Source organism: Peromyscus leucopus, chromosome 3, assembly GCF_004664715.2.
Source record: "Peromyscus leucopus breed LL Stock chromosome 3, UCI_PerLeu_2.1, whole genome shotgun sequence".
Classification (NCBI taxonomy): domain Eukaryota; kingdom Metazoa; phylum Chordata; class Mammalia; order Rodentia; family Cricetidae; genus Peromyscus; species Peromyscus leucopus.
The window spans coordinates 101,858,499-101,930,587 of NC_051065.1; the positions used below are offsets into that span (position 1 = coordinate 101,858,499).

A 72,089-nucleotide genomic window follows, 5' to 3' on the forward strand; every position below is an offset into this window, starting at 1 on the left:
CGACTATCCCAAGATTGACCAACTTTAGAAATCTATTAATAAAGGGCTTACATTAGTATAATAATAATATAACTAATAACATGACCAAATTGGCAAATATTAAAAGGCAGATTCTGTAGTCATTTTCTTCAAAATGCTTTGTGAACTAGAAAACAGGAGGCTTCCTAATATTACTGTGTATTCATTAGGAACCAACGACACATAAAGCAACTGGGAAAAATAGCAACACAGCTAAAAATACCGGGTAACCAACCGTACAGGTCAGAAACAGGGGCTACCATCACCGTTACCCACTTTTCCCGCATCTTCACCTCCAATCTACCACCAGGGTCCTGACAGTGATGACCACAGCCTTCCACCAGAAAGCCCTCACCATCCTGGTCTGTCTAAGTGACCATTACACTTCAATTCATATAAAAACCTAATGGCTCCTTGCCTCTACCTCTCTAGAGCATTCTTTACTCAGCAAAAACAGATGGTTTCAACAAACCCAAAAAAGTTCAACAAGAAAAACCAAACAGACCCAAACACGGCTTTGCATGGCCTAACTGCTCCTGCCTGCCCCCGCAACCTCACTTCTACGGCACACTTACGGCACTGCCCGCCCCGCAGCCAAGTATATGCCATCCTACTCCAGGGCCCGGCTGAGCCTTATGTCCAGTTTCTTCAGTGTCCCTACTCAGCTAGTACTAGCTCAACATCAGAGTCTCTCAAACTGTCCATGGGGATGTACTGTCTTCTTGATGAGATAGGTCAGAGTCTCCCCGTCACGGTACCATGTTCCTGTCCCCCTCAGCATTTGACAGTGAGCGCTCTATATTCTTCTTTTTTTACTATTATTATTATAGTCTGATTTCTTCAGAGGCGAGTTAAATCTCTTTACCAGCACCCACACTGCTCACACAAACCAGACCTCAGGATGTTCTGAACGGACAAGCAGCACAGCACAGCACAGCAATTCCTTAAGGGCCATCAGACTGCATCCTAATTCAGCATCTGCATGTCAAGTGAGGTTATTGCGGAGTCAGTGGCATGTGGATCCAAAGATGCTCATACCACTCTAGTAATTTTATCAGACCCCAAACTTCTGACTTGCATGTTCATCAGTATGCAAAAAAAACAAAAACAAAACCCCAACAAAAACCAGTATAACCTTTAAAACATAAGGTTTCCAAATACTTCCATAGGAAGATACCTACCACCTATTAGATTGTAAATCTGCACGTCTACTGTACTTGAAGCCACACAGATGTACTTCTATCTGCATCTGTGAAGTCTACAATGGTATTGCTGGTGGCAGTCTCTAGGTGGAGACAACACTGCTCTATAATTCACCCATTTCTATGTAAGTGTACATTACCACTGTAACCAGACAAACACACCAAACACTGTTTGGCTTTTGGGTTGGCAACTCACCTGCAAATGAGGTAGCCAGTCCTGTTTAAGCCATGGGTGCAATGGACACCAATAAGTTTGTCTATAAAACAGGAAATGCAGAATTGAGTAAAGGAAACAAGATCCACCAAAAATAAGTTAAAGACAATTTTCTGCAGACTAACACAATTAGTGAAATATTACTGCTATGTTGAAAAGTGGCTTTAGAAACATGTTATCAAGAATCACCTACCAAAAGTTCACTGTTGTGGAAACTTTGCAAGTACTGCTTCGATACAGTGATACAAACTGTAGAGGCAGCCGGGTTAAAGCTGCAGCAGACAAAGCCATTTGTTTTCCCATGGAGAGGAAACTAGAATGTGTCTGTGTGTGTGTGTGCATGCAACTCTGAAGTTTGAAACTGGGCTTATGGAAGCCAGGCAAGTGCTCAGCAATTAAGCTGCAGACCTCAGCCCACCTTCCCTTTTGATAATAGTAACAACCACAAGTGTACTCAGAATGGAAAACCAGCAGAAACACCTCAAGTATGTGTGGCAAAGAGGAGAGTCTACTGGCCTATTTGTGCTGTTCTCCCAGGAGACTGCTGCACTCCTGACCTTTGACTCTGGTTGTCTCTTTAAGTAACTAGCAGACCCTGATAATCTTAATCTTCTCACCCCTTAACCACAGGAAAAGGGAAACACTTCCATCATATTACACATTTCTCACTCAAGTTGTTTTTGTGTGGCCAACAAGGGGGAAAACACTTTATTACTAACAGCTGCCATTTTCAGAGACAACAGACCGACTATCAGAATATTAACAATATCAAAAGTTTGAAACTGCTCTGGAGAGATGGCTCAGTCCTTGAGAGCACATCTGCCCTTGAAGAGGGCCCAAAGTCGGTTTTCCAGCACCCATGTCGGATGGCTCACAACTGCCCCTAACTCAGATGGAGGGGATCTGAAGCCTCTGGACTCTGAGTACCTGCATTTATATGCATGTAGCTACAAGCACACACACATAATTAAAATAAAAAAGATTTTAAGAGTCTCTAAACCTATTCAAAATGCACAACAGAGTTCAGACAGAAAAGAAAAAGAAACCACAAGGACTCACCATTGTCTTTATTTTTCTTTAAAAACTCTTTAACTGCACACTTGAACTTAAAAATAGTGTCATTACTGGGTACCTGATGGCCAACTGTAAGAATTTTTATGTAAGAAATAGTTTCTGGCAAATCCTACAAAGCAAAACAAAGAAAATGTACATTATTTCATTTGTAGGCATATAATAAAATGTTTGAGGAGCATGAAAATAAACTGATAATAATAAGCTTACTACGACAGCAATTCTGACTAAAGAGTCACTTCTTACAAAGCTGTTTCAACCAGGAAACAGCACTTGATTTTCATTAAAACTGTAGGACAGTCACTAGTTATACAAAACACACCAAAGTCCACATGAATGAGGGTATATATGGTGTGGACTGTTCTATCTAATTATTTCACCTTTCTGTGCCTTTACAAAGTGGTAATGAGCTGGGCAAAAGGAGCTGTGGACACGAGAAAGAAAAGGGCAGATGAGGGGCTGGAGAGATGGCTCAGTGCTCAAGAGTGCCTGCTGCTCTTCCAGGATGTGCTTCATTCAGTTCTCAGCACCCACGCCTGATGGCTCACAACAGCCTGTAACTCCTGCTCCAGAGGATCCGGCGCCCTCTTCTCGCCAGGCACCTGCACACAAGTAGCAGACACAGACAAGCAGACAGACAGACAGACAGACATAGACACACAGACACAGACATAGACACATAGACATAGACACACACACACACACACACACACACACACAGACATAGACACAAAGACACACACACAGACATACACACACACACACACACACACACACACACACATCTTAGGGAAAAAAGAGAGGTTAGGTGAAAAATACGTAACTCTGGGTTTAAGTGGAAAGCGCTATCATGATTTTTACACAGAGTTCCTAGCTCTGTCCACAAGAAAAGCTTCAAAACAATGTCATTCTATTAGCAATGAATATACCTGACACTCACATATCTGAAAGGAAACAAAGCTTTCTGCAAAGGCTGAGTCAGGTGGGGCAGGAAAGAGTTAAGATGAGCCCAGAATTCTTTCATGCAGACAAAATGATCAGAGATGATCAGGACATGTCAAAAGATTAGGACTAAGAAATGGTTTAATCTACCTGAGAAGCTTTGGCAGCTGAGAGCTACCTGGAAAGGGAGAATCAGTTTTCTTCTTCAGGAGTGCGGCCCTGGGTAATTGGCCATTTTCCAGAAGATGGCTTCACACCCACGTGCACTTGGGCAGCACTAATTTTGAATTCAGTGAGTTGCTTTTAAAAATGTGGTGTCAGGGTAGGGTAAAGAAATGGCTGAGGGACAGAGCTGAAGAGTGCTTGCTGCTCTTGCCAAGGACCTGGGTTCAGTTCCAGCATCCACATCAGGCAGCCCACAAGCTGTAATCCAGCTGCAGGGGCTCTAATCCCTTCTACCACCCACAGGCACCTTCAAGCATGAGTTGAACAAACAAAAAAATGGGCAATACACATAAAAAGGAGGACATTACATTGGGAGTGCAAACCAGGAGCAATTGGCTGTGGTATTGGGGTCGTTGTGATCAAAATACAAATTATACATGCATGAAATTCTCAAGAATATCTTTCAAAAAAGGTTTTAGGAGCCAAACTGAGAAGCTCCAACTATCTGAAGAGAGGCCCTCCAACTGTGCTCCAATTGGAAAAAACAACTGCAGGGGAGTTTGTAATAAGAGAAAAGCTTAAATGAATAAATTCTGACTCGTCACTATTGGCAGGTATTAGGGACCTAAGGTATTACTTTAAAGGTGTTACCTAGAGGAAAGAATCCTGTTGACATCACTGAGTAAATAAACAAGCAGAAACTTCATTAAATGAAACATGAATGATAAGATTCACCTTGAATAGCCTGGTATGGTGGCATACACCTGTAATCTTAGACCCTGGGAGGCTGAGGCAGGAAAATCTTGAGTTTGAAGTCAGCCTGGGCTACACAGCAAGAGCCTGTCTCAAAAAAGAAAAAAGAAAAAGGAAAATCAACTTTTGGAAGCTTCAAAGGAGTTAACAGATCAGTCATCAATAATTACTAATACCATAAGAGACAACCACTCATTATATGCCCCCAATGGAAGGACACATGACCATCTATGAAAATGTCTTATGTCAGGCATGGTAGCACACCCTTATAGTCCTTGTATCCCAGTAGGCTAGGCAGAAGGACCACTTGAACACAGGAGTTCAAGATCAGCCTGGGCAACATAGCAAGAACCCATCTCAAAATACACAGACACACTGGAGACTGTCAGGTTAAAAAGAAAATCATTCCTGCTCTTGAGAGAATGAGGGGGAGCTGGAGGGATGGCTCAGAGGTTAAGAGCACCAACTGCTCTTCCTCGAGGTCCTTAGTTCAATTCCCAGCAACCACATGGTGGCTCACAACTACCTGTAATGAGATCTGGTGCCCTCTTCAGGCCTGCAGGGATGCAGGCTGAATACTGTATACATAATAAATAAATAAATCTTTATAAAAAAAAAAAAGAGAGAGAGAGAATGAGGGTTCAGTTCCCAAAACTCATGTAGCCACTCCAGCCATCTATAACTCCAGTTCCAGTGGATCTGACACCCTTTTTTAACTTCTGTAGGTTCCAGCATGAATATGGTACAGCATACAAACACACACCAGTGTTTAGAAAGGAAATCAATCTGGCTGTGGTGGTTCATGCCTGTAATCACAGCACTTGGGAGATAGAGGCAGGAGGATCAGGAATTTAAGGGCATCCTCAGCAACTGAGGACAGCCCTGCTTATATGAGACCTATCTCAAATTTAAATTAAAAAAAAAAAAAAAAAAGAATCAAGGCAGGTACAGTACTGTACATCTGTAATTCCAGCATGAGAGAGCCTGAGGCAGGAAGACCATGAGGTCAGCCAGGGCTACATATTAAGACTCCGCTTTAAATACAAAACCCAAAAGAAAACAGTAAGGAAGAGAAGGAAGGAAAGTGGGAAAGGGAAAGGAAAGGAAACTCCCAGGGTTAGGGGAACAGGAGGAGAAAGGAAAACAATCCTGAATCTGGTTGTGCTAGCCCACTGGCAGAGAACAATGGACTCGACCAGCACTTGGAGGCACACCACTAACATTTACAGAGTATAGGCTGGCTGGGTCTCTCAAAGCACAGAATTCAAGAGAGACAAATAGAAAGTGAAAGACATGGAAAGCAATCTTTATGACAACCAAATTCAAAATGACAATTTTTATGACATCTAGGGGCTATCAGATTACAAATCTGATATCAAAGAACTGATATTAAGGAAAAAGTATTGTATTTTACATACCATGCATACCAGAAATGTAGAGATAAATTCTATAATGTTTAGGGCTCCTTTAAAATAAGACAGAACATGCTCGGCATGATAATGCACACACTTAATACCAGCACATGGGAGGCAAGAGTAGGCAGATCTTTGTGGGTTGGTACCAGCCTGGTATACATAATGAATTTTTGGCCATTAAGGGCCACAGAGTGAGATTTTTCCTCATGAAAAAAACAAAACAAAGAACACTCCCCCTGACCCAACACACACACAGACACACAAAGTGGAGAATAAGGAAGGCAGAATGGGGTGAAATAGGAGCCACAATGAAATATAGCATATACACATAACCTAAATATTGAGCCAGAAAAGATTCTGGTATGTGCTTCAATAAACACCGCAGACATAATTAGTGAAATAATTTAGGCACAAAAAGACAAGCATTACATGATACTGGGGCTGGAGAGATGGTTCAATAGTTAAGAGCACTTGGCTGCTCTTGCAGAAGACTCAGGTTCAATTCCCAGCATCCACATAGCAGTTCACAACCATCTGTAATGCCAGTTATAGGGGATGTAATGCCAACTTCGGGCCTCCACAAACACCAGGTATGTCTGCAGTGCATATATATATAAGCAGGCAAAAACATTCATACAAATAAATAAAAATAAATCTTAAAAAAAGGCGCACGCCCTTAATTCCAGCACTCGGGAGGCAGAGGCAGGTGGATCTCTGTGAGTTTGAGGCCAGCCTGGGCTACAGAGTGAGTTCCAGGACAGGCTCCAAAGCTACACAGAGAAACCCTGCCTCGAAAAACAAAAACAAAAAACAACAACAAAAAAAATTACTTGATGGGGTGGTGGCACACGCCTTTAATCCTAGCACTTGGGAGACAGAGGCAGGTGGATCTCTGTAAGTTCAAGGCCAGCCTGGTCTACAAATCGAGTTCCAGGACAGCCCAGAGCTTTCATACAGAGAAACCCTGTCTCAAAAAAACAAACAAAAAAATTTCTCCACAGATAAGTATAACTCTCACACAAAGGTACTTTTTTTCCTCCTGCAGCACAAAGATTATTAAAAAAAAAAAAAAAAAAAAAAAAAAAAAAAAAAAAAAAAGCCACAACTAGTCAAAAATACAGACAACAACAGACTGAGCTGCCCGGCCCCAATTAATACATCTAAAACACAACCCTTACATCTTAAGGCTCAAAGAAAGAACACTCAGAAGAGGGAGGTAGAAAGATTATAAGAGCCCCAAAGACCAGGACGTCAGCTACAAGATTACATTTTATACACGCCATAGGGAAGGCTCCACCCATGAAATTTTAACAATGTGGGTGCTTACACAAGATCTGAACAGTAATTCCAGTGGACATGCCAACAGGGATGGGAGACACTGCAGAGGGCCTGCCCTAGAGGAAGAGCTACAGGCAGTTAAGAACTGCTGGGGGGGGGGGGGAGGAGAGAAGAACTGCTTTTTTATAAGCATCCTGAAGTTGTCAGCCCTAAAAACATACATAGAAGCAAAACTAGATGGACTCAGCAGGCTACATTTGTATATTTATTTGTATATACATATAGCAATAAAAAAAAGAGAGGCTATGAATTTGAAAAGGGGGGTTGAGAGGGGTTAAGGAAGGAGGAGGGAAATGATGGAATTAATATTTAAATTAAATTTAAAAAGTTGAATATATATTACATTATGCTACTTGTATAAGATACTAATACTGGGAAATTCATATAACAAAGCAGGTAAGAGGTTACTAGGGGTCAGGAGTATAGGAAAAGGGGGAATTAATGTTCAGTGGTTATAGAGATTTTGCTAATGAAAGAGACATAGGTAATAACCACTACATATTATAGTTCAATTCATGTCTCCAATCTAGTGTGTGCATTGTTGTTGTTAAGACTTAATTATATAGTCCAAACTGGCCTTGAACTTGTGATCCTCCTGCCTTGGACTCCTAAGTCTGAGATTGTAGTCATTTACTACCACGCCCGGCCTCCAATCTCATTTCAACATGAAATTAGGGAAACTATTTGCTTTTCCTTAAAATTATTACTTCCTATAAATGAAGCTCAGCTTTCACATCAGCACAGGACAGAAACTATGAAATTACTACGAATTCTTTTTTTTTTATTTAGAGGTTCTACTTACCTCTGCTTTATAATAGCGCTGAGTATATGTTAAATCAATTATCAATCCAAGTTCTTCATTTTGTTCATGAATTTTATGAAAAAGATCCAAAGGAGAGAAGCATTCTTCTGGCATAAGCTTTGCTTCAAATTTCTGTCAGAGAGGGAGGTAGAGAGAGCAAGGCTGTTTAAAGTTCTTCACCACATTCTGTATTTATTCCAGCCCCAAGAGATGAGCACGGATGAGAAGCAAAGGGCAGTCCGCTCTTCTGGAAGCTCATAACAGCCTCACTTCCAGTGGTGGGGAAAAAGAGCCTCTTTGAACATACACATATTTCTGTGTCTGTTTGATGCCCCTGCCTGAATCACTTTAGAATGTCCTAGTCAACATTAACTAGGTAAGGAAAAAACAAAAGTAGAATAACCAGCTTATCAACACAGTCAATACTCAACTATCCAGTTTAGTCAGATGGACATAAAATACAACGAAGTTATAATTAGTCTTCATATTATAGCTAGGGAATTATACTGTCTTTTCCTTTAACTGAGGTATTCTACTGATCTGTGAATCTTATTTCAGGTTAGTAAAGTGACATAAAACAGGAAAATAGAGAGCAACCAGGCTGAGAGCCAGTGGAGCTCTCCATGTTCTCCATGGGGAATTTAGACTTCTGAAAAAATACTGAATTAACTTTTACCTTTTGCAAAGGAACTTTGAAAGCAATGAACCGAGTCCCAGGCATCCGCTGTCCAACTGGGAGATAGTCTTTCCACCTGTGACACACACAGTATTTGTTAGACTGAATGTCAGTCTTGCCTCCCAACAGAACAAGGCTCCAAGATAACCAGGCACCAAGCACACACACAAAATGTCCCTTTCCTCTGCTCTGCCTTTTGTCACTCAACCTATTCATTTTCCACAAGTAACAACCTGCACCTTCTTCTTCTGTTTCCCCATCTTGAAAATAAATAGAAGACAACACAAAACAGGAAATACCTAAAACCAAAATGGCCAGAGCTTTCATACCCCTAATAAACCAGCCTAGCATCAGATACCAAGGCAATATATCAGACATGAAGGCAGAGGGGGCTGTGTCCGAGGATGGAGGTTGAAGGGGGGCAACAAGAGGCAGAAAAGGGAAGAGCAAATAGTGTGTACTTTCCCTATGGGGAATCTAGTTTTAAATACATAATGTATGTGTATACATACATATGAGATGAAAAAAGTGGTGAATTACTTAAGGGAAGAAAGAAACTAGCAAAATGTGGGCGGAAGAAGGGAAGGTGTATTCATGGGTATGAGCAAAGTATGACATACATGTAGAAAAATGTCATAATGAGACTCATATTTTGCATGGTAACTAGAAATATTAAAAATTGCAAGGAGTAATGAATACCTACACTCTGGCTGAAAGGGCTCAAATTCAATGCTTTGACTGCACAGTGTTCTCAGTTTCCACACAAGTGACATCAGTTCTTATAGGAGGAGACAGTCTGAACTTCAGCCACGCCAGGGGTCAGCGTGGAGAGTGAGAGCTGAGGTAGTTTATGTCCATGAATTGCAGCTAAGCAGGGTTCATTCAGTATACATGAAGATCAGAAAGTGAGGACTGAGTGGCAAGAGACCGGTCTGGAGACACAGAGGACCCCAGAACAGTGGAGCCTACTGTGACAGGCCATGGCAAGGAGTTGGTGTTTTATTTTTAAAATCAAGCTTTACCTTACATCTATGAGCTGTCTCCCAATTACTACTAGATATTCAGTTTAAATAATTAACTATATTAAAGTATGCTAAGAATGGATTAAAAGGAAATGCAAGTAGATAAATGGACACCTGTCTTCTGAAACAGGTCAAGCAAGTTCTGCACCGGGGTGATGATGGAGGAAAGCTGACAGACTTTAAAAATATTCAGGAGAGCCAGGCGGTGGTGGCACACGCTTTTAATCCCAGCACTCGGGAGGCAGAGGCCAGCCTGGGCTACAGAGTGAGTTAGTTCCAGAACAGGCGCAAAGCTATACAGAGAAACCCTGTCTCGAAAAACCAAAAGAAAAAAAAAATCAGGAGAAAAAAGGAAGCGCTTACTCAAATCTAGGAAGGTAGAGAGGACATTATGTACATTCTAGATTTTAGGTATTGCTCTTTGTGGAGATGAAGAGCTTATTGAAGTCTGGGAATGGGGAGAGGACGGGCTGTCCATCCTAGGTTTTAGGTACTGTTTATTTGTGGAGATAAAACAAACATTTGTTGAATTCTAGGAAGAGGAGAGGTTAGTCTAGCCACGCCTGTCTCCAGCTATTCCTTATTTGTGGAAAGAAAACAACCGGCCGGGCGGTGGTGGCGCAAGCCTTTAATCCCAGCACTCGGGAGGCAGAGCCAAGTGGATATCTGTAAATTCGAGGCCAGCCTGGTCTACAGAGCGAGATCCAGGACAGGCGCAAAGCTATACAGAGAAACCCTGTCTCGAAAAACAAAAAAACAAACAAAAGAAAAAAGAAAGAAAGAAAACAACCGACTTTTGAAATCTGGGAAGGGGGCAGGCAGTCGCAAGAAGTAAAGCGTACACAGCATCTGTGAACAAAATCGTAAATCTAACATTAAAAACATTAAAACCGGCACAGGCAGGGAAAACTCCCTCCAATGACACCTCCGCCTCCAGAGTCCTGGAAGTGACAGAGCCTCTCCAGCTGGTACTGAGGGCGGGGTGGCTTCAGCTCAGACCGGCTCCCTCACCCAGCGCCTAAACAGTCTGAAGACTGCGGCTCCCAGGCTCAAGGGACGACCCAACCCCGGCAGCCGCGCCCCAAAGCGCACTTCCGCGCTGGCCCGGAGCCCCACCGGGCGAGCCCTGCCGGGGCAGACCTGAGACCCCCGAACGCCGGGGTTGGGGAGGTTCGACGCGGAGGACTCTGGGAGGCGGAAGGGAGCCAGGCCGCGGGGAACACCAAGGCTCTCGGCGGCCAAGGCAGCCGGAACGACCCAGCCCGAAACGAAAGCGCCTTACCTCTCCGGGATGTGGTTTTTGACCTTCTTCTTGGGTGGGGCACGGCCGGCGAAGTCCCGGCCCCGACCACGACCATTGCGGCCGTAATGCCGCTGGCTCATGTGGGCGCAGACCTGCCGCCCACCCAACGCCAGGCGGGCCAGAGCGGCCAGAGCGGCGACCTCAGGGGCGACAGGAGACGCCGCGGGACCCACAGCACCCGCGCAAGAGAGCGCTGTGCCCGATGCCTCGCTAGATGGCGTGCGACGTGGCCCGCCGTGATGACGTCAGACGACGCGCGGAGGGTGGGTTTTCGTCAGCCAGCCCTGGGTTCCAACAGCGCCGTCTGTAGCCGGAGGCCGGTATCGCACGTACGCGCATTGTTACCCGCACCAGCAGAATGGCCCTGGCCAGGGGTCGGAGAGTCCAGCACGCACGCCCTCACCCCTGCGTTCTTGGCGACTTCGTGACGCTGGCAGTCGTTTACATTTTGTATATTGTTTATGGTATTCTTGTCATTCTCGCACAGGTGTGTCCTTTTTCCGACGAAAAGAAACACACCATCGGTTTTATACAACGTATTTCTCCTTATTTAAATACATATTTATGTTCTTTCTAGTTTTAAACGGCACAGGGCATTTAATGGATTCTAATCGACATAATTAAAAGTACCAAAACTGAAATACCTCCACCCGTTTGGAGTTTTGTTTGTTTTAAGACGAGGTCTCACTGTGCATCGCTCGCTGATCTTGAACTTGCTTTGTAGAGTAACCTGGCCTTGAAATCACAGAGGTAGACCTGCTCCTACCTCTTTAGTTCCAGAATTAAGAGTATGGGCCACCTTAGCCTGGTTGGAGTTTTTGTTTGTTTGCGTTGTGTTTTTGATCTTCTGTACAGAAAATGCTGTGGTGTGAACATCCCTATAGGTGTATACTATATCTAAATTCCTAGACAAGGAATTACTGGAATGAAGGCAGCACATGGGGACACTTTAAAAAACAACAACAACAAAACACCAATACTTTCCAATTGCCAAAAATGGTCTCAGCCCATTTTCCATCCACAGCCAGTTTTACTGGTATCACATGCCAGGTGTCACAATAGCTGTGGACACCATGACTTTATATTTTAGCAAACACCAAAAATAATCCAGAGATAAAAGAGGAGCTCAACCAGGCGGATCTCTGTGAGTTCGAGGCCAGCCTGGGTTACCAAGTGAGTTCCAGGAAAGGCGCAAAGATATACAGAGAAACCCTGTCTCAAAAAACCAAAAAAAAAAAAAAAAAAAAAAGGAGGAGTTCAAGTCCAAAATTCCCACACAATGCCAGGCATAAAGACCTGTGTCTGCTAGGAAATATCTGAATTCTACAAGTGGAAGACCAGGTACAGGACATCTGCAGTCAGGGCAGAGAACTAAGTCCCAGGTTAGACTGTAGAAATTTATGATAGCAAATTTGAAAATAAGTTTTAGCTTTTGGTTTGAAATTTCTGAAAGTAGCTTGTATTCACTATTAATAATATTCATAATAATTGTAGATCTGAGTAAGCTGACAAAAAGTCAGAGTTATTGAAAGAATGAGTAAATAAATGGGCAAAAGAAACATTAGCTATGACATTTTTGGGAAAGTCATATTCTAAGCAATTTTAAACACATCTATATAATTCTGAAAACTCTCTCACAATTGATAAACAGGTCAACACTTTTCAGAAATTCCATTTTTTTTAAGACTTATTATGTATACAGTGTCCTGCCTGCATGTATGCCTTCACACCAGAAGAGGGCACCAGATCTCATTATAGATGGTAGTGGGCCACCATGTGGTTGCTGGGAATTGAACTCAGGACCTCTGGAAGAACAGTTACTGCTCTTAACCTCTGAGCCATCTCTCCAGTCCCAAGAAAATCCATTCGTAAAACAGGAATGGCCTAGAAAAATTCTAGTAGAGCCAGGACATAGAACCACCAAAAGAAAAGAGGGTGATACCTGAAAGCCTTATGTACCTTCTTCATATTTGACATGAGTAGTTGAAAATATCCAACTAGGAGTAAGAACGAGGCTCCTGGGGCTGGAGAGCTCAGAGGGGTACTGCCTGGCTTTTGTCAACTTGACACAAACCTAGCCATGTCTGGGAAGAAGGACTCTTAGTTGAGAAAATGCCTTCATAATATTGATCTATAGGCAAGCCGGTATGACATTTTCTTGATTGATCATTGATGTGGAAGGGCCCAGTTTATGGTGGGTAGTGCCATTCCTAGGCACGTGGTCCTGGATGATATAAAAAAAAACTTGACTGAGCAAGACATGAGGAGCAAGCCAGTAAGTACACCTCCTCCATGGCTTCTGCTTCATTCCCATCCCCAGGTTCCTGCCCTGACTCCCTTTGATGACAGATTGTGATGGTTAGGTATAAGTGAAATAAACCCTCCCCCCCCCCCCCCCCCCCCACAAACAACAACCAAAACAAAAAACAAAAAAGAACAACAACAAAAAAAAAAAAAAAAAACAAAACGGGTCAACGTTAGTAAATTGCTGAAAAAGAAAAGCTACAAGTTAGAAGAGTGAAGTTTGCAAACATATGTAGATACATTCCACGTTGACATTAAATTATGAAGTGCTTGTTTGGAACTTATGAAAAAATGTTTTGATACATGGCCCAAAGAACAAACAGGACAAATGCCTATAGGCAGACTAGTGCACTAATGTGACAATTTATCAGGAATACAAAAGCCAAACTGGTCTTTTACTTCAGATTTGCCTAAATGCACATACTTTGGTGAGAACAAACTCACCCTAAACTGACCCAAGAAAATTTAGACCTAATAATGAACACAGATGCAAAAATTCTTTTTTTTTTTATTGGCCATTCAGTTCTTTATTAAACCATCAGGTGTTTTAGACAGACACAGTATCACACCTTAAAATAATATTCTACAATAGAGAAAGAACAAAAGAAAAAGTCCTACATTGTTACAGAGTTTTACATAATGTTGAATGCTTTCTATATTCTTGGAGGAGGTCTGGCTGGCTGTCATGGATTCTCCCATGAAGTCTGGTTACTGCGTTGTAACTTGGTTTTTTTTTTTTTTTTTAATGCTGAATGCCATTTATTGAAGGAGGGAGGAAGTCCCCAAAATAGCTTGACCACACAGCAGCCATGACAGGCTTAGGGGCCTAGACACAGCTTCTGTGACAGGCTTACTGGTAGGCAACACCCAGAAGATGGACATACCCATGCCCCTGACCTGGTCTGACCACCACGCATTACCTTCATGTTAATTTATTTTGTAGGGTATCAATGGAATCTGGGGGCTGTTTGACCACCAAGAACCTCAGGTCAAATTTCAAGTGTGTTTAGGACATACTTCCAAACCAGGCTTCATGAACAATACAGGGGAGCCAGGACCAAAGGACATCCTTGCCTGTGTCCGAGCCACAAATGACCATCAGCCATTATGGGTAGACCTTGTGCTTAGGAGCATGTGGGCCGCACCCACATTTCAAGTCTGACCACAGGAGAAGTTGATGTGTAAGTTAGCTCACAAGAAACCCTCCAACAACAAGAATGGACCCACTGTACTAACAAAAGCATTGGTGGTTTAATCACTGAATTAATGTCCACATATTACCTTCAAGATGTATAGACTATGCACACCTTTAACCCAGCTCAGGCAACCATGCTCAAATCAGGAGTCAAGACTACCTCACAGCCTTCATAACCATCTGGGTCACATTTGAATATCAAATAACATAGGCACACATTGGGTTAGAGGGTGTGTGGGCCACACCCAGGAATCCCTGTGCCCACAGTCAGGACAAATCTTTGTCACCCACCAGTCCCACAGACCCAACCAAGTAAACACAGAGACTTATATTGCTTACAAACTGTATGGCTGTGGCAGGCTTCTTGCTAACTGTTCTTATAGCTTAAATTAATCCATTTCCATAAATCTATACCCTGCCACACAGCTCGTGGCTTACCTGCATCTTCATTCTGCTTGTCCTGGCGGTGGCTGGCGGTGACTCCTTCTGCCTTCCTGTTCTTTTATTTCTCCTCTCTGTTAGTCCCGCCTATACTTCCTGCCTAGCCACAGGCCAATCAGTGTTTTATTTATTGACCAATCTGTTGCTGGAGGGCTTCTCTCCAGGTTCCCCAAGCCCCGCAGTCCCACAATCCACTTATAAAATAATCATTCAGACGATTATATCACTTATAAACTGTATGGCCGTGGCAGGCTTCTTGCTAACTGTTCTTTTATCTTAAATTAACCCATTTTTATAAATCTATACCTTGCCACGTGGCTGGTGGCTTACCAGAGTCTTTACATGCTGCTTATCCTGGCGGTGGCTGCAGTGTCTCTCCCCTCAGCCTTCCGCTTCCCAGAATTCTCCTCTCTCCTTGTCCCACCTACTTCCTGCCTGGCAACCTACTTCCTGCCTGGTCACTGGCCATCAGTGTTTTATTTATGTAGAGCGATATCCACAGCACCAATCAGAGCAACTTGACATACAGACCATCCCCCAGCACAGCCAAGTGCAGACCATCTCAGACACCTGCACTCAGGCCCGTGGTCCTAATCATCCTCTATGCGGACCTGCTGGGTAAAGCCACGAGGAACCCGAGAACAGGCTCCCACAGGACATACAGAACATCCCACAGCACCCAGGTTTTATCAAGACTACAACAGATCAAGGATAGCACTTTGATCTCAAGTGTGACCTAGAGCACACACGACTCCAGGAAGGTTGGACACATTTTAACACCACGGGGTGGTGGTCTGCAGAATGACATAAGGGAAAAGACCGTGAAGTGACCTCAATGGGATCCTGCCAGCCAATCAATACCAGTGTGAGCTGGGGGCTAACTTACCAAGAAGCCTGGGTCAAAATTAACTTTGAGGGTTGTGGACCTCGCTCTTCATCAAACTCAAGAGATAAGCTTAACTAGGAGGACCCAGGACCACAAAGCATGGCCTTCATGATGTCTGAGTCACACCAGAGAAGCAACCTGGGCAGACTTTGCCATGATGGGTGTGTGGGCCGCACCCAAGTGGCGTTATTTGTCCAGTCACTATCTTGTCTACAAGAGACCCAGGACAAGATGATCTCATGGGTGACTTAGCCAACACCAAGACCTCACAGGCAATTGGAACCACCACAACAACCAGCATTAGTGGTCTGCTATGTGACACCAGCCTCATAAACTTCACGAACCTCGCAAGACTGTGGTCCAAATCCTCTTAGCCTGACATCCCAGGTTCCCTTCCCACTCCCTGTTGACGTTGGTCCTCAACCTGACCTGATTAGAAACATCAAGTAACCCACTGGGTTAAGAATGTGATGGAGCACAAGTACAGACTTAATTTTAATGCTAACGAGTAAGGGAAACCTTGAAGGCCCTCCTCTGGAGGCATGTTTTTGGCATGTTCACTGTCTAGAAGTAGTTACGAAGGATTCCTTAAACTCTCACCAGGGCCTGCCTAAAAGAAGATAGAATTATACAGTGATTTCTGTAAACCTCCACCTTTATCTTCTGTATATAAAACAATTCTGAAGCCATGTAGTCTTTTTTGTTTGTTTTTGAGACAGGGTTTCTCTGTGTAGCTTTGCGCCTTTCCTGGAACTCACTTTATAGACCAGGCTGGCCTCAAACTCACAGAGACTCACCTGCCTCTGCCTCCTGAGTGCTGGGATTAAAGGCGTGCGCCACCTGGCACATGTAGTCTTATATTATTCTTTATTGTGCATTTCATGCCTTAGTGTTGTATATATAGTATTCAATAAACATGAGGTTCATCTGCAACCATGGTTTATCCTGGAATGCTCATTTTGGTCCTTTCCCTATACTTCTAACAAAAGGTTTTCAAACTTTGGATTGAAGATGTAAAGAACAGGCTGTGACGGTCATTGACAAACAGCAAGTGTGAGTAGCTAGCTCATCTCTTTCTCACCTGCTGTGTCCATGTAGACAACACATATCTGAATTCTCAGACCTCATCCTGAAGGTCACTGCACCTTTGTCCATGCTTTATATCTTTAAGCTGGAGTTACCAAGGAAAACTAAAGAAAAGGTCCAAGTAGGCAGGAGTGCTTCTCTAGTCATGAAATCACTGTGATAAAATGTACTAATGGGAGGGGCTGCTTACCCACTCCTTCCGGCTCCAAAATCAGATTAGCACCAATTTCCAGAGACTCCACATGAGGATGAAGGCACTCCCAGTGAAATCCCATGCATGGAGCCTAAACACATTCAGGTTCAGATTCCTGTTAAAGGAACAGTGAAATGTGCTGTGCTCCTTCAATTAGAGGAACTAGAGGCAGACATGTTGCAACTCTAGACTTGTCCCTGATGATCTTGTGAAGTTTAGGTGGCAGACTTGTTGGTGTGTTTACTATCCAGCCACATACACCTCTGCCTCCTTTCCTGTGGTCTTTGTTCAATGTACATTCTTCCCTTTGCCCCAGGGACTTTGCAGGATTTCTGTGGAAAACATCGTGTGGCTTTCGACTGTCTTGTTCATCAATGTCCCTTCCTTACAGTTGGACATCCATGGTCACAGGGCTCCCCCTTCCCAGCCAGGTCTGATTCACTCTTTCCCATGCACACATCCTTTCCCTTCAGAGATATGAGGATCCATCAGACTGTATGAAAAGAAAGGCCATGGATCTTACGTTTCACTGGCTCTTGCAGTAACTATCATGTGACATTCTAAGGAGGTCTGAACCTTCTGCTTCCACTCCTGGAAAGAAGCTAGAAGACTCTGAATGCAATACACCTGGGGCAGCATCAGATGGAAGGGTGTTTAAACATCAGTGAGTTAGAAACAGAGCCGCCTTTCCAGGGATGGCATCATCTTTCCTAAGGATAATTGGTTCACCTTCACCAAGATTTTATATCATTGCTTGTTCATTTACCTTTGATGGATCAATTGGGGATTCAAAAAATGGTGAGAGCCGGGCGCTGGTGGTGGACACCTTTAATCCCAACACCTAGGAGGCAGAGGCAGGCAGATCTCTGTGAGTTTGAGGCCAGCCTGGTCTACAGAGCGAGATCCAGGACAGGAACCAAAGCTACACAGAGAAACCCTATCTCAAAAAAAAAAAAAATGGTGAGAAAGACCATCAGGGATCGTTGGTGACTTACATGTTGGTCCTACCACTAAATGTGTGCGTTTTAAGTACGAGCTCAAAGCTAACACAAAAGTACACCTGGCTAAACCCGAAATCAAAGGAACCTGGAAGAAACCTAAATGAGAGAGCCCCAGGACAAAGGTTGATAGGAAGGAACCCTGTCAAAATACGAACCCATAGAAGACCCAGGACACATTCTAAATCTTAGGAGTCAGGGATCAAACCCTGTCGCTACAATCCCCGAGCAAACCAAGTCCTCCCAAAGACCCCCAAGCCAAACCCTCAAACACAAAGACCCTGGCATGAGAAAACTCTCTTGGATTGCTGGTATGTATGGGAGTTTAGGAGACTTCCAAAACAAAATAAGGTAATGCTGCTTGCTGCAGACTGCAGGAAAATATTATAAGAACTCAGCTGGTTATGGCAAAGCCACTACTTGAAGGGATCAAGCAATTCTTTCAAAGGAAGCCAAATTTCAAGGAGGTTTTGGTGTTTTTTGGCTTGTTATATATCAGCTGTCTTCTGTTATCAAAATCATGTGTGCCTTCATAGTTTTCCAGTTGACTTTTTCCTAAGAAGGGCTAACAGTGTGGACTGATCACTCTCTGGACATACACATTCCAGGTATTTGGAGAACAGCCTCAGGAAAGGTTTCCTTTCCCCCAGCGCATCCATTTCTCCCCTTTCAGCACTGGAATCAGATATCTCCCTTAGCCACATTCTAGAACTAACAGAAATAACAGTCCAAATTACCACATGCTAGTCTCCTGATTTAAGGCAAATTCCACAAGGAGACACCACCTAGGTCAGGTGGACCTTAAGTAATAGCTTTACACAATTTAGCTCAGACCCTCCTTTCTTACAGCCTTACTAACTTTATAGACCCCTAACTTCTTACTTAACCACTTCTCGGAATATAGACTGAGCACATAGATCCCCCTTTTCATACACTAGCCCGTCATTAACACTCAGTTGACCTCCTCTTTTACCACCCCCATTTTGGATTGTACAAGAAAGCCTGGTGGTCACTGTCTGAGGAAAATTCTTACCTACTTTTATGACCCCATAGAATTGAAGCCTGGTGACCTTCTCGACCAGGGGATTGCTATTGCTTGGGTTTATAACTGGATTCCTGATAGACTTGGAGAGAACTTAGAGATGGAAAATGGAAAGGGATAAAGAGGATTTTGACCAGAGAGAACGAGTGGACGAGATGGAAGATGAGGGAGGGTCAGATGGGGAAGTACTAGCTGGGTAAGAATGAGATGAAAAGGACCTAGACGAGGCAGAATTAAGACGAGAGAATTAAGATAGAACTTAGAGGGAACAGTAGATAAATATAGAGAGAAATCAGGCGAGAAAGGAGCTGGGCAAGAGAACAGAACTGAAGCTGTGTAGATAGGATTTTATCCCAGAGGAATTAAAGCAAGTGGATGATAGAGCTCAGTGTGGAGATTCTATTTCCCAAAAATAGTTCTCTCTCCTGAGCCCCTAGGATGTATAATATTAAGGCTGGTTCTTTAAATATTATAAAAGAGCTGCTTCCTTTGGTCACTTTCCAGAAATTGAAGGCAAGGCCCTATTTCTGAAAATGCCAATGTCTTGGGACATGGAATGTTAGAGAATTTGGACTGATATCACACTAAAACCTTCTCCATGAGGACTAGCTTTCTTTTTTCCTTTTTCTTTTCCTTGCGGGGGGCAGGGGGTTGAGACAGGGTTTCTCTGTGTAGTTTTGGTGCCTGTCCTGGAGCTCACTCTGTAGACCAGGCTGGCCTTGAACTCACGGAGATCTGCCTGGCTCAGGCTCCCGAGTGCTGGAATTAAAGGTGTGTGCCACCGCTGCCAGGCAGGAGGACTAGCTTTCTTAATCCTGGCAGGTGCTATAGTAACTGCCAAGGACCAGAAGCATTCAACAGTGATTAATCCATTAATCACAAAATGACCCACATGGCAGTGTGTCCCAAAGGGTACAGCACTGGCACTCATGTATGGCAGATTCTGGACTGTATGATAGGGCTTAAATTAAGACTTGTTGCCTGGCAGTGGTGGCACACGCCTTTAATCCCAGCACTCGGGAGGCAGAGGCAGGCAGATCTCTGTGAGTTTGAGGCCAGACTGGTCTACAGAGCAAGATCCAGGAAAGGCACAAAGCTACACAGAGAAACCCTGTCTCAAAAAATAAAAATAAAAAAAAAATCCTAGCTAATTACCTACGGCTACTGCAGGCATGGATCTTATGACAGAACCTATTATTATCACTTTACTAAACCATTATAATTCCTGACTATATTCTCCATATTTATCCTAATAGGCACAGGGCTAGCATCTCCTAGAAATGGTGTGGAAGATGGACTCAAGAAACCACAACATTATGGCTGTCTAGAAAAGACCTACACAAGGACAATGCCATTGTATATGTTAGTATGGATGGGAGAAACCTCATGGGGACTCATCCCAAGCTATAGGCAACTAAACACTCCTGAGAGAGGAATCATTGGTCTTTCCAGGAGATGAGCCCCATAACCGACTATCCAATATCTAGTGTTCAGACCTGAAAACATACACATGCAAGCATTACTGAGCAGACTCGGCACATGGTTGGCATACATTTATGCAATTTTTGATTGATAAATATCAATTATAAATAAAAAGGGGCCATGAACTTGAGAGGGAGTGAAAGAATTAAAATGGTAAGAGAGAGAAAAGGAGTATGAAAATAGTGTGATTTTATTTTTATTTTAAAATTGGTAAAATAAAGTTTTTAGAATTATTTAATGGAAGTCTTAGGCTGTATTTAATACTCAATATTATAATATTTATGCAATGACACATATTTCATGTATGCCTATTTTGGTTGGGCACTTCTGCATCCCCCCCCCCCAGATCTCTCTTCTCACAAGGAGTCACAACCACAGACATTACAGCATCATGTTGGACATGTCCATGGTGACATGGAGCCCATATCATAAACCTTTAAATGAGCTGACATGCCAGGGTATAATGCTCTGTCCTATCCTACAACCCCGTTCCACCTACACGTTTCCCAAGCCCCGTCTCTCATATTAAATCCACCCCTACTGTGCTGTCCTCATCTGGAAGGAGAGAAACACAGAAGAGAGGACGGTAAGTATGCTCACTTCTCATGGGAGCAGCAGGAATCCGACTGGCCTTTTGTTTCAGATTTATACAGGTACCTGAGTGTGTCAGACCCCAGAAAGTCAACAATTATCCTATGAACATGGTTTGTAAAAATTCTTTTATACTTAGATATACATTTAACCATCTTCCCACACCTCAAACGCACATACAATGCTTTTGTGGTATCCACATACATAACATAGCATTTTTTACTTTTTATGCAAATCATGTGGATACTTGGTCCATGTCAGAGAGAAAGCTTTTGAGGTGTATATACTTCACTGTGGAAAAACCAATGCCTGTATTACTGCACATTAGGTGCCAACTAGGACCTTGAGTGCTCAAACAACAGCAGACTTAACATGTTTTCAATATTTGTCACGTATAACTGTTCAATCAATCAGTATTTTGTCCATTTGTAATGTCTGGTTTGATTTTTGAGACCAGGTTTTGATACACAGGCCATCCTGGCCTTCAACTCACATTGCTCCTCTTGTCTCTGTCTGTCAAGTGATGAGATTCAGGGACCACCACGCCTGGCTCCATTCCTGACATCTGCAGTAAGAGCCACATCTATAGACGGGAGCACACTGACTCGCAAGGCATGCGTTCTTGACACCAGACCTCAATGTTCTGCATTGACAGGGAGGATCAAGAACGAACGGAATGTGCACCAGCACATCAGAAACCAAGGAGGATCAAGAACAAGCGGAATGTCCACCAGTCCATCAGAAACCGAGGACGCCTGCCCGCCTCCCAAAAGGGTACACTGATGAGTGTTGCTTGTGTCGGACACTGAAGAAGTGAGAGGTCAAACGGCAGGAATATTCAATACAATTTCATTTATAAGTTAATTCACATTAGTAGCTTATGAGGCTCTCTACCGTATACATGAAATAGCTCCAAAAAGCATTCTGTAGAATGAACTCCTGACAGGGATCAGGCAAGTCTTCATCTACTGCATATCTTCATCTCTCCCTGTGTTCCTCCAGACCCAGTCTCTCAGTCTCATCCCTACAGCTCTGCTGCAGAACACCGGCTTCCCCTTTTCCTGTCCCCTGCCCTCATCGACTGTGGTTCTAACAGATCTTTCCCTTCTAACCTGATCCCCCCCACACTTGTTTCTTTATCCCAGCCCTCAACTCCAGCAGCCACCCCCTGACAACCCAGAGGCCACTCCTCCTGGAGAGGCAGATAGGCTGACTGCAAATCCTCTCCTCTCCTTCTGCTCTTCTAGTCCCAATCTCCAAGTTGCTTTTCCTAATCTGTAGCGGAACACCCGCTGCAGGGTCCCGGTCCTCTCTGACCCCTTCCACAATGGACCACAAAGATCTCCTCCATCTCCCTTCCTCACACATCCCACTATCCCAGTCTCCAACACCAGCAGCAGACCAGGGAAACAGGTAAGCTAACTGAAGACCTGCACCTCTCTCCACTCTCCTCCAAATTCCAAACCCCAGGCTCATCCCTCTCACTGGGACAGAACACCTGCTGCAACCTCCCTTCCCCCTTCGCCCACATCTCCTTTAGGTCCTACAGCCCCTTCCCCTCTCAGCCTCCCTCTCTCCACTTATGCTTTGTCCCAGTCCCCAACTCCATGAGGCCCCTCCTGCTAACCCACAGACCACTCATACCATGGAAGCAGATGGGCTGTTTGTAGATCTTCCCGTCTCCCTCTGTTCCTCTAGATCCGGTCCCCGAGTCTCAGATCCAGGGCTATAGCAGACCCTCTGGGGAGACCTCTCTTCATTGTCTACCCCTCCTCATTCCAAGGATATGGAAATAAACATAATAAACAGAAACAAAGTAAGCAGGTCCCGGTTGAACACTCTGCTCTTCTCACTCCTGTGAACCACTTCAAATCCCTAGCCTATTCCCCATTCCCAAGTGTCAGCTCCCAATGTCAAGAAACACATTTTACCTGGAATCCTCAGTGACCACAATGATAAGAGAAGAAGAAATTGCCCTATCAGTCAACACACAGCCATCACACTCTTCAAAAATCCACAGAGGCAACAGAAACCATAAAACACCTACCCAACAGAGACAAATCCAGAAACTAGCTCCTAGATCTATAATCATCCACAGGTTCCGACTCTCTGTGCCCTGCTCGGACTCCGGCGCGCGGCCGACCCCTGGCGGTCGAGCCGGGAACTGACACTCACTGCAGACCAGAGCCCCCGCCCACCCACTTGCCGCCCCACCCACTCCCAGGCCAGCCTGCTGGCCGGACACTGACTCTGACCTCTCGCTGACCTCTCTTCACTCGGCTCCTAAAACCCCTCTCTTCCTAAAGTCCTCCTCCCGCCCCAACCCTCTGCCACCCAGCCCACGCACCGATCGCCTGTCTCTACTCGCTGCTTCTCCCGCTCCTGTCCTGACGCCGTCCATACTCGCTTGGTAGCCAACCTTCCGGGAATGATCAGAAGCAGCACCAGCCCCCGCAGCGACCCTGCTGCACAGCGTGCGTGGCCCTTCCTCACTGGGAACTGAGGGACAGCGAGACCCAAACCTCAAACTCTCAACTGTTGCTGGGCTTCTTTTCCACCGGTCTTCCTCCCTCCCTGAGCTCAAGCTCTCACTGACACTTCTTCACACCTCCCCTAGAGAGCCCAAGGGCTCAGAGGACGCACCCGTCCCCACCTATAGGTTTCCTGGCCACCCGTGGCTTCGGGATCGCCACGCGTCAGAGAGTGGCTGCATGGCTGCACGGGTGCTGGGAGGTGATGGGGGTGGGCGGGGCGCGGGGGCATGCCCTGGACCTGGACTCCATCCAGCCTGTTAGGGACAGCCAGGTGAGCAAGCAGCGGGGGACACCCAATGGAGGACGCTGCTCCCTCTCCCACACTCCCCTTCCCACAGTTCCTCCCGGAGGACTCTCTCCCCTTAGATGTCCCCAGGGAAGCATGAGGTGTGCGGTAGGGGCTGTGGGGGGCAAGGCCCAAGCCCCCAAGCACAAGTCAGGGACTTTCACCATCGAGATCCAAGTGGGTCAGGACTTCCAGTCCTTAGCACATTGTTGAAGGAATAAGGAGATCCAGCCCATCCCCTCCCCCACTTCTCTCTCTTTCAATACAGGGTCTTTTTCTTACTGTGTAAGCTTGGCTGGTCTGAAACTTGTTATGTAAACCTGGCTAGCCTTGCCTTCACAGAGACCCACCTGCATCCGCCTCCTGAGTGCTGGGCTTAAAAGCATGGACCAGCATACCAAGATCACTCTCCATCTTTTTAAAGGCAAGAAGTTCAGCATCGAACTTGCTACATAGTTAAGAATGTCTGTAAGTCTGATCCTCCCGCTTTCACCTACCAGCTTACAGCATTACAGGCATGTGTCGAAACACATCTAGTATTATAAAGTGCTAAGGAGGGATCCCAGGACCTCAAGCATATTAGGCCACCACTGCCAACTGAGCCACATCACTTCCTGTTCTTTGTCCAGGACTTGAGGTGAGCAGCTCCCTCCACTGACTGTTCCTTGCCATGACATCCTCCCATAACTGACTGTTATGTGAAATCTCCCGCTCTATCAGGCAAAACCACCCTTTCTATTTATAAGCTAGCTATCCAGGTGTTTTGTGATAAAAAGAGAATGACTACAACATCACACTCCTCTCAAACTTTTTATAGCACTCCTCCTTAACTTGTGGTGGTCGTGGAGTCTCTTGATTTCCATGAGAACATAGATAAAATAGAGACTTGTTTGGCTTATAGAAATATATATGTGTATATATACATACATATATATGTATATATGTACAATATGGAAGTGGGCTATCTGAAATACAACACTAACCTAAAAGGAAAGTAAATGCTTTTTCTTTTTTTTTTTTTTCTCTTTTTTTTTTTTTTTTTTTTTTTTTAGTTTTTCGAGACAGGGTTTCTCCGTGTAGCTTTGCGCCTTTCCTGGAATTCACTTGGTAGACCAGGCTGGCCTCAAACTCACAGAGATCTGCCTGCCTCTGCTTCCCAAGTGCTGGGATTAAAGGCGTGCGCCACCACTGCCCGGCAGTAAATGCTTTTTAAATTCACTGGTTTAGATCATATTTCTATACTGCTAAATCTTCCACATATATTCACAGAAAGAATTCATATTTCAACCCCGGCGGTGGTGGTGCACACCTTTAATCCCAGCACTCGGGAGGCAGAGGCAGGCGGATCTCTGTGAGTTCAAGGCCAGCCTGGTCTACAGAGTGAGATCCAGGACAGGCACCAAAACAACACAGAGAAACCCTGTCTTTTTTTTTTTTTTTTGGTTTTTCGAGACAGGGTTTCACTGCGTAGCTTTGCGCCTTTCCTGGATCTCACTTGGTAGCCCAGGCTGGCCTCGAACTCACAGAGATCCGCCTGGCTCTGCCTCCCGAGTGCTGGGATTACAGGAGTGCGCCACCACCGCCCGGCGAGAAACCCTGTCTTAAAACAACAACAACAACAATAACAAATCATATTTCAAGATATGGGGACAAGGGCTTTCAAGGTGTGCCTCTTTTCACTCTGTGCACCCCTGGAACCCTGCGTACAGAGGTCACATCTCAGGCCTCATTTTGACATTTTCTGTACATCTTCGTCATTCTGATCTCTTTCCTTAAACTCTTTATTGAGAAACTGCTGAAATGCAGCAAATGTTGAACTGTAGTCACCGAGATAAAAAAGAACATCCTCAGTGTGGCTCTTCCCTGTCTCAGTGGCCGACCTAAAGTCTCCAGAGCAGCACAGGACTGCACAGACAGAAGCCTCAGATCCCCAACCCTGGGGGGAGGGGAGCTGGCGCTGCAGAGTCCCAGAGCAGGATGGCAGGTCCGGGGTCAGGTCATGTGTGAGACATGGCTGCCTCTCCCGACCTGGCTCCCCTCTTTTCTGACTTTAGAATTGTTCCCATTTGCTGTTTCAGTGCTGTATCTCAGACTGAAAAATCATCTCCCAAGGCCAGGAATGTCACCTCCTACAGAGGTGCACCAGGGAGTACAAACAGCGCCTGGCAGACAAGGTTGGTGTGAAGAGCAGACAGACAGGAGGAGGAGGGTATGACAGGCTACTTGGCCTGTGTCCTGGGACTGGGCTGTGGTCATCAGTGGAATCTGTGATTTTAACGGACTAGTTCATTTGGGGGGAGTAAAGACCAGTGACTCAAAACGGTCAACCTCCAGTGGTGATGCGGAGGATTCTCACATTCAGCTTATGGGCCCAAGAGGGTGACTTGAGGACAGACATCTGTGAGCGTCCTGCCGTATCTACAGCAAGAGACCTGACCACAGTGGACTTTCTCACCAGAGCATAGGTGTTTCAGATGTCGAGTGTGAGAAGTTGAGATCCTGTGCTTGTCCCTAAAGCTTTTTGTAGCCATTCATCTTCGCAGTGGTGTGCAGTGGGTCTCGCTGGGGAGAGTCAGTTTTGGCTCACAGAGATGAGTCCAGGGCTCTGCAGTGCTCCGGTGTGGGGCCGGAGTGTACACTGGAGTCACACACAGACTGCTATTGGGTTGTTCTGTATGCAAGTGTTGGTGGTCTGCCGAGGGCTGAGTGGCTCTACTCCAAACATTCTCCCTCTTTAAAGGTTTATTTATGTGCATCGGTATTTTGGCCACACGTACATCAGTGTGAAGGGGCCAGATTCACTGGAGTTGGAGTTGCAGACGGTCGTGAGCTGCCCTGTGGGTGCTGGGAATTGAACGTGAGTCCTCTTGAAGAGCAGCCAGTGCTCTTAACTGCTGAACCCTCTCTCCAGCTCCCAAACACTTCTAAAGCACCAAGTGAAGGGAGTCCATTACTTGGCATTTTGTGTTGTTTAAAATGTCACTGAATTCGGGTGATTTTCAGAAACAAAATGGAGGCTTTATTTTCAGTTCAAATTCACTGGAGATTGCCGATCAGCAGGTGTAACATTTACTGTCAGCCTTGCCTGGGATACAGAATACACAATGTCGGCAAAGCTACAGAGTGGAACTGTGGATGACAGGTTATCAGATACAGACAATGAAGGTGCATCAAGACTTCAGGAAAGAGTCAAGTGCAGGTCTGAGAGATCCTCAGGCCATAAAGTGCTTGTCAGGCAAGCATGAGGAGCTGAGCTCTAGGCCCTGAACACAAGCATTAATAATAATAAATAATAACGATCCTACTACTACTACTACTACTACTACTACTACTATTAATAATAATAATATAATAATAAATCCAGACAGGGTAGTGTATGCTTGCAGCCCCAGCACTGGAAAAGCAGAGACAGCCAGCCTGGCCAATGGTGTGAGTTTCCAGACCAATGAAGCATACTTTTTTGGAAAAAAAAGAGGTAGGTGACACCTGAAGATCAGCACCAAAAGTTGATGGCTAACACTCACGCTTACTTGCAAACACATTCGCATGCATGCTTATGTCAACACCACAGACACACACGCACGCACGCACGCGCACACACACACACACACACACACACGCACACCACGCACGCACGCACACATGCACACATGCATGCACACGGTCCTGAGAAGAGTGAGACCTAGCTGTTACTGAAGACAGCTATATAGTAGCTCAGTAAGGAACTAGCAGATGTGTTCCATGGCTCCAGAGGTATCCAGGGAGCATGGATTCTGAGCTGGAAAGTCAGACCTGAAAAGAACTACAGTTTGAACATCTCCACGCTGACGAGGCTTTTTCTTCCAAGATGTGAAGTATCAACCTAAATCCTTTTCTTTTCTATGAAAGGAGGAAGAAGGGGTGCAGAATGTTGCCTTCTGACAAGAAATCCAAAACCTTCTACAAAACCTAGCTAAACAATTGACCAACTGGGCTAGGGCTTGCTGAAGCAAAAAATCTCTGGGAGGAGGTGGGGCCTGCTGGATCATGGTCATCTACAAAGGCTGAGGCCTCTTCAGCACAAACCACACTTTTCAAGCCAGCGCTGGTGTGGCCCAGAGGAATGAGTTAGCGCCCAGCACATCGGCATCAGCCACTCAGCCCGGGGAAAGCGTGATGCTGACAAGGCCAGGTTAGTCACCACAGGTCCCTGACTTGGAAAAGACTTGTGTAGAAGTGGTCCCCTGTAGCAGTAACGCCCGCATTACCGATACCAGTTCACCATGTCTGAGCGAAGGGCTGCGGATTAAAAAATAGAGACAAGAGACAGCGGGTCATTCGTACGATTGGCTGTCGAATGCCGTTTATTGAAAGAGGGAAGAAACCTTAAATACAGGCTTACAGCACAAATAGAGGAACCCCCGGAGGGCAGAAGTTCACTACCGATGGTCTACATTCCAGACCCAATGTTCTACATTCTTGCATCTAAGTTGTTAACGCCCAATATGCAGGATACACAAACAAGGAACTTCCCTTAAGCATTCAGAAGGGTGGATACCGGCAGGGAATCTGAATAGGGAGGACATCTGATCAAGGTCAGCAAGCAAGGCCACAGCCACTCACAGTTGGGGGCCAGGGCCCATGGCGCCCACAGGTCCCCCCTTTTTATTAAATGAGCTTCTGACTTAGGTTGCGTGGGACATCAGCAGACCACCTTACCCGTCATAGAGACACCTGCCCAGGCCACACAAGTGCTCTGTCTTAGGTTGATGGCAGCCCCCCAAGCATTACCCGTCTCTGAATACTCATTATCATACAGACTCAACCACGTGAGATGTAGAGTGACTGCTGCCAAAGATCTCAAAATGGCACTGGGCTTGCAATCTGTGCGACACAGAAAAGACCAACAGAAGTCCTAACCCACCCATAGCCAGAAGGCTAAAGGCAATTGAACCATTCCCTATTTAAACGAGCCTTACTGCAAATTGGAGTCCTGTAAGGTGGTATCCCGAGCAAATGGAACTTGAGTTTTAATAATTTATAACTTACAAAGCCAATTATAATGTATAAAAGTAGAATTAAATTTATCATGCCCAATAAGAAGATTAACTAACTGTGGTAGCTACTTTTGCTGCCAGGGTCTCCATTGTGCTAGCTGTAGTAACCAATTATGAAATAGCAATCCCAGAAACAATAGCAGCAGTGGCCACCACTGCTATAACAGCAACAACAGCAACAGCAATGTCAGAGTCTCTTCTGGAGCGTGTGAGCATCATCTGTGTCTAGCTGCCACGGTCCACTGGCATGGACACGGCTCCAGGAACACGAACCACCAAGGCCCATTTTTCTTGATCCCAGCACTACTTAGGCTGGCAGGTCTGCAAGAGAAAAACTGAGAAACATAAAGAAAACAGAAAACAAAAACAGCAAACAAGGAGCAGAACTAATGGCCTCAATAATGGCTACATTCAGGCTCACAAATTTTGAGGTATCTTTAAAAAGGCTAGATGAATTTTAGGAGGCAAATAAATGTTGCACAGAGCCATTCCTGAAAAGTAGGTACTACACCAGCTTGAGGGGGGTTGCAAAATGCGAAAAAGGCTTAGCTGGCATGCTACTGTTAGCAAATGAAGTTTATTGACCTTCAGAGTTATCCTTAATCTCCAAGGTGTGATACATTCTCAACGTTTTAGAAAAAAGTTACCATACATTACCTTCTGAAGAATCCAACCACATGGCTACAGTTCCTAGGCTTACAATAATGTTTGCCAAGGCTGGTCATATTGGGCTCTCAATCCCCATTGGTATCAGAAGGGGAGAGTTTTTTACGAAGGCCCAATAGGTCTCTGCCATGTTGGGATTCAGCAGCAGCCACAGGGCGCACACAGCGTTCAGGAACCCAAAGAGGAACTTCATTGTCCTGTGGAAAGACACAAACAGATCCCCGGGCCCACACCAACACCGGATCGGGTCCCCTCCAAGTGCCAGTAGAAAGATCTTTCCGTCGCACCAGAGGATGATTTGCAACAGGAGCCCTCCAGTGCTTATCTGCAGCAGATACTCCAGCAGAATCCACCGATAAAAAATTTAAAATATATAAAACAAGGGAAAGAATAGAATGTGGAGAGGGAGATGAGCCCCTAGCTCCCCCCTTTTTACTTTAGTAATATAAGTTTTTAAGGTACGATGGCAGCGTTCTACTATAGCCTGCCCTTGAGGATTATAAGGAATACCAGTCTTATTAACAATAGAAAAATCTTGGCAGAATTTTGAAAATCCCGTACTACTGTAGGCGGGACCATTATCAGTCTTTATGCATTTTGGCACTCCCATGTAAGCAAAAGCATGAAGACAATGATTCTTTACATCCTTAACCTTTTCCCCTGAATGGACAGAAGCAAAAATTAGAGAAGAATATGTATCAATAGACACATGGACATATTGTAATTTTCCAAAGGAAGGCACGTGTGTGACGTCCATCTGTCACACATGATTAGGTAAAAGTCCTCGAGGATTAACTCCCAAATGAGGAACAGGTAAAAATTCTACACAAATAGGGCATGATTTAACTATCTGGATGGCTTGTTCCCGGGTTATGTCTGTATGATAACGGAGAGATCCAGCATTAAGATGATAACGCTGATGCAACTGAGTAGTCTTATCAAAGGCAGAACAGACTAATGTGACAGCCATACGAGTAATGGCATCAGCCCTCTGATTACCTTCACTCAGAGGTCCAGGCAATTGAGTATGAGCTCTAATATGGCCCACATAAAGGTTATGTGAGCGAGACCATATAAGTCCTTGCACTTGCAATAAGTATTCATGAATGGAAGAAATGGATGATATGTAGGCTGTTGTTTCCAAAGGCATAATGGCATGTGCCACATATTGACTATCAGTATAAATATTTACACTCTCCTCAGAAAACATTTGTAAAGCAAGCAACAGTGCCTGTACCTCTGCCACCTGGGCAGAAGTGCCCTGGACTTTTATTCTCTTTACTATGTTACCAGAAACCACCAGAGCAAAACCACGTGAAGTGCCATCAGTAAATACCACACGGGCCTGAGGAATAGGAGTCATTTGTACTATCTTGGGAAATATAACAGGATGCAATTTAAAAAATTGACACACATCATTGGAGGGGTAGTGAGTATCAAACTGACCCTGCATGGAGCATGTCAATATGGCCCAATCATTATCATTAGCTTGCAACCATGTTACTTGAGACTGGGTGTATGGGGTCACCACAATATCTGGCTCCTTACCAAAAGTTTGAACACTGATCTTGATTTCCTTAAATATAATCTGAACGACAGCCTGTGGATAAGGAGTGATGATTTTTGCTGGAGAAGCTGGGGAATGTACCCATAAAATAGGACCTGTTTGCCAAAACACTCCAGTAGGTGAATGAGTAAAACAAAATATCAAATACAATAAGGGAGAATTAAGATCTATATACTGCACGTGAGCCTGTTCCAGGGTCTCTTGCACACGTTGTAGGGCTACAAGTCCTTCAGCTGTTAATTTACGGGGAGATGAAGGGTCAGGGTCGCCCTTTAAGACATCATACAAGGGGCGAAGCTGACCTGTTGGAATTTTTAAAGTGGGCCGAAGCCATTGAATATCTCCCAGAAAGGTTTGGAAACCATTAAGTGTGCATAGCTGATCCATACGCAGAGTAATCTTTTGTGGGCGTATGCCCGTGCGTAACAATTCATGACCTAAATAATGATAGGGAAAAGATACCTGTACCTTTTCTGGGGCTATCTGTAAATTAGCCAAGCTAAGAACCTCTTGTAAATAAGAAAAGGCATCAAAAACAAGTTTTTTATCTTTAGCAGCCATTAATATATCATCCATATAGTGAATTATATAAACACCTGGAAAAGCTTTTCGAACTGGAGCTAGGGCCAAAGACACATAAATTTGACATATAGTAGGGCTGTTGGCCATTCCTTGAGGCAATACCACCCACTGATATCTCTGATAAGGTTCCTTAAGATTTTCTGAAGGAACACTGAAAGCAAAGCGAGGACTGTCCTCGGGATGCAAAGGAATGGTGAAGAAACAATCCCTCAAGTCAACCACAATTAAATGCCAATGCTTAGGAATTGCCACAGGGGCAGGCAAGCCAGGCTGTGTTGCTCCCATGAGAAGCATGGTTTTATTTACAGCTCTAAGATCCTGTAATAGCCTTTATTTTCCTGATTTCTTTTTAATAACAAATATAGGTGAGTTCCAAGGTGAAGTGGAAGGAATGATATGTCCAGCATCTAACTGCTCCTTAACTAACGCATACGCAGCCTCCAATTTTTCCTTAGTAAGGGGCCACTGCTCCACCCATACAGGGTCATCACTCTTTCAAGTGATTTTTATCGGTTGTATTATTGAAGGCTGCTGTGCAGTGACCCCTATGGAAAAGACCCTAATCCTCTAGTATCGCCAGGACCCCTAGTGACACAGTTTTTGTCTGCCGCAGGGAGCGGGTCTCCTTGCAACATTTTCCCTAAGCCTTTGTCCGGGCAGTAGCCCTGACTCTTTAGCATCTGTTGTACAGGCTGTGTAGTAAGCACCGCTCCCATGCCATCCAACACATCCCGTCCCCACAAGTTCACTGGAATGTCAGGTAGCACAAATGGTTGAAAAGTTCCTGCATGACCTTCCTCATCCTTCCAATTTAAAAGTAGCCTGTTCTGCAATGGCGTCTGAGCTGTGCCGATACCTTGTAGGTGAAAGGTAGAATTTTTAAGGGGCCAATTGGGATCTCAGGATTCTTGTGAAATTATAGATATATCCAGCACCAGAATCTAATAATCTTCCAATCTCAATCCCATATAATTTTATTTTTAATTTAGGCTGTTTATCATTGATAACTGTTTGTCAAAACATCCTTTTCCCTGTACCTCCAAAGCCTCCAGTTCTATATATCGGCCCCATTTTGAATTTAAAATATGAAAGCAATAATAATTGAGCAATTCTATCACTGGCTTCTGTTTTCATGGTCCTTTTTACATATGCCAATTATAAAAGCATCAAATACAATCTCTATAGGATTTGAAAAGGTAAACTTTAGGTAATACTCTTTAGTAGTATTTTATAAAATCTTAAAAAGAGGATTCTTTTTTATAGATTAAGTAACACACTAATGCAAATAACCAATTATTAACAATGTGGACCAAACAATTTACCTGTATTGTATTTACTGGAAAAATAATTTTGTAACCTTTTTATCAGGAAGAGATTATCATTTATGGGTTTATCTTAGCAACATTATTTAATAAGCTGATAACCCAATTCATTTCAGTTGTTATATTTTTATAGAATTAAACCAAGAATTTCTAGAAAGCAACTTAAATTGCAGAACCAAATTTTCAGTAATGATCAACAGACAAGACCATACCTAATATATAGTTTAAAATTATGAATCCTGTTCCTTTAGTTTATCTACCATGAGGATCAAACATTTATCCAAACATTTATCAAGACAATCAAAAGAACAGAACATCCTTTATTCAAACAGTATTGACTTAGCATTCAATGTCCTGACCGAAACCATTTTTCACCAGAAGTTAGGCCCATTTAAACTTTTAGTGCCTGTCCCTTCCCAGCCTCTGCTCGCTGAGGCTGCCCAGTGCTCAGGCTCCTTTGCCAGCGCCTGCCTGGGCCGCACTCGTACTCTATCACGGCTCTGCCTCCCACCGGCGTGTACCTGTCCGCCAGCTGCTTCGGGCTATCTCATGCACGCCTTTGTCCGCCACAGCCGCTGGGTGTGCCCTGCACACACAAACTCACCTTTAAACTTCCTACTCCCATGAAGGGACTACCTAACAATGAGTTATTCCCACCATAAGGGAAAACAGAAAAACATTTTCCACGAAGGGATCCTAAATATTGAATTATTCCCACTCTGAGGGAAAAAATAAAAAACATTTGAACCAAAATTAAGCAAATAGACAGCAAAACTTTAAGCTCTGGGCTCGCTTGCTGTTCAGCCAGCAGCAATGAGGCCTACCTGTCGATTCTTTGTAATTCAGATGCTGCTGCTCTGCACTTGCAGGAAGAAAAAACTCAAGAGTTTTCAGCTATCCTGAAAACTCTACAACTGGAAAAAGTCTTTACATCCTCCATTACCACTGGGAAGAGGCTTCTCTCTTTCCTTCATCCTTCCTCTACAAGACCCAAATCTTTAGGCCTAGTTTCAAAAATTTTCCCCTTTTTACCGGGAAAATTCTTTTTTCTTGATTAAATTTTTTCTCCCATTTTTAACGGGAAATTTCCTTTCCTTCCCTCTTCTTTATTGGGAAGATTTCCTTTTTCATTTAAAATCTTTAGCTGTCTTGCCCTTTCTTAACTTTGGTGCCTTCCTGCTTCAACAGTCCAATTAACTGACTGTGAGCTAATTGCACCCATTTCAATTCACTCTTACCTTTAAAATGCCGGCCGGCCTTCCAAGAGTGTCTGTCAGCTGGTCCTTCTTTCTCAGATCTCGGTGGGACCTCCATTTGTAGCAGTAATGCCCGCGCATTAAAATAGAACGATACCGTGTTTTACCATATGTCTGATGCGATGAAGAGGGCTTATACGGATTAAAAAATAGAGACAAGAGACAGCGGGTCTACATTCGATGTCACGCATCTAGTTGTATGGTCGAATGCCATTTATTAATTAATGACGAATGCCATTGCGTCTGGGTCATCCACACAGGAGTGAGCCTGGAGCTCACTGGTCAGCTGAGACAGTGCTGGTGGACGGTGTCTGGAGTCTGGAGCACTGAGCACCACAGAGAATGCTGTGTCCCCTTGTCCACGTCCTCAGGCTTTTGCTCTGTGATCCACTGACACTGCTGTGGGGACAGAACCTCATGTGATGAGTGCTATGTTAATGTGTCCTGCCGCCCTGACTGGCTTGTAAAAGGGGTGTTTAACTTATGCCAGGTCAGTTTTCTGAAAACTTGTTGGAAGTCAGATCCTCACCTTTTAAGGGTTCTGTAGAGATCTGAAGCATTCCATGAACTAGAGGTCAATGGCTGCACTTCCTAGAAAATTTTAAAATGGTTAGTACCACATGCACAACAGTGGCTGACTTTTTAAAAAGGTCACTGAATCATCATGGCCTGGAGTGCTGCTGATCTGTAAGCAGCATGGTCAACCTGAGCAGTGTGCCTGGCAGGCTACTTGGTCATTCATAAAATCTAGCCACCTGTCTTCAAATACCTGTAAGAAAGGAAGGAGGGCTGTGTTGTGGAATAGTACTTTAACTACATAAAGATGTGTTACATTTATGTTGCAGAATATTACTTTAACTATGTAAAGGTGCATTGCATCTGTTTATGCTGCATGTGTTTATGTAGAATGTGGTGTGGTTTTATCTTGCTTGCCTAAGGCAAGGTCATAGAGAAACTTCTGGAATCTGGATTTCCCAGCTTAGCATAGTAGCTAAATTCCTATGTAAGGCCTTGAAGGAACCTGAGGATGAACCATTAGCTGGAACCCCAGAAACTGACACAGGCCATAAACCTCCTGAAACAAGCATATCCCTGCACCCTAGTGTTGCCAACCTGACTCTACTAAACCCCTTCTAGCACTGGGAGTTTATTATTTTATTTTTATTTTGTGTGTGAGTTGACAGGTCCAAGGGAAACTCCCTCTCCCCACATTCCAGAAGGGACAAAGGCTCTCTGCAGAGCTGAAGTTATGGTGAAAAAGCAGTAAGCACTCTTAACCACTGAGTCACCACTACAATACCCTAAGACACATTTTCTGCATTAAAATGATGGAAATGGAGTCCAAGTCAAGGAGCCTCTAATGCTGTGCCCTTCGCAAGCAGTGGAAAAGAACCAGTCTGGTGTTCCTGTGCACACAACATTAATCATCCGTGAAACACAGAGCACTAAAGACAGGAAAAAGTGCAGAGTTTATTATGAAAAATCCAGGGGAGTCGGTTTAAGAAGGTAGCAAATATTTGTTAAGGTAATAACAGGGAATATACAGTCACAAACACAGACCCAAGTGAACAGCCGTTGTTCGTTCTGCTGGGGAGCAAATGGATCCAGCCGTCTGAATCCACCCCAAGAAGAAGTGTCGGCTCTGCATGGGCGAGACAGTGTGCAGCTTGACCTACTTAAGGGGCCCCTTGACAGTGGGATCATCCTTCCCTGGTGCATGAGCTGGCTTTTGGAACCCAGTGCCTATGGTGGGGCACCTTATGCAGCCTTGGTGCAGGGGGAGGGGCTTGGACCTGCCTCAACTGAATGTCAGGCTCTGCTGACTCCCCATGGGAGGCCTTGCCTTGTAAGAGGTGGGAATGGGGGATGTATTGGGGGGGAGAGGCTGGGGGATGGAAGGAGGAAGGAGAGGGGGATTTGTGGTTGGTATGTAAAAGTGAATAGAAAATTTAATGAAAAAAAAAAAGTGATCACATACGGGGATCAGAAGCCATCCCTAAGACTTATACCTCAAAGCTAATTGGTGGAATGAATTTCCACTACAGATTTCTCACACCATGATGGATGAGGTACTATCACTTGACAGACAAGGCCCACTGAGCCTTAACAGTGACACGCACAGCATCACACAGCTGCCCAACACTGAGCTGCCTATAAAGGAGACATGAATGGCGCCACCTACACTGGAACTATCGTTCTGCTATACTCTCCTACGCTTACATTTTTAACCAGCCATATTATTTTCAAAAGATAGCAGTCCAAATAGAGAACTGTCAAAAGTTGAAGAAAAGGGAGCATTATATGCTGAAGATGTGGATTAGTGTGAAGAGTGCATATCTAGTGTGCACACACCCTGGTTTGATCCCCAGTGATACATAAAACTAGTGTGAGTGAGTGCTGGAGTCAGGAGGCTCAGGATTCACGGGCACCTCTTGCTACATCACAAATTCAAGGATAAGGTGGGGTATGTGATACACTTGTTGAGACAGACAGAGACACATACACAGAAACAAAGAGGGAGGAGTGTGTATTGAAGAGGGAGTGATGAGGCACACCTGTGATCGCAGCCACTCGGGAAGCCGAGGCACACGGCCTCAAATTTAAGTCCAACACAGGCTACACAGTACCAGGCCAGGCAGAGCTACATAAAGACCCTGTCTCAAAACAACAAAAAGCTCATTTAACAATGCCATTTTATTTCCAACATAGAAAACACATTGCAATGATTTGCAAGGGGGGTTAATGCCAGTAGAATTGATCAAGGTGGCCTTTGCTCCCGAGTGCAGGGCCATTCTCCTTGGCTTCTGAGAGATGCCTCGTCTCATGCTGCAGAGAGGTGAGACATCCAGGTGACCCACAGTGCTAACAAAGCTGGGATCACCTTGTCAGCTCACTAATTGGAATCTGCTCAGAAGTAATAAGAGTCCCCAAATGTCTATCTGGGCTCTGTCAACCATAGAGCATCCAGAGAGGACCACCCCAGTGTTCTCAGCAGCATCACCCTGTCTCATTCTCCTAGGTCTTGATGACCAGGATGTTCCTGCACAGAAGGTCAGGTTTTCCAAAAATCTACCTGATTCTGCAAGTAACTGTGTGCTTCTTTATCACTATTTTTACTTCAGTGTGTGTGCAGATCACTCACACATTATATGTTTACACTTGTGTGCTTGTACATGTGTGTCCTTGAATACATACACATGTATGCTCAAACTTGTAGGTATATAGCACATGTATTCCCTCAAATGTCAATTCACAGATGCTGTACACATTGTGTTTTGGACACAGGCTTTCTCAAGGCCAGCAAGATTAATGCACCTGCATCAAATGGAGGCGGTGGTGGAGCAAGCCTTTGATTCCAGCACTCGGGAGGCAGAGGCAGGCAGATCTCTGTGAGTTCAAGGCCAGCCTGGTCAACAGAGCCAGGGCCAAACAGAGAAACACTGTCTTGGAAAAAAAACAAACAAACCCAATACATAAATCACAACAGCAAAACAAAACAAAAAAGGAGATGCACCTGTCTCCATCTCCAAGTGCTGGGGTGACAAGCTTCAGCAAGTCTGCTCACTCTTTCTTGCATTCTGGGGAACAAATTCCTATCTCACAAAAGAAGCAGGTAATGTAAAAACAGACATTCACTGTCCCAGTCCTCTTGTGCTTCTGAATCTCGCCCAGAGTGTCAATTTCACACTCTTGACTCGCTGCCCAGTTGTCTAGCCTTATGAACAACACAGCCTGGAACAGCAGTGTGTGTCTCTGCAGTTTCTTCAAGGCCATCTCCTGGTCAGCAGAGCTATGAAGGGTATTTTGTTCCTTTACTATGATAATGGGGAAAAGGAATGAAAGGAAGGAAGGACAAAATCATGTTAGATGGGTATAGCCGAGCAAGCCTCCCCCACCCCACCCACAAACCCACCCAACCACCCCAGTTGTTGGCACCAGGTGAAGCAGGGACCTCGGCCAACCAGGTGCACTAACAGGGAACTGGTATAGAAGTGCCACAAGGGGGCGGCACAACACCAGAGTTTCTGACAGGTTGCAGGGCCAGCAGCCTTCCTGCCTTTCCTATTGGCACAGGTTGGGGTCTCCATGCTCTCCAAACCTTCCTCCAGACTGCCTCCCACAGCATCACCAGGGAACACTACTCACACAGTTCCCCAGTGCCTCCCACAGGGCCAGCAGGAAGTACTTATTGAACTCTTCAGTGCTGTGCACAGGGGATGAACTCAATGCTCAGGCCAATTCCAGATGTGAGTCACAGGGAAAAAAATTACTGCACTGCACATCTAGATGGCCGACTTTCTTCTCTCTATCAGAAAGGTCTTCTGATTCACACGGAATATGTGGTTGTAATGGGCTGCCATGTCACTCTTTTCTCAGATTTGGGCATTAAGATTTGGGGTAGGGGTTGTTTGCTTTTAAAATAGTGCCATTCCTCCTAGACTGACCTCCATCTCTCCATGTTGGAAGATGACCTTGACCGCCTGATCCTCTTGTCTCCACCCTCCAATACTGGGATTCCCAGCATGCTCCACCTGGTTTTATTTTATACTGGACAAGAACCCAGGGCCAAGAACCAGTGTGCATGCAAGGCACACGGAATACTAGTCCTGTTGTTCACTTTCTATGTTTTAGAGAGAGAAGTATCTCACAGTGCCACCAAAGCTAGACTACTGCTCCTTATATAGCCCAGGCTGGCCTTGAATTTATGGCTCGTCTCCTGACTAAGCCCCCAGAGTCCTGGGATTATAAGCATACACCTTCATCCTAGCTCTAGCATCTAGTCTTAAGAAAAATGCACAAACTCCCTAGAACTGGCTAAATGTGAGGGGTATGAGATTCTCCCGAGGGGTGAGGGGACTAAACCTTCAAGCAGTGGGGGTGAGGCTCCATCTCATAGTGCCATCAGCTACAGGTCCAGACATGTGCTGGTGGAGGCTGGTGCCTTCCATCCTGTCCCTCGGAGCTGCATAGAGAGTTAGATGAGTCCAACTTGAGGGCCGCTAGTCAGAACAGTCCTTCAAAGCAGCCTGGCTACACAGGTGACAGTCCAGGGACTGCTGCACACTGACCTGAGTGTCCTCAAGAGGGCATGGAACTGGGACAGCCTCCTTTCCCTCCCTCCTGACCAGATCACAGCTCACCAGCTTCAGAAGAAGAGCAGCATCTGGATACAGGTCATGTTTTTAGCACTCAAAAAGACTCTCAGTAAAAAGACTAGGTCATCTAGAAAGGTTAAAAGAAAAGAGAGAGAGAGAGAGAGAAAGTTCAGGGTCAATGGTGTAGGTCTGCAATTCCATCAGGAGGTCTTCCTCAGCTACATAGTGAGTCCCAGGCTAGCCTGAGCTACAGGTATGACTCAGTTGGGTCAGCTCTTGTTCCCAGGACCAAATAAACCAGGCTTGGTGAGGAACTCCTGTAGTCCCTACATTTGGTAGGTAGAGGCAAAAGGATTAAAAGTTCAAGGTCGGGCTAGAGAGATGGCTCAGGGGTTAGGAGCACTGGCTGCTCTTCCAGAGGACCAGGGTTCAATTCCCAGCACCCACATGACAGCTCACAACTGTCTGTAACTCCAGTTCCAGCAGATCTGACACCTTCACACCAATGTGCATAAAATAAATTATAAAAAGTTCAAGGTCATCCACCGCTACATAGATAATTTAAAAAACAAAACCCCTCAAACTCACTAAGAACAGCTGCACACCTGTATCCCCCTCCAATCAGTTGGCTGAGGGCAGGAGGGTCGCCAGTCCTTGGCAGCCTGGACTACAGACAGAAGTCAAAATAAGAGGAGAGAAAAAAATGAGAGAATTCGTCATTAGAGGGGACTGGTAGTTATGCCACCATGGGGTTTAAGAGTCATGCGCTTTGGCAAAGAAAAGAAAAGGCCATGACTACAAGGAATAGACAGTAGTGAGGGGTATGGGTAAGGACAGGGTGGAGAACTCTGCATAGTGAGTGAGTGTTTGTGCATGACGCATGTGTGACCACAGGTGTGTGTGTGTGTGTGTGTGTGTGTGTGTGTGTGTGTGTGTCTGTCTGTCTGTCTGTCTGGTGTCTGTCTGTCTGTCTGTCTATTCTATTCTAAACCTATGAGCACACATGTAGATGAGGAATATTCATCAAATGCTCAAATGATTTTGCACTTGAATTATTTTTTTGTTGTTGTTTTTGTTTTTTTCAAAACAGGGTTTCTCTGTGTAGTCTTGGTACCTGTCCTGGATCTTGCTCTATAGTCCAGGCTGGCCTCGAACTCACAGAGACCCACCTGGCTCTGCCTCCCAAGTGCTGGGATTAAAAGCGTGTGCAACCACCATCTTAATTCTTTTTGTTTGTTTTTGAGACAGGGTTTCTCTGAGTTTACCTGGCTGTCCTGGAGCTGACTCTCTAGACCAGCTGTCCTTGAACTCAGAGACCTGCCTGCCTCTGCCTCCCAGTCCTGAGATTAAAGGGTTGCTCCACCACCACAGGCTTTCACCTTCATTTTCGAGATAGGGGTCTCACTGACCTCAAGCCAGCAAGCTCCCACACTTGCCTCTCTTCAGCCCCAGGCCTCAGATGACATAAGGACACCGCCACATCCAGTTTTCACACACTCCTTCCTTTCTCTATGGCACTTTAGCCAATCCCCCATCTCCCCAGCCCATGTCTAGCTCTGATGGTTCAAAATGTTCAGAATTTCCATATTCTTTTTGAGACGGGATTCCACTCAGCCTGCAACTCACTCTTGCCTATACTGGCCTTGAGCTTTTCATACTTAACAGGCACAGTGGCTAAAACTGGAATTTCTGCCTTGGGAAGTTAGAGACAAGATGATGAGAATCCTGCTCAAGGTCCTCTTTGGCTACAGAGTGGCCTGCCTGGGATGTATGAGACTTTGACTAAACCACAAATGCTAACAGTGTTCCAGCGCACCTAAGAGACACTGAGGCAGCAGGACCCTCAGGAATTTAAAGCCAGTCTGGACTCTATACCGAATTTAGTCCAGCCCGAGTTGCAGGGCAATACTCTGTATAAACACATAAACCAGCAGATGAAAACAGTTTGTAGCAGTACTATTCCTGTTGACCAAAGTAGACAGACCAAATGTCAGAAAATAAAATGGACTTGTGCATGTGACACCTTAATACACCTGTCATGGAATGAAAGCCAATTTCCATCTTTGGTAGTAGGTGGAATGTGCTTCCTTAGCATGATTCTGTGAGACTGTAATTATTAGGGTGGGTCATTCAAGGTTTTATGGGTGTTATTTTTTGGTTGGTCAGTTTTAATATCATGTATATATTTCAATCAATTGCAATTTTTATTTTATGTTTGCATTTTGGGTTTGCTGTTTATAGCGATCTTCATTGTTTGGTGATTCTCTGGGGGTCCAGTTTCAGACAGAACAGCTGACCTGCCTGGAAGTTGTTCATGTAGAAGAGAGGCAGAGAGAGAGAGAGAAAGAGAGACACAGAGACAGAGAGAGATACTCACCAGTGGCTTTATATTCCTGGGGATGGGGGCAGGTGAACAATACAGTTGTCTTAGGGGGATCACAATGTGAGAGGCCAGATCTCCCTCCCAGACTGGCCAGAGTCACCTGAGAAGTCCTCCTCAGTTTTTTCTGAGGAGATCCGTTGGCTGAGACCTGCAAAGGATCCTGTGGAATGCACTTTCCCAGAGTCGTTATCAGTGGGTTGGGAAGCATGGGGTTCTGGGGTACTCTTCTCACCCCAGAGTAGAATAAGATTCTCTTTCCTTCGCAGATTGAGCACCAAAAAAAATGTCTGTCCTAAGAGCTTAGTGTTGCTCAGAGGACCAAGCAGATAAGATAGATGTGTTCTCCGAGTGCTGGAACACTAACAAGACCATTGTTTTTATGTCACATTATGGAGACACATAGATCAATGTACCGTCCACATCAGTCACACAGACTTTTCCGGGTTTCATGCTGTGACATGTTGGCACCGTCTAAGGAGAAAGAACGCAAAAAGATACACAAGATGAGGGAGGTAGACAGGTCCGGCGGCAGTGGCTGACAGGGACATTTAGGCCCAGCGACAGCTGGCAGAGACATTCAGGCCCAGCGGCGGCCCACAGAGGTGTACAGGCCCTGTGGTAGAGATAAGCAGACGGAGGTGGACAGGACCGGCGGCGGCGGCGGTGGCCGCCGACAGAGACATTCAGGCCTGGCGGCCGCCCAAAGAGGTGGACAAACCACGCGGCGTAGACAGGCGGACGCAGGTCGGCGACTTGCGGAGGTGGAAGGGCCCGGTGGCAGCGGCCGACAGGGACATACAGGCCCAGCGGCAACCGGCAGAGACATACAGGCCCAGTGGCAGTTCGCAGAGGTGGATGGGCCCGGCAGCAGTGACAAGCGGAGGTAGGTAGGCCCGCGGCGGCAGCCGGCAGAGACATACAGGTCCATTGGCCGCCCGCAGAGGTAGACGGACCCAGCGGCGGTTGACAGGGACATACAGGTCCAGCGGTGGAGACAAGTGGATGCAGGTGGGCCTGTGGCGGTGGGCCACAGGGTGGACAGGCCCGGGGACGGAGAGGGGTGGACAAAGCTTGGAACGGGGATGCCCCTAGCCCCAACACCTGGGGAAAGAGGCTATCTCCGTGGGTCGGAACCAGGGCGAGTCTGGACACTCCGTCTGGGGACAACCCAGGGCCCAACTGCTGATCCTGTGAAACCCAACAACTTGGAGGTGTTGGTGAGACTACCCTGCTCAGCTGAAACCCATCTGGGAGAAGATTCAGATGCCTACAGTTTGAAGTCTGAAGAAACAAGATCAGCTGAGGAGTTGACAAATGAACAAAATGTGACCTGGGAACACAGAAGGCACTACCCAGTCACCAAACCAGATCACGAGAATCATAAGTATATAATTCACCGACTGAAATCAGCTGTCCCTGAAGAAACAGCCCAATAGCACCAATTTAACCAAGAACCCCTACTAAACCAAGACTAAAAATTAGAACAAGAGAGGCACTCTCAGACACAGACACCACCTGCACCGCACAGAGGAAAAGATGAGTAGACGCCAGTGCAAAAATACAGGCAACAACATAAAGACCTATATGGCAACATCAGAACCTAGTGATTCTACACCTGCAAGACCTAAACATACCATGACAGAAGAAACAGAAGAGATCAACCCTAAAAATGACTTTAAGAAGATGATAGAGGCCCTTAAAGAAGAAATAAAACATTCCCTCAATGAGGAAATAAAAACTTTCCTTAAAGAGGAAATGAAAAACTCTCTTAAAGAGGAAATAAAAACTTCCCTTAAAGAGGAAATGAAAAACTCCATTAGAGAGGAAATTAAAAACTCCCTTAAAGAAATGGAAGAAAAAACGAACAAAAAATGGGAAGAAATCAAATCAAGCCAAGAAAAAGCAATTAAACAGATGAAAGAAACATTCCAAGATCTGAAAAATGAATTTGAGACAATAAAGAAAACACATGCTGAGGGAATGCTGGAAATAGAAATCCTGACAAAACGAACAGGAACTACAGAAACGAGCATAACCAACCGATTGCAAGAGATGGAACAGAGAATCTCTGACACTGAAGACATGATAGAGAAAATAGATTCGTCAGTCAAAGAAAACACTAAAGACAAAAAAGTCATAACACAAAACGTCCAGGAAATTTGGGACACCATGAAAAGACCAAACCTAAGAATAATAGGGATAGAAGAAGGAGAAGAATCCCAACTCAAAGGCACAGAAAATATATTCAACAAAATTATAGAAGAAAACTTTCCTAACCTAAAGAAAGAAATACATATGAAGATACAAGAAGCTTACAGAACACCGAATAGGCTGGATCCAAAAAAAAAGTCCCCTCACCACATAATAATCAAAACACTAAACACACAGAACAAAGAAAAAATATTAAGAGCCGCAAAGGAAAAAGACCAAGTAACATATAAAGGTAAACCCATCAGAATAACACCAGACTACTCAATAGAGACTATGAAAGCTAGAAGATCATGGACAAATCTCATGCAGACACTAAGAGACCACGGATGCCAACCCAGACTATTATACCCAGCAAAACTCTTAATCACCATAGGCGGAGTAAACAAAATATTCCAGGATAAAACCAGATTTAATCAATACCTGTCTACAAACCCAGCCCTACAGAAAGCACTAGAAGGGAAAATTCAACCCAAAGAAGCTAAACACATCCATGAAAAATCAAGCAATAGATAATCCCACACCAACATACACCACAGAAGAAACAAGCTGGTGTAGGTATCCTAATATCTAGAGAAAAAGGATGTTTCAAAAGAGAAGAAGTCTTGTGGCAATGCCTCAGTGGTCCAGGTAACTACCAGAACTCGGAAAAGTTGGTTGAATTTGGGATTGACTGGGAGGCCAAAGATTTAAAAAGCAGAAGATTCTCTCAAGACACAAGTTGTGTGATAATAGTGTGTTTTGTGTGTGTGAATGAGAATTTGTAAATGTTGAATTCTAGGCTTCGACAATCATTGTCAGTGCAGATTAAGCTGCAAGTATTTATGCTTTAAAACTTAAATTATAAAGCTAGTTACGTCTTTCTAACAACTAGTTTTAATGTTTATGAGCATATTTTACCTACATTACCTTTTCAGGATGTTGAGAAAGATGCATCACAAGCAAAGGCTGGAGGCTGGGGGCTAGATGGTTTTGAGGAAGAGATCTTGGTGGACTCTTTCATAGAGCAAAGGGAAGCAATGCCTTCTGGGAAATGAGCTAAGTTTTAATCTAGTCTTTAGGATTAGAAGTCAAAAACAAATATATTAAGGAAAGGAAAACCTAATTGATCTTTGAAGTATTGTTATATGGAATTGAGTGGGACTTTTGAGGCCTTTCTTCCAGAAAACAAGGACTTGGTTGTCAGGCCTATATTAGGCCTAAACCTTGGTGCCATGTAGTTGTACTTAAATCATTTCAATGGAAAGTGTCTTAGTGATTGGAACTTCTAGTGCAGTTTGGAGTTCTTCCATTTGAAAAATGTGATATTTGCATGGGATTGTTTGAATCTTGTTTTCTAGTCCCTCCCCATCACCACCCTCATAGTCTGAAGGTAGATTTTTCTCTTGATAAAGGAACAAAAAAGGTGAACATCTTGTTTGTAAATAGGTATCTAGTAACTAGTGGTAAACTTGAAATGGTAGAATTCTTTAAAGCCTAATTCTAGATAGCCTTAAGAAAATATATCTTAATTACTTTTGAACCTGTATTCACCTTGTTTTTTTTTCAAATATCTTAAGTTATATTTTCTTTTTCAGAGCTGCTTCTTATTTGGGGCTACTTTTTTTTTTTTAATTGAGGCGTAATTCATAAAAGGGTATATTGTTTTGATGAGACTTTTTACAACTGTGACTGGATGTCTTTCTTTAGTCTTCCAAGAAGGGCCATTTTACTTTTTTAGAGTTACTTTTTAAAGTCATGAGGTCAACAACTTGGACTACTATGCATGTAAGTGCTAATGCAAATTAAAGCCCAAGTTGACCTCCAGCAGCAGTTCATTCTATGTTGACAGTGAGAGAACACTTTGCCTGTTAGGATACTGTTACTTGTAGACTGAAATGCTGAAGAAACCCCTCCCCCTATTTTGTTCTTTTGCAAAAATCAAGGTATATTCTAGGGTTTCCTGGTTGACCTCAACAGATAAACTGAGATGATAGTCTTAGTTCAGAAATGATCTGAATGTAGATTTACAGTCTACGTGTACAGCTGGCTAAGTGAGATCGCTTTCACAGTTCTGCATGTATCCCATCGGCTCCCATTAGTCAATGAACTCTTAAAACTGGTATTGTAACATTATTACAATGTTTTGCGCCAATTTTATAAACTTTACAGTACAATATGTGTTCCTTTTCTGAGGCAAACCAAAGGTATATTTCTCAAGGTTCTGCTGCTATCAGCAGTGTTGATGGAGGATTTTTTATACATTTGTAATAGATAGAAATAAACCAGAAAAAAAGAAGAAAAAAAATTGGTGGAGGAAAAGGTGAACACTGCAAGAATACTCAAAAGGGCTGAGAGTTGCAAACGCCAAGATTGGCTTTGCATAGTAAATGGAATAGAACAGCTCTGAACTATAGCTTACTTTTCCTGGTTTGGTCTGACAGAATGATTGAATGCTTTTATACAAAAATCAGAGCCTTAAAAACAAGGATTTGGTGAGATTGTAAAATGGTGTGCCACTTTGGCAAAACAGTCTGGTGGTTGGTCAAAATGCAAAACATTGTTACTCTGTTACTCAACAATTCTACCCTTAGGAATATAACCTCAAACTACTGAAAATGTGCACCTATGAAACATGTACATGAAGGTTTACAGCAGTGTGTTGCTAATAGTAAAAAAGTTAAAACAACTCAAATAGCTATCAAATACTGGAGAGAAATAAAATGTGGCTTATTCATACAATAGAATATTATTAAGACATAAAAATGAATGAGAAACTGACAGATTAAATGACTTTGGTGAACCTTCATAATTTCATTTGTAGATCTTTCCATTTCTAATTTATAAATACATTTGGGGTTATAAATTATAAATGTACTGCCTCCTGTCAACATTGTATACTTCTATTTGATGATTTCTGTGTCAAATATTATATGGAAATGTTTCCAAGTATTTTCTGTATTAACTGTGAATGAACAGAACAAAATAAATTGCCTGTGATGAAAAAAAAAAAAAGATACACAAGATGAGACCTTACCAATGTGACTGTGGGATGGAGAGGGGAGGTTTCTGGGAAGCTCACCCACAGGGTGTGCAAAAGACTGCTTACCTGTGTAAGAACAAGTGACCTTACAGATATGCCCCTTTGAGTGCAGACTTGGGCTGGCAAGAGGCAGGGCCCACAGCAGGTTGCTGCCCCCTCATAAGGGTATCTGGTTCAATCCATATCATGACACCTATCATTGCCTCATGGTGTGGCACGTGGTGGTGAGTGTGGAATCCAGTTCCCAATGGGAATGGTGGCCTTGAAGGAGCAAGCATGGAGAGGCAGCAGATGAGTAACTAGAGGGCAGAATTGGTGGAGAGAGAAGACTCAGCTGACCCTGGAGTCACTGCTCAGTAGAGATTGTCCCAACCTTTGCTCTGAGTTGAGTCTGAGGACTCAAGCAATGTAACTTGCTGTGATGACTTTTGGGGGTTCTTGCAAAAGGTTGACAGGAGGCTGCCCTCTAGAGGAGTCTTACAGGGCTGCTTGCTGGCCATATTCTCAACCTGGAAACCCATCTTGGGGCAGGTGGGATAGGCTGACTGGAGAGAAGTCTCACATCACGGAGAAGGCCATGTTCTCTGCCCCAAAACAGGGAGCAAAGGAGAGTCACTACTCAGAGGGCAATCTCTGATGTTTAGCCAGGCAGGGGAAGAGGGCAAGGGGCTATTGTTCCATGAGACAGCTTAGGGACCCTTTACACCTCAGCCCTCCCCTCTCAGCAAGACCCTGTGGAAAGTCTGTCCTTCCTGCTGGGAGTTTACCTGGAGAGATCTGCGCTGGGGTGGACAGCTCTTCCTCTGCAGGAGGGGCCTGTGTCCACACTGCCTCCTGGACATCCGGCCTGGCTCCCCGTGGGGCTGTCCGATTCTCAGCCAGACCGGTTCCCAACCCGTGGCTCAGAAGCCATGGAGTTGGGGCTTGACCTCTTTAGGACTTCAAAGCAGAAAGATACAGGAAGGAGACTCTTAGTGGCTTTGGAACACACAGGACTTACTCTACTGGCCCTGCAGTGTCTAAGCACCCCACTGGTCCTCCATGGGATCTTTGCCTCCTTTGGCCTTGCCCCGCCTCCTGCTCTCCCTGCTCTCATCAGCATCTCTGTGTCCACTTGTAGCTCAAAAAGCCTAAGGTCACACTAGAGAGATTTTCTGGGATTGTTCTCTCTGAAGTGACAGGTTGATAAGTTCACAAGTGTGCCACAAGTGGGCACAGGCATCATTTACCACAAGGGACAGGAGGAGAAGCACAGATAAAATGAGGTAAGTGCACCCACCTGGTTCTGGGGGTGACTCCATCATCCCTTCCCTTTGGAGCCAGGTTCTTGCAGGAGGCTCGGCCTCTCTCTGCAGGAGGCAGGCAGCAGCAACAGAGGTTTCTGAAGCAGTTCATAATTGTTTTCTTGACCCCCTTCCAGCTGTGACGCCTCCGGGTTCGGGATGAAGCTGGGCCTACATCCTGGGTCATGGTACCTTCATGGATGATGGCCTCATCCTGGGTCATGGTACCTTTATGGATGATGGCCTCATCCTGGGTCATGGTCCCTTCATGGGTCATGGTACTTTCATGGATGATGGCCTCATCCTGGGTCATGGTCCCTTCCTGGGTCTTGGTGGCTTCATGGGTGATGGCCTCATCCCGGGTCATGGTCTCTTCCTGAAATGTATCCCAATGGGAGGAGCCTGTGGGGGTGAAATACTGAGGTGCCTCCTGGGAGCTCCAGAGTTCCTCTTGTGGACTGCAGGAGGACATGTTGTTGTCTGTGTCACCTGGAGTCTCACTCTGGTGTGGCCCAGGAGAGGAGGTGTCCAGAGAGAGAGGTGGCTGGACACTGGCCATGTGGCTGCCGAATGACCCAATCTCGGACTGTGTGAAATACTCAGTGATTTCCAGGCTGCTGCCCATGAGGGAATCAGCCACAGGACAGCCCAGGTGAGGTAGGTGGGGAGAGTGGGTCCTCTTTGCCTGGCAGCACAGGGCGGCAGGCATGCTGTGCCTTGTGCCACCCTGCCTGGCATTCTTCTCATCTTTCTCCTTGGTCTTAGATGGCAAGGTGAAGGTGGGGGGAGCAGGCTGGGTAGCTCTCCCTAAGGACACAGGGAAAGTGTGAAGATCTGCCAGGTTGAGGTCAAGGCCTGACTTCATCGCTCTCCCGGGTTTCTCCTGGTGATGGTAGCAGTCTCCCCCAGGTGACTGGTGCTGTAGAATTAGGTAAGGGGTCATCACCTGGTTGTATTTATGGTCTCTCAGAGACTCAACAATTTCTTCAGATTTATACCCCATGACTGTCATGGCCCTGACAATGCTAGGGCTCGGGGTGCCTGGGAGAGCCTGGATGGAAGTAGGTGGTGACCGAGCCTCACTGCTCCTGACTATGGGAACCTCATGATTTGGCCTATGGTGGGCCTCCTGTAGGGGTTTATCATCAGCAGTTTGAGGATGAGATCTCGAATATCAACGGAAACATGCGAAGGCACCCTGAAGTCTGCAGTGAGGATCTGCTGTATCACCCTCACAGAAGAGTAAGCATTGAAAGGAAAGTGCCCGGCGACCATGAGGAAGAGGAGCATGCCTAAACTCCAAATATCAGTAGCATGGCCATCATATGCCTCCTTTCCAAAGAGTTCTGGGGCACAGTAGTGTAAAGTGCCACAGAAATCACCAAGTTTCTGCCCAGGGATGACCTTAGTGGAGAGTCCAAAATCACTCAGCTTCACATTACCCCTGTGGTCGAGGAGGATGTTATTGGCCTTTATGTCTCTGTGGATGATAAGGTTATCATGGCAATACTTTACGGCATGCAATATCTGTGTAAACAGCCTTGGAGCCTTGCTCTCCTCTAAGGCCCCCAGTTCCAGGACGTGATGCAGCAGGTCTCCCTCTGATGCATGCTCCATCACCAGGTAGGTGGTCTCTCTGGTCTGGACCACATGAAGCAATTTAATTATGTTGGGATGGGCAAGGGATTTCATGACGCTGATTTCACTGTTGATAAGCGAGGCATACTTCTTCTGATTTCTAAGAATTTTTACTGCCACACAGGATACAGTGGGGATATGAAAGGCCCATTTGACCTCTGAAAACTGTCCTTGGCCCAGGGTCATCATCATCTTATAGTCATTGGTGAAGGTCTCCTCAGCAGAACAGCAGGCCTCCCCGGCCTGCTCCATGGTCAGGGCCTTGTTGATAAGGCTAGAACCAAAGCCTCAATGGGGAATTTTAAACAGTCCAAATCAGGGTCCTGTGACTGTTTATCAATACAAATTCCTACATCCAAAAGGAAAGGAAAGTCAGAAATACTTCAGACAACCTAACAGGGACTCAATGCTCAGGAAGAGAAGAAAGCACCCTCCAAAGCAGCACACCGCAGAATAAGACACGGATCATGTTGGTAGGAATCAACCAGAAACAGAGAATAAAACAAAGGGTCATCAAAGCTAAGAGCCACTTCTTGGGAAGGATAATCATCCTCTTACCCGAGCTCAGCACTCACTGAGAGAGAAGGCACTAATAAAATCAGATGCAAGAACAGTTGATAAGACAACAGACACCCCCAAATCCAGAGTGCCTGGGTAGGGAGATGGCTCAGGAGTTCAGAAGACCTGTATGTGGTTCTCAGGACCCAGGTCAGGCGGCTCACAACTGCCCTAACTCCAGCTCTAGGTGAGCCTACACCTCTGGCCTCTGAGGGCATCCATACATATATGTGCACGTGCTCATTTGGGCACACACGCACAGACACTGGTACTGTATATAACTTAAAATAGTGATAAAAGTCTGTAGCAGGAATCTTAAAAGTTCTTATTAATAAAATCAAACCTGAGGCGAGTTATTGGGGTCCATGCTGGTAGATCAGAGAGACAGAACAAGCCACAGCTATCTCACCTTGCCAATTCCTCAGCTGGTCCTGTTTCCTCAGACTGGAAGCTTCTGTGTCCTCATCCCAATGGCTCTCAGATGAACTGCTGCTTAAAAGCCTGAATGCTTATCCAGCCAAATGCTTAACCAGCCAAAAGCCTCTAGTTTCTGGTCCTCATGCCTTATATATCTTTTTGCTTTCTACCACCACTCCCTGGGATTAAAGGCTGGCTTTCTGGGATTAAAGGCGTGTGTCACCATGCTTGGCTATTTCCAATGTGGCCTTGAACTCACAGAGATCCAGAGGGATTTCTATCTCTGGAATGCTAGGATTAAAGGTGTGAGTGCCACCATTTTCTAGCCTTTGTATCTAGTGGCTGTCTGTTCTCTGACCCCAGATAAATTTATTAGAGTACACAATATTTTGGTGAACACAATACCACCACATTTCCTCTCTTTTTGTCTAAAATTAAAAAAGCTTATAACTAATACAAGAAAAACTATCTTCAATAAGTATATGCAGTATCTAGTCAAGATTACATTAACAATGTCTAGTCCATTAACATTTGACAGATCCAGACAAAAAACTCCATTATATATATTAACAATGTCCAGTCCAGTAACATCTGATAAACTGAGACCAAAAAATTTTCATTACTTATCTTATTTAAAACAAGTAGTTCCTTTTTAAAAGTAGATTCCATAATCTCCCTTTTTTTCTTATCATATCCATATTTTCTCTTTTTTCTTTTCATAATAGATTCATTAGTCTACCTTTTGTCATTTTTATATCTTCCCCTTTTTCTTCAGTGTAGATTCAGTGATCTACCTATTTATCCTATTATTTCTTTATCTTTTTTCTCAGAGTAGATTCGATGATCTATCTCATATCTATATTCTCTTTTTCTTTTTGCTTTCTAGGGGTGATGATATCTTTAGGGAATCTTGAAAAGAAAATTTTGGGGTTAATCATCAAGTCCTCTATCATTTTTCCAGTCTCTGCATAAAAGGAAAGTTCAGGGCTTGTTTCAAGTCCTTGTTTGAGTAGTCTGTCAGGCTGGATCATCTCAACAAGTTCTCTCAAAATTGTTCTGACCAGTTTGTAGTCCAAAGTCGATTTTTCCATGGTGTTAATCGGCTTAATGGCTTTATCATAGTCCATGTGGAATCATCGTTGTAGGATCCTGTCATCTTTTTGAAGATTTCAAAGTCACTGTTAGGCGTGGTCATGGTTTCCTGCATCCTTTTTTTTTTTTTTTTTGCCTCCTCTGTGGTTTGGAGCAATCACAGTCTGATAAATGTCTCTCTCTCTCTCTCTCTCTCTCTCTCTCGGAACCATGAACATTCTTCCCTAGTACAGGAAATCTTCACAGCAATTTCTCCCCACCATTTTTCTTGCCAAACTTTTCCAAACTGACCTTTGCCGATGCTTTCTTGTAACACGATGGTCCTGGCAATTCTTCTCTGAAAAGGCAGCGGTAAACCCTTCGTCCCAGGTAGCAGCATCACCGCAGTCACCAACATGATGAGAAGGAGCTGGCAACGTGGAGCAGTAGCCACTGCTTCCATGGTCCCACCACTGTTTGTGGCTAAGTCCGGGCCAAAGCTTCTCCCAAGCCTCCTAGGCCGGTCTCAAACTCGGGATCCTACTGCCTCTGCCTCCTTCAGCAAAACCAACCGGCATGTGCCACCACAACCGCCTGAGTATAGCTTGGGCCTGAGCTGGGGCTCACAAGGCCACAGGCAAACAGCTTTTTCATGAATTCGTACCACGAACGTTGGGCGCCAGATGTAGCAGGAATCTTAAAAGTTCTTATTAATAAAATCAAACCTGAGGCGAGTTATTGGGGTCCATGCTGGTAGATCAGAGAGACAGAACAAGCCACAGCTATCTCACCTTGCCAATTCCTCAGCTGGTCCTGTTTCCTCAGACTGGAAGCTTCTGTGTCCTCATCCCAATGGCTCTCAGATGAACTGCTGCTTAAAAGCCTGAATGCTTATCCAGCCAAATGCTTAACCAGCCAAAAGCTTCTAGTTTCTGGTCCTCATGCCTTATATATCTTTCTACTTTCTACCACCACTCCCTGGGATTAAAGGCTGGCTTTCTGGGATTAAAGGCGTGTGTCACCATGCTTGGCTATTTCCAATGTGGCCTTTAACTCACAGAGATCCAGAGGGATTTCTATCTCTGGAATGCTAGGATTAAAGGTGTGAGTGCCACCATTTTCTAGCCTTTGTATCTAGTGGCTGTCTGTTCTCTGACCCCAGATAAATTTATTAGAGTACACAATATTTTGGTGAACACAATACCACCACAAAAGTCTTTTTGTATGATTTCTTTTCCATGACCTAGAAGGTCAGAAGAGGGCATCAGATCCCCTAGAAGTGGAGTTCAAGCAGTTATGGTGGGTCATGGGAGTGCTGGGAGGCAAACCTAGGTCTTCTGCAAGAACAGTACATGATGGCCCATCTCTCCAACCTATGCCCCCCGCGCAAATTAATCTGTTTGTTAAACCCACATTTATTGGAAAGTGTGGATGAAATTGAGAAATTTGTAGATACAAATTTCAGCAAGATTGAAATATTTATGAAAAAAAGACTGCACAGAAAAGCCCAGGACCAGGCACTAACTGATGAGTCAGTCCAGCCCCTAAAGAACTGCACAAAATAGAAAGGACTTAACAGTTCCAAACTCATTCATGCCAAAAGCCAGGAAAGGACACTATTAAGAAAAAAAAAGGCTGTTTCCATGATGAATATGGATGTGAAAGTCCTTAATAATAGTACTAATACTTCTCACCAAATTCCACAACACATTAATAAGGCCATACTTGATGGTTAAAACACACAACGATCCTTGCAAGGATTGCTCTGCATGCTTAGAGGACAAATTACACAATATAGAAACGGAATGTAGGGCAAGAGTGCCACAGTCAAGCCATGGGAAGCCATCCAGGATGAAACTGGGGTGCTCAACAAGGACAGACTGGAGCAGATGCTTTACCTGGGAAAAGCCAGTCCTGCAAATGTGCCGCTTGTTTTCTCTCCTCAGTGGGATTTGGGAACAGGAGGGGATCGTCAATTTAAAAAGGGTTTTCTAGGAAAGTGGAGGGGAAGTGGGAGAAGAAAGCATAACAGCACAGGTTAATCACATGATTAATGTGATCAAAAATGCATTACAGGTGTTCCTGTGATTGTCATAACTAAATGGCTTCTATGTGCCATGTTCCATACCAAGAAAAGGCTTGAAATAGGATGAATAAATGAAGAAAAACATGAAAAAAATAAACGAAGAGGTAAAGATAAACACAGAGGGGCTGGAGAGATGATTTAGTGTTTCAGAGCAACTCCTGCTTCTTTCATAGAACCCCAGTTAGGTGCCCAACAGCCACATGGTGGCTCATAACCACCTGTTACTTGAGCTTCAGCTCATCTGTCTCCCTCTTGTGACCTCCACGGGTACCAGGCTCATGGTGCACAGATATACATGGAGACAAAATACTCATACCCATAAAATAAAAATATCAAGTGTTCTACCTCACTAAATATAACCTAAAAATGAATAAAAACTGGTGGGCAGTGGTGGCACATGCCTTTATTCCCAGCACTCAGGAGGCTGAGGCAGGCAGATCTCAGTGTTCAAGGCCAGTCTGGTTTACAGAGTGAGTTCCAGGAAGCCTAGAGCTACACAGAGAAACCCTGTCTTGAATTACTTATACACACCAAAAAGAATAGAAAATCAAAAAGAAGATAATAAAGAACATGAAAAAGTAAGCGCAAAAACAAAGCAAGCCGGTAGACAAATTCACTGAGAACAAGAAACCAAATAAAGTCAACAGACTTGGAGAGTAACTCACAGTGTCGGAGTCCAACAGCTCCCGAAAGTCCAAGTCAACTCTTTCTTTCACCAGTGCCGAACACCACCTCTCCAACCAACCAGCAGCTCCTGCACTGTAAGGACAGGAGGCAGCCTCAGCCAGAGCTGTGAGTGCACAGGTGTCTGTCATTGTGACATCACAGCAAGAAATGGACCAATGAGGGCTCGGCACAGCTCACTGGTCTGGCCAGCAGGGCAGTAGGGGCCTGAGGAGCCTGGTTACACTCAAATGGCTGTCCTCAGTGTTTCCCAGTGACCCATTTCTTCCTGCTAGGCTCACTTCCCGAGGTCCAAAAATTCCCCAAATGGTGTCACCTGGTGGGACCAGTGTCCAAACACTCGATTCTTTGTGGGGCATTGACACCCAAACCTTAACAAGGACCCTTCCACTTTAATAATAAAACAAGGAGTCCTAAGAATGACAATGGCTCCAGAGCATTGGCCCTGCCTCAGTTACAGACTGATAGTCTCCCCTTAGTAGGTGGAGAGTGTTTTGCTCTTCATTTGGACCCTAGCCTTCTGTGACAAGTTTGTAATAACTCATCATGTCTACTCTCAAAGAATTCAACTTATTTGTCTTTAAACTCAGATTGGTGGGTCCTATAGGATGACAGCTCCTGACTACATTGGGATGTTGTGAGAAAATACTCTTTTCCATGGCACCCCAGGACCTAGGACTAACATCTGTGGGGCTGAGAGAAAGTTGACACCATTTGTCATATGGTCCCCATTGTTCCTGAGACTTCTCACCAAAGTTCAGAATTCCAGAAGACAGTGGCCTGGTATGTTCAAAATGATCAAGAAAGTACTTGTCAGCCAGAACCCTATAGACAACACCCTAGGCCTTCTGCTCTCAAACAAAATGCCTTCGTTTATAAACAACAGAAATTGGTTGCTTGTGCATCTGGACATTGGCAAAGCAAGATCAAGATACCAAACAAATTGAGTGTGTAACAGGGCTGCTTTCTAACTCTAATTGGTACTTTGTATGTATTCTCACGTGGTCAAGGAAAAGCATGAACTCAGTCTATCAAGCCCTTTTCTTTTTTTCTTTTTTTTTTTTTTTTTTGGTTTTTCGAGACAGGGTTTCTCTGTGTAGCTTTGTGCCTTTCCTGGAACTCACTTGGTAGCCCAGGCTGGCCTCGAACTCACAGAGATCCGCCTGGCTCTGCCTCCCAAGTGCTAGGATTAAAGGCGTGTGCCACCACCACCCGGCATGCCCCCAGATCTTAATACTGTTGTTTTGTGACTGATGTTTCAACAGAAACTTGGCAGGACACAGACACAATCTCACACTTATACACACACACACACACACACATACACACACACACACACACACACACACACACACACCCCTCACAATTAGACATGACACAACACGCTGTGTCCAGCCTGAGAGGAGTCCTTCAGGGCAGCTGATGTACATTATATAGGAACTCAATGGGAAAAACAGGAAAGTGTTATGGGATATTTGATGGCACTGAGAAACTCAGACTGGTAATAAAATTAAACTTGGGTCAGGTGGTGGAGCCAGCAACTAGTTGACAGGAATTAGCCACAGAGAGGAAGGAGGAGCCAGGAATATGGATAGAGAGATGCACAGGAAGGAGGAGGGAGGGACTTAGAGATTTGGGTCTTTTTGGTTTAGGACAAGTGTAGAGACCCTTTTCTCCTTGGGTCTCTGGCCAAAAAGGACGGTTTTCTGGTTGCTTCTTGACCTCTGTCATCTAGCAGGTTTAGGTTTTCTCCCCAACACCTGATTCTCGAGTCCTTATTGGTAAATAGAACAATAGTCTTAGTTAAAACTTACATTTGGCGGCTGTGGCTGAGCTGGTACCAGTGGGACCAGAAATCCTGCTAGGCCTCAATCTGTATGGTGGGGTGCTGCCTCTGGGGCCTCGGGGGCACCGATGGTAGTTAAAATATCAGTAGATTCAGGCGAGGCCACTAAACTGACAGAGAAACAACCAAGTCTCATAAAGGTGAGCATATGGCAATTATGAAAGCTAGGAGAGTGGAGGCAGGAGGAATAGCAATTCAGGTCATCTTTGGCTCCACAGTGGTCTTGAGTCCAGCCTGTGCTACAGGAGACCCTGTCTCACCAAACCAAAAAGCAAAAGCAAAGAGAAGAGCAAGGACTGCTTTTGTTTTGTACACGATCGAGGTTCCCACTGATTCAGAAATATCGTTTGCTGTGAGACACAGGACATGGACCCAGTGAGTGTGACATCAGCAACTGAGGTGGGAGGGCTGTGGGCAGCCTTTTCCATGTTCTTGAAGCTATGCTGCTGTCACCTCCCATCAGAAGTCATTGGTTCTGCACATTAGATGGACCTCACAGGACCCACCCAGAACCAGCTATGCGACATGAGCCAAAGAAACTGGATGGAAGTTTACAAGAGGTCAAGAAGGATGTTTTCTGTCAAGAAAACGTTCACACCACCTGAAGGCATCATGTGTCTACACATTCCACACTTAAGCACTGGCTAGCAATCCTAACAAACCAAATCATCACACAATGAAAGGGAGACATGGGTACTGTCCAGCAATGGGCACTCAAGTCCTACTTGCCAGTTCTCTATCAGGTATTAGGTTTCTGAAAGCCACAGAGGATAGGCCCTCCCTCATCATCAACACCTGGGAAATCCAGGAAGGAGACTGAAGGGCTTTGGTGTTGGTTGAAACCATGAAGGTTCTGCTACCTATCACCTCTCCCGAAAGATGAAAAGATTAAGATTGGAAGTGGTGGCACATGCCTTTAATGCAAGTACTTGGGAGGCAGAGGCAGGCAGACCTCTGTGAGATCAAGGCCAGCCTGGTCTATAGAGAGAATTCCAGGACAGCCAGGACCACACACAGAGAAACCCTGTCTGGATAAACAAACAAAGAAAAGATTAGGAGTTTTGTTCAAGGCCAGGTTTGGGAAAATCAGGTAAAGACTGTCCTTGTCAATGAAATGTCCCCTCCTTTTCCAAAGGGACAGGCGTTTGGGGTGGGTCTGTGGGGTGCTGGGCATGATTCCAGCACTAGGTAGTTTTGTTCCTGGACATGTTCTTTGTGCTCTTAGGCCAGCAGAACTGATCCTTTGCTTCAAAATCATGATTGTCCCCATCCTCTGTGTGTGATAGCACACAGCTTTAGTCCTGTGATTGCACCCCACTTAAGTTAGAAAATGAAAATGACCCATGCAAGGACAGCTTCCATCAGACAGAAGGACAGAAGATGGTGGAGGGACAGGGTGTGGTAAATCCCACCAAGGAAAGTTCTTTTCTTCCTCAAAGAACAGGCTCTTTTTAGACTTTCATTTTTTCTCTTTTTTAATTCTTTTCAGCTGCCCTGTTCCATACATAACATCAAAAAATGGAATCTCATCTCTGACCTGCTCAGAGCCATGACTTTTGACCTGCCAGCCTAAGTTAATCTCCCAGGAGGAGACTTTTTCCTAAAGCACAGACACAATGGGTGCCCTTCCTTAAATACCCTCTAGGTAGGCAGTGGTGATGCACGCCTTTAATCCAGCACCAGGGAGGCAGAGCCACTCTGATTTCTGAATTTGAAGTCAACCTGGTCTACAGAATGAGTTCCAGGACACCAGTGCTACACAGTGAAACCTTGTCTTGAAAAAAAAAACAGCCCCCCCCAAAAAAAAATAGAAAAAAAGAAAGAGCATCCAATGTGGCCTCTCAGTCCTTGGACTAGGAGTCCACTAAACATAGAGTGGGAGGGCCTGGAGCACTGGAGACTTGGAGTCAGTAGGCAGGAGTTAGTGAGATGAGAGGAATGTGTTCAAAGTTCATGGGTATGTATGGAAATGTCACTGTGAGATTACTTACTCATGATGTGCAGTTAATATAAACTAATGCATGTTTTTTAATAGTGGAAAAGGGTAAATCAAAGTGAAAGTGACATAGATCAAGAAAGAGTACAAAAATAAAAGTGGGAGATTATCAAGAAAAATAAGAGTAAGGACAATCATTCCTGAAACCAATAAATGAATAAATAAACAGAAAATCCACAAAAGCCATGGCTTCAGAAGGGAACTCACTTTGATGAGGTTCAACAGCTGTGCAGAGTCCTCGTGAAGCTCACCAGTGTGGAGATCCACCAACCAACAGCTACCATACTGTATGGACAGAAACCAGCCCTAGTGCATTCTGTATATGGCCAGGTATCTATCATTCCTCACAATGGCTCCTTATGACGTCGTAGTAAAAGATGAACTAACCATGTCTGGGCACAAATCATGCTGATTTCCTCAGTTTCTGCACTTGTGGACAGGGATGGCATGTTAGCAGGAAAAGCAGGTACTTAAGAACCTGAGGAGGTTGGTTGCATCCAGTTCTTCCTTGTTGCCAGTGACCGACTTCTTCTGGCAAGGCCCCCATTCCTAAGATCCACACCTTCCCCAATCAGTGACTCCTGCTCAAACCCATGATTCTTTGTGGGACATCTGCCATCAAAACCATAAGAAGGATACTTTCCACTTTAATAATAATAGAGGGAGTGGTGGTTATGCCAGCAACAGGCTCCAGAGTGTTGTCCTTCAGTGGGTTGTGGACACTGATATTCATCTATTAGTGGACAGGCAGCATGGTTCCTCCTTCACTTGCTCCCTAACACTTTAATAACTATCTACTTATAAAGCTCATCATATACACACTCAAGAAAGTCAATTCCCTTCTCATTAGACTCAGACTATGGAGAAATGGATGGTGGTCTCTGGTTGACGTTGGGAGTCTGTGATGTCTAATGTTGTCAACTAGAGTATATTAAGAATTAACTGAAACCCAGCCAGTGGGGCACACCTGAGAGAGATTTTGCTTAGTTGAATTATTTGAGCTGGAGGCTCTCCCTTATTCTGGATCATATGAGTCAGTAGATCCACCCTACATCTGGCCCACACCTTCAGCTGGCAGAAGGAAGCTTGTACTTTTTCTGTCTGCTTGCCCTCACTCTCACTGGCAAATTCATCTAGTCTGAGCCTTCCTTAGCCAGTGTTAAAACCCACTTCTTCTGGATTCCAGTGTGGACTGAAAACTGGAAGCTCTTTAGGAACTTCCTGGGACTCCAGCACCAGATTGGGTCTGCTAAGTCACCCAGTGTCTTGGTTATTGTTTTATTGCTGTGAAGAGACACTTTGACCAAGGCAGTTTGTAAAGAAAAGCATTTAACTGGGGATTGCTTACAGTTTCAGAGGGTTGGCCCATGACTGTCATGGCAGGGAACATAGCACAGGCAGGCATGGTGCTAAGGCAGCAGTTAAGAGCTTACATGTCTGATTTGGAGGATGGGGAGAGAGAGGAGAGAGAGAGAGAGAGAGAGAGAGAGAGAGAGAGAGAGAGAGAGAGAGAGAGAGAGGTTGAACTGGCATGCACTTTTGAAACCTCAAAGCCCATCCTCAGTGACATACCTCCTCCAACAATGCCACACCTCCTAATCCTTACTAAACAATAACTTGGAACCAAATACAAAAGCTCAAACATATGAGTCTCTGATGGGCACCTGCACTCTCATTCAAATAATCATTCTTATTATCCCAGTGAGTTGATAGTTGATATATTGAAAATGAGCAAGAAAAACAAAGTTGCTGAGTGGTGGTCCCCCCGTTTAATCCTAGCACTTGTGAGGCAGAGGCTGGTGGATCTCTGAGTTCAAGGACAGCTTGGTCTACAGAGTTAGATTCAGGACAGCCAGGGCTACACAGAAAGACCCTGTCTTGAAAAACAAAAACAAACAAAAAAGTCAATGAGAATTATCTATACGGCAAATCATCCTTCCCATAGCTGTAGTGGATGGGGCCATATTCAGGCATTCTGTTTTCTTCCTGATCTCCAAAAATTCCTCAGTTTTGGTAAATTATAAAAGAAATAGAAATTGATTACTTGTGTTTTTGGAGGTTGGCAAGTCAAGACTAAGGCACCAGCAGATTGTGGGTGGAGTGAGGGCTGCTTTCTCCATCTACTGTGGTTCTGTGTTGTGTTTTTCCACATGGTTAAGAGAGGAATTGAATTCAGTCCTTCAAGATCTTTTTAAAGACTGCATATTCTAACTCTTCAAAAACTAGCCCCATGTGAACGTAATGTTTCCTCCTCTAAGCCCCAAATCTCCCTCAAAAAGTCCAATTCCTATGTCTTAATGCTAACCCCAAGCATAGGGAGCCTTTCTAGTCACTGCAAGGATGTTCCTTATCTTGGAAACCCAGCCATAAAACAACTGAGGGAATTCTTGGTCTTAATAAAAGGCTGAATGGTCAATAGCTAAAGAGTAAGGATAGGCAGGTCTAATGGACAGAGAGAATAAATAGGTAGGAGGAGTAATCTAGGCTCAAAATAGAGGGAGAACAGGGGAGAAAGAGAAGGAGACACCCGGGGCCAGCCAGCTAGGCTGTGGCCATTCAGCCACACATGGAGCAGGACATACAGAACAAAAGAAAGGTAAAAAGCCCTGAGGCAAAATGTAGATGAAGAGAAACAGCTTAAATTAAGGTATAAGAGCTAGTGGAACAAGCTAAGGCTGGGCATTCATAATTAATAACAAGTCTCCATGTCTTTATTTGGGAGCTAGTTGGCAGCCCAAAGAAAAATCCAACTACAGGACTGTGCTCTGAGGCTTGGCCTTCAGACCTTCTCCCCCATTCCCAAGTCTTCTGTCCCTCTACTGCTCCTTCCTACATGGCCTGTACTCATATTAAAATGATAGCTAAGATAAGGCTGAACATTCATATACTAATATTAAGTCTCCATGTTGCTGTGGGATTTCTTTCTGTATACTATGAATATGTGTTGCTCTGATTGGTTGATAAATAAAGGTGTTTGGCCAATGGTGAGGCAGAATAAGGTTGGGGGGACATTCCAACTAGAGAGAGAGGAAGGAAATAGGCAGAGCAGAGGAGATGCTGCTAGCCATCGCCATGAGAAGCAAGATGTAAAGTACCAGTACCCACAAGCCATGTGGCAAAGTATAGATTTACAGAAATGGGTTAATTTAAGGTGTAAAAGCTAGCTAGTGAGAAGACTGAGCCATTAAGCCATATAGTTTGAAAATAATATAAGCTTCTGTGTGTTTGTTTGGGTCTGAGCAACTATAGGACTGGGCAGCACACGGGAAAACTTACAACTACACCATGTTATGATTTGGGAGCTGGTTGGTAGCCTAAAAGAAAGCCTGATACTGTGTCTCATCGCAGTAAGCCCTTTCTTGAGCTGTTCACCATTTTGAGTAGGCACATGAATACAAGACTTCAAGGCTGTCATGAAGAAATGACTCCTAAAGTCCCAGTGACAAGAGCACTTTGTGACTGAGGAAAGGGATGATGGGAAAGGTCTTATCTGTCATGTCTAGTTTCCACTTCAGTAGTCTAGGATCTGAAGAGTTGCCCATGACTCAAAGGAGCTCAGGGCCTCAGGAGGGATTTCCCTGGCATAATTTCCTTGATCTTCACAGGTTATTATGCACTGAGTAGGTGCATAGCTCTCCAGCTCTGTTCTACAGAAGAGCAAACTCAGGGTAGGGATGAGCTTGGCTTCCTGGTAGTAAAACTACCCAGGTTTGCAACTCCTGTTTCAGGCTTCATTCTAGAACATGGGTTCTTTTTGTTTTCCAGTTAGACTTACAGAAGGCAGTCTCTAGAGATTATAGTAAACTTACTGCCTTCTTTCTCTCTTAGCTGACAACAGAACTATCCTGATTCTCCATTTCTGCTTTGTATCACAGACTCTAAATAAAATCCTATTTCCAAAGCTGAGCAGCTGAAACCCCAGGGCCTACAGAGCCCCGTGAGTATGAATGGCATGCGGCAGACAAGGTCAGTGTGAGCTGTACCGAGACAGGAAGGCAGTGTATTGGCTTCCCAGAATGTGTCCTGGGTTGCGCTGTGCCACACCAGTGAAGATTTTTATTTAATGGGAAAGTTCATTTGGGGGGCCAGTTACTCAAAAAAGTTGTTCACCAAATAGTGATATAGAGGATTCTCAGAGTGAGCCTATGTGTCCAAGAGGATGACTTGAGGACAGACATCTATGACCTTTCTGTCATATCAAGAGCAGGCAACCTGACCACAGTGAATATTGTCACCAGAGCATAAGGTGTTTCAGATCAGGAGTGGGAATTTTGGATCATGTACTTATCCCCAAAGTTTTGTGTAGTCACTGACCTTCCCAGTAGTATGCAGTGGATCTGTTGGGAATAGGTAGTTTTAGCTCGTGGAGAAACACCTAGGTATGGGCAGTGCTCCCATGTTGGGCAGGAATACACACCATCTGCTGTGGGATGTTCTGTATGTCCTGTGGGAGCCCCTTCTTGGGTTCCTTGTGGCGTTACCCAGCAGGTCCGTATAGAGGATGATTAGGACCATGGGCCTGAGTGCAGGTGTTTGAGATGGTCTGCACTTGGCTGTGCTGGGGTATGGTCTGTATGTCAAGTTGTTCTGATTGGTTAATAAATAAAACCTGATCGGCCGTGGCTAGGCAGGAAAGATAGGCGGGTCTAGCAGAGAGGAGAAATAAAAGGCCCAGGAAGGCAGAAGGACTGCTGCAGCCGCTGCAATGACCAGAGATGCTGCAGCCGCCGCCATGACCAGAGACACTGCAGCTGCCGCCATGACAACTGGCGGGTGGCAGAGATTTGTCCTGACTGTGGGCCAGGCAGAAAAACTCAAGCCACAACCATCGGCAGCTACACACTACTTTATAGCTGTTTCCTGGGCTGGTGTTGATGGTCAACAGGACTGAACAGCTCTGTATCATATATCTCCAAACCCCTGAGTAAAAGAAGTTTATTACTTAGTATTTTGTGTTGTCTTAAATGTCACTTAATTCATGTGCTCATCAGAAAAAAAAATGGAGGCTTTATTTTCAGTTCAAATCCAATAGACTGCCAGCCAGCAGGTGTAATGCTTCCTGTTCAGCCTTTCCTGGGATACAGAATATACATGTTGGCAAAGCTACAGAATGGAACTGTAGATGACAGGTTATTGGATACAGACAATGAAGGTGCACCAAGACTTCAGGCTTGAGAGATCCTCAGGCCATAAAGTGCTTTCCAGGCAGCTCGAGGACTTGAGCTCTAGGCCAGAACCCAAGGACCAACCATGCTGACGACAATCCTGGTGATAAAGCAGGAGGGTGGCGCACACTTGTAATCCCAGCACTGGAGGGCAGAGACAGGTGCCGTGTTGGCCAGCAAGTCCTCCAAATCACTGAGTTTCAACACCAGTGCAAGGCTCTCTCCCAGAAAGAATAAAGTAGACCACAACTGAAGATGGACGCTTAAAGTCGATGGTTATGCTACACACACACACACACACACACACACACACACACACACCCATATATATGAACACAAACACAAAAAAGAGCAGTGGGGTACTAAGGGTATTAGACTTAGCTGCTCCTAACGACAGCTATATGGTAATTCAGTAAGGATGTGGTGGCTGCGCTCCATGGCTCTCAGGGTATCCAGGGGAACATGGATTCTGTGCTGGAAAATCAGACCACAAGGAACTATGTTTTTGAACTCTCCATGCCGAGGAGACTTTTTTTTCTAAGATATAAACTGTAAGTCTAAATATTTTTTCTCTCTGCACAAGAATCAAGAATAGGAGTTGGCCCAGTATATTGCCCTCTGGCATGAGTTGAAAAAATTGAAACAATTGTCTAGAGATTTCATTGAGGTGGACTCCGGACTGTAGAAAGTGCCACTCAGAAAGATGTAACTCCCAGTCAGCATCAGCCACTTGGGGTGAAGAAGTAGTATTCTAAAATATTTGGCCTCCGGCATATATATGAGCATTATCCACTCAGGCTGGAAATGTGCAATGCTCACAAGGCCAGCAAAATCACCTCTGGTTCCCCAGTTGGAAAGGCCTTGTGTAGAAGTGGTCCTCATTTCATCTTCGAGGCTGTGAAGTCAGCAATCCACCAGTGGAGGAATAGTAGTAAGGTATTCCATTTCATTTCAGAGGGGAGAAAAAAAACGGGAAAGGGGTGACTGAACCTAACTATATCCAGAACCTTGCTGCTATGACCCTGCTCGGCTAGTCTATCAGCTGCTCATAGTTGGAATCTCAGAACTGCAGCTTTTCCAGGCTGCAGGTATTCATTTACAACCTTGTAGTCCTAGGCTCTCAAGAGGTCATCCTATGCCTACATTTCCATAGAGGGAACTCTGTGTAGTTCTCCCCTTGAGACAAGTCTCTGCATGGACCACAGGATGACAGCAACACCCTTTGATATCTAAGTCCAGTTCTTCAGGGCTGCACTTAGAGAGATTGGCCTACATGGCTGAACATTCCCACAACAGACTTCCTCCAAGGTGGAGACTCTGGAACACTGGTAGCTTGGCTAGGTCTACTTCTGAAAGGTAGAGCCAGAGACCAGAGGACTCAAGGAAACATAAGGCCACAACTCAGAGTCCAGGAGATCTGGAGTTCTGAGGTCTAAGGACAGAGGAGTGCATGGTAGTCCCAGGAGAGACACAGAGGAAATGCCTCAGCCTGTTTTTCCGGTGTGGTTCTCAGCTGGCTTCATGGTACCCACACATGTTGAGAATGGACCTTGTCCACAAAGCCCTTGGACCCACATCTCAGTTTCCTTAGAAACACCTCATGGTCTCACCCAGAAATGACATTCCATCCAATCAGGTTGACGATAAATTCCATGGTCAGAGCTTCCAGTCAGCTGTGGCCAGAGGATGGAGAAGAGATTTTGTGTCCCCTTTGTGGTGCCACCATGGGAGATTGGCTCATGCAGGGAATCCCAGTGGCTGAACTTTTGACTCACAGGGTGCCACCTCTGAGCTGTACTTGTGCAAACCTGGACCTGCTGTAGTGGTGTTTGCTCTGCCCATGACCTTGGGCTCGATGGCCAGAAGGAGGAGGCGGTGCTTCTTGCCTTCCTATGTGACCTCTTCAAAGGAGAGGAGAGAGAGGTCACGTGTTTCCTTCTTCCTGGTGTGCCTGGGAATTGAACCTGGGTCCTCTGGAGCATCAGTCAGTGCTCTTAACTGCTGAGCCATCTCAGCCCAAAGGAGGTAATGCAAATACCACTACAACCTAAAATATTAATGAAAATATTAGGAGTAATGAATACATGCACACAGGCTGAAAAGGCTCAAATTCCATCTTTTCACTGAAAAGTGTCTTCAGTCTACACATAACTGACATCAATTCCATCAGTAGAAAGCTCCAAGGGTTTTTTTTTTTGTTGTTGTTGTTGTTGTTGTTGTTTTTCCTGGAACTCGCTTTGGAGACCAGACTGGCCTCGACCTCACAGAGGTCTGCCTGGCTCTGCCTCCTGAGTGCTGGGATTAAAGGCGACCTGAGGACTGTGGCCCCTGTGATCAAGGGGCGACCCATTACAGGCAGCCGCGCCCCTCTGCCTTCCGTACTGGCCCGAGCTCCACAGACAGAAGACAAATTCCAGTCCGGACAGACAGACAAAGGAGACCCCACAAGGCGGAGCTGCAGCGCTAAGAACTCTGGGAGGTGGAAGAGATCAAGGTCACGGAAAAAAGGGTGACCCAGGGCTGCCAAAACTGGAACAGAGCGCCTTGCCATTCGGGATGTGGTTTCTGCCCTTCTTTTGTGGGGCACAGCCAGCTAAGTCCAGGCCCCCAGCTGGGGCCACCGCTCATGTGGGCACCAGAATGCCGCCCACCCAACGCGGGACAGAACCAACCACCAGAACAGCGACCTCCGGGCGACCGGAAGATGCCCCTAGATCAAGCAGGAACTCGGGGTCCTGTCATCGCTAGTGTACAGGTGGAGTGACTCACGGTGATGACAGGCGTGGAGGCACCAGAAGAGCTCGATTGGTCAGCCTGACTTTGGTCCCACAGCGCCCTCTGTAGCTCAAGACGAGCAGTGCAGGTATGCTTGGTAGCCCTCCCTTCTGGGGTTCTCGGATTCCTCAGGACAGGAACACAAGTTCAATCCTCCTCCACCCGCCACAGGTGCCTGTGTGTTCTTTACAGTGTAGTCAAATGTAGACATTTGTCCATACTGTTTACTTTCACACTTATATGTAATCATTTTATACAAAGGCAAACACTACATTTACATTGCCTCCAAATGTGTACATACATATATACTACACACACACATATTTATGTAATGCAAATTTTTTTTTTTTTTTGGTTTTTTTCAAGACAGGGTTTCTCTGTGTAGCTTTGAGCCTTTCCTGGATCTCGCTGTGTAGACCAGGCTGGCCTCGAACTCACAAAGATCCGCTTGCCTCTGCCTCCCGAGTGCTGGGATTAAAGGTGTGGCCAACACTGCCCGGCATGTAATGCAAATTTTAAAAGGTCTTATTAATTAAAAAAAAAAAAACAGAACCAGATATTGGGGTGAATTCTGAGAGATCAGAGAGACAGAACAAACCACAGCTAACCTCACCTTGCCAACTCCTCAGCTGATCTTGTTTCCTCAGACTGAGAGCCTCTCAGTCCTCACCCAAAAGGATCTCAGCTGAACTGCTGCCAAGAAGCCTAAAAGCTTAAAAGCCCTAGTTCCTGGTCCTCATGCCTTGTATACCTTTCTGCTTCCTGCCATCACTTCCTGGGATTAAAGGCGTGTGTCTTTCCCAAGCAAGACACAGGTCTCAAGTCCTGGGATTAAGGTGTGTGCTACCATGCCTGTCTCTGTTTCCAGTGTGGCTTTAAACTCACAGAGATCTGAGTGGATCTTTGCCTCTGGAATGCTAGGATTAAGTGTGAGTGCCACCACTGTCTGGCCTCTATGTCTAATCTAGTGGCTGTTCTGTTCTCTGGCCCCAGGTAAGTTTTATTAGGGTTCAAAATATATTGGGGGACACAATATATCACCATATATATGTTATATACATATATATTTATATCTATGCTAGTTTTAAAAGCATCAGAGTATTTCACTGATAATGAATATAAGTCAACATACCACAGTTCATTTAACCTGTCCAATATTTACAGACATTTGCCTGTTTGCAAGGTGTTGGAGGGGGGGCATTGATTGTATTTTTGATCTTCTGTAACAGAAAATTGTGCAATGAACATCCTTGTAAATGTATACAGGGATGAACAAAACACGCACTAATGTTTTTAACAATCCTGTCGAATTGCCAAAAACTGTCAGTCCACCCACCCACTGACGGCCACTTTTCCTGGCACCACACAGCAGGTGCCACGACAGCTTTGCACAGCGTGGTTTTCCGTTCAGTAAACACCAGAGAGAACAGAGAAAAGAGGAGCTCAAGTGCAAGATTCCCACAGCACTCAGGCAGAGGCTCCTGTGCCTGCTACGGAATCTCTGATTCACCTACAAGAGGAACCAAAGGACTGGACATTGACGTCAGAGCAGTGGACTAAGTCCCTGAGTAGACTGTGGGAACTCATGGTGGCCACTAATTAAAACGTTTACCTTAGTTTATAATTCCGGAGGTACCTTCCATCCACTCATGGTAATATTCACAGCAACTTAGATCTGTGGAAGCTGACTGAAGTCAGTTATTTTTAAAAAAATGAATGACAGTGAATTCATTTAGTGAATGAATGGGCAGATGACTGCTAGTTAAAATTTCTGGCTGATGGTCATATTTTAGTCAATTTTATAACCATGCATATTATAATTATGAAAAGTCTCCCATAATTTAAAAGGTCAATATTAGAAAATTGCTAATTGGAAATAGAAGCCATATGTTACCAGACAAAGTCTGTTTACCTTTGAAAAGATTGTATGCAAGAATTAAGCATATTCTGAGTTGACATTAACAGAATAAACAGTCCTTTGGAAATTATAGAAAATTGTTGGTGTGTTGCCCTAAGAACAAATGGTACAGATGCCAACAGGCAGGAAAACACCCAAATGTGGCCTAAATCTCTCAGGAACTACAAAAGCCAAATTGATCTTTTACTTCAAATCTGAAGCACCAAACGACTCACTACAAATTAACCTGAGATGAACAGAAATGCAACAACTATTAATAAAATACTTGCAAGTGGCATTCAAGAAAACAGCAATGAGTTATTCTCTGTGATGAACATGGCTTCATCCCAAAAGTGCAGGAATGGTTCAACATATGAAAGTCAATAATACACCAAATAAATGGACTCAAAGACAGAAATCAGTAACAAGTTAAGGATGCCTAATTTCTCCACTCTCTTTCAATATTCTTCCCGAAGTCTTAACTAGAGCCATAAGACAAGTAAAAGAAATGAAAGGGAAATAAGGCAGAAATCCAAGTGTCTGTATTTGCGAAGGATATGAATCTCTATGACATCTAAAGACTCCACTAGAAAACTCTCAGGTATCAACACTCAGCACAGCTGCAGAACACAGAACTAACATAGAAAGTGGACACAGAGGGTTCAGGGCAAGGAAGGGAGCAGAGGAACTGCAGACTTCCATGTGGAAGCATCAAATTGCTATGAAAATGACCTTTCCACAGGCTGTGTTGGATCAGCAATGCTCACACAAGTCCATGTGCTTCTGCTTTAGTCCCAGCTGAGGTCTATGACTAGAGGGTGGAAACATTAGGAGTGGTCCTAGGCTTCTGACCATTGGGAGATTGTCCTTGAAAGGGACCCAGCTCTCTCTCTCTCTCTCTCTCTCTCTCTCTCTCTCTCTCTCTCTCTCTCTCTCTCTCTCTCACACATTCTCTTTATATAGACAAGATATCTCCTCTCGTACTTGCTCTGTATACAAGGATGGCTCTGAACTTCTGATCCTCCTGCCTCCACCTGCCAAACACTGGGATTTGGGAGCACATATCATCACACCAAGTATTTTAAGTTGCTGGAAACAAACCAAGGGCTTTGCACACACTAGGCAAGCACACCACCAACTGAGCTACACACCCGAGCCCCTCTTTCCCTTGTTGTGCTGTGATGGAGAAGGGACTTGCTCCACTGAGTGTCCCTTGCATTGGACATCCTCCCCTTGCCACAGGACAAAAATGCAGGGCCAAGTGCCTGTGAGGCAAAACAAACCTTTAAAATTCTAAGTTAGGTATCTCGGGTGTTTTTCATGACAGAGAGCTGACTGCCACACCACACTAAGTTGGGTCTTACTATACCACTCACCCTGACCCGGGCAGCTGTGCATTCTCCTGATATCCAAGAGAACACAGGAAATAGAGATTATCCTGACTTACAGAATCGTCCCATAAAGGAGGATGTGCTGTCATGTGCCTTTAATCCCAGTACCCAAAAGACAGGAGCAGGTGGAGGATCTGTGGGTTCAAAGCCAGCCTGGGCTACATAGAAGCTTTGTGGGTTTTAGTCGCAGGTATCTGAAGTATGGTGCTGAGCTAGAAACAAAACCAAACAAGTTTGAAAATATCATAGCTCTCTAGGCCCTGTCTCTGTACTACCAGCTCTTCCACATGTGCACACACAAAGAATCCCTACTTCATGATAAGCATGAGAACCCTAACTAGGAAAGATGAATGGGGATCTATGCGTGCAGCACTCATCTTCATAGGTCCTTCCGTGAGTATGCAAAGCATGCAAAGTCAGGACTTATCCATGGAACAATTCCTACAGTTAGGCAGAAAAATAGAAATGAAAACAGATGTGAGGATGACCTGACCCAGCCCAGCTCAAATAAGGTAGGGTTCGAGGAGAATAGAGATCTGCAGACAGGAGGCTTGGACCCTAGACAGCTACACTTAGGGAACATCACTCTCCTCAACTGAGCCCCAAAGGAACTCCCCCATTCTCCTCTCTCCTCCCTTTATGGTTAGAGGTGGGTTTTTTAAAAAATACACATGGAGGTGCACCATGTGGATGTCTGGTGTCCAAAGGGGCTAGAAGGGGGCATTGGATCCTTTGGAACTGGGGTTACCTGTGGATGTGTGCTAATAAATGGTGGCTGGGAGGAACCTAGGTGGCATGGAAGAGCAGTCAGTGTTTTTAACTGCTGAGCTACTACCTGGGCCACAAAAGGAGCTTTTCAAACATATCTCTGGTCCATGACAGCCGCTGTCAGTTTGCAAATCAGACTGAACGACAAGCTTTCAGAATGACTGTTTTTACTCAGCCTGGGGTCTCCTTTCTTCCCCAGCAAGGACCTAATCTGTCCACACAACATATACTGATGTTACCTGTTTGAAAGTGAACATCACAAGTCAATGATAAATGACTTGGTCAATGACCACTTGTAAGAAACATGTGACTCTCTCCGTGGAAAAGGGAACTGTTATGTCTGGGTTGTGTGCTTTCAGCTGCCCAGATGGCATCCATGTAGGGCTGCTCTAGCCTTCCTGCAGGGTGTCCACTCTGTCCCTTTTATACATGGCTTCTGAGATTCCTATTGGCTTTCACCTGCTTCATGATGTCATTCTCCCTCTCAGCCAATCAGCACCTGATAGAGTCTTGGGGTTCCCCTGGAACTGACTAACCAAATTTGTCTCAGTGTTCAGCATCTCTGATCCTGGACACACATGATTTTTTAATTCTGAACCTAACAAACCATATTCCATCCATTATTCAACTCCTACACTGTATTCATATCCCCATGTTGATGATGTAAGGAAGGGAAAGAAACTTTAACAATTTATTAGACAGACTCCTACACTTGGAAGAATTGAAACAATGTGGGATAAAAGGGAAATCTCTGAACCACGATCTGGAGCCCTAACTGTGGCCTTGGCTCTGACATTGTCTAGGGTTGTCACACTGGAAAGAGCATTTCCTCTTTCACTAAATGTGTCTTCACCTTCCTTGGTGAGATGACATGCTGGAAGGCTTCGGGGCTCTCTAAGTCATTGAGTCTTTAGGAGCATGGAAAGCAAGGAGTTCCTGGGACTGTTTTAGCTGAAGAAGAGAGAGAGAGAGAGAGAGAGAGAGAGAGAGAGAGAGAGAGAGAGAGAGAGAGAGAGAAGATCTGGGTATGCAGAAATGAACACTGAGCTCCAAGATGCTTCATGCCAGCAGCTGCCCTCCGCCCACTGTTCAACGTCAGCATTTGAAGTTGATGCTGATCAGTAGCAGTTTGGGGTATCGGGGTGGGGAATCAGCTACCACTGTGCCACTGTTCAATCAGCAGCTGAGGCTGGCTGACTTACTAGACAGATGTCCCTTCCTGCTCCGTGGCAGCACTGTGTCTTCCCTGACACGTGGGGTAGAGGAAAGTCTTCTTCCCCTGGCAGATCAGGACTGTTTGTTACAGTCAAGGGCACAGGAGCAGCTGTGTCCCTCTGACACCACACACTGGGTCAAAGTCAGGCACCTTCCTGGCAGAGGATGTCACTCATTTTTAGTGAACGACTTACAGGTAGCT

At 44.9% G+C, this 72,089-nt stretch overlaps 2 protein-coding genes and 1 long non-coding RNA gene across 3 annotated transcripts in view; all 3 read right to left on the reverse strand.

Moving 5' to 3' along the window:
• Positions 1-11,148, reverse strand: part of Dusp11 (dual specificity phosphatase 11) — a 14,579-nt gene extending 3,431 nt beyond the window's left edge. Inside the window, exons 1-5 of the mRNA XM_028863118.2 lie at positions 10,901-11,148; positions 8,597-8,672; positions 7,921-8,052; positions 2,494-2,617; positions 1,417-1,477 (exon numbers count right to left, since the gene is read on the reverse strand). Coding sequence (XP_028718951.1) covers positions 1,417-1,477; positions 2,494-2,617; positions 7,921-8,052; positions 8,597-8,672; positions 10,901-11,001 — 494 coding nt within the window. The 5' untranslated portion in view covers positions 11,002-11,148. The remainder of the gene's footprint in view (positions 1-1,416; positions 1,478-2,493; positions 2,618-7,920; positions 8,053-8,596; positions 8,673-10,900) is intronic.
• Positions 11,149-37,875: 26,727 nt separating this feature from the next.
• LOC119087629 lies at positions 37,876-42,400 on the reverse strand. The gene is made up of 3 exons (XR_005091112.1): positions 41,862-42,400; positions 39,530-39,611; positions 37,876-39,351 (listed from the first exon to the last, which is right to left on the reverse strand). It is a non-coding gene; the product is annotated as an uncharacterized LOC119087629 (long non-coding RNA).
• A 7,051-nt stretch (positions 42,401-49,451) lies between these two features.
• On the reverse strand, positions 49,452-50,726 carry LOC114688547 (sperm motility kinase X-like). Its single transcript, XM_028863126.2, has one exon. It carries the CDS (start codon positions 50,268-50,270, stop codon positions 49,473-49,475), a length of 798 nt encoding a protein of 265 aa, XP_028718959.1. The 5' UTR covers positions 50,271-50,726; the 3' UTR covers positions 49,452-49,472.
• Positions 50,727-72,089: the final 21,363 nt, after the last annotated feature.

Bases quoted from the DNA above. Each gene is read 5' to 3' on its own strand.
- LOC114688547 (XM_028863126.2), bottom strand. From the start codon at position 50,270: ATGGAGCAGGCCGGGGAGGCCTGCTGTTCTGCTGAGGAGACCTTCACC.